General features: G+C 42.8%; 3 protein-coding genes and 1 non-coding gene across 5 annotated transcripts in view; 2 read left to right on the forward strand and 2 right to left on the reverse strand.

Moving 5' to 3' along the window:
* Positions 1-22267: 22267 nt before the first annotated feature.
* LOC125549583 (GDSL esterase/lipase At5g45910-like) lies at positions 22268-24190 on the reverse strand. Its single transcript, XM_048712957.1, has 4 exons — positions 23868-24190; positions 23567-23782; positions 22970-23398; positions 22268-22764 (listed from the first exon to the last, which is right to left on the reverse strand). Exons 1-4 carry the CDS (start codon positions 24109-24111, stop codon positions 22526-22528), a joined length of 1128 nt encoding a protein of 375 aa, XP_048568914.1. The 5' UTR covers positions 24112-24190; the 3' UTR covers positions 22268-22525.
* A 16445-nt stretch (positions 24191-40635) lies between these two features.
* Positions 40636-40708, forward strand: TRNAK-CUU. Its single transcript has one exon. It is a non-coding gene; the product is annotated as a tRNA-Lys (tRNA).
* Positions 40709-65323: 24615 nt separating this feature from the next.
* LOC125546404 lies at positions 65324-66541 on the forward strand. Its single transcript, XM_048710663.1, has 2 exons — positions 65324-65824; positions 65990-66541. Exons 1-2 carry the CDS (start codon positions 65687-65689, stop codon positions 66530-66532), a joined length of 681 nt encoding a protein of 226 aa, XP_048566620.1. The 5' UTR covers positions 65324-65686; the 3' UTR covers positions 66533-66541.
* A 291-nt stretch (positions 66542-66832) lies between these two features.
* The window catches only part of LOC125546403 (vacuolar fusion protein MON1 homolog), a 5616-nt gene continuing 359 nt past the window's right edge, over positions 66833-72089 (reverse strand). The window contains exons 1-15 of one of the 2 annotated variants that reach the window (XM_048710661.1): positions 71961-72089; positions 71588-71667; positions 71407-71478; positions 71270-71309; positions 71012-71113; positions 70769-70890; positions 70543-70675; positions 69389-69480; positions 69232-69313; positions 68966-69030; positions 68558-68845; positions 68388-68479; positions 67216-67280; positions 67024-67115; positions 66833-66928 (exon numbers count right to left, since the gene is read on the reverse strand). The exon at positions 71961-72089 is cut by the window's right edge and continues 359 nt beyond it. In XM_048710661.1, coding sequence (XP_048566618.1) covers positions 66898-66928; positions 67024-67115; positions 67216-67280; positions 68388-68479; positions 68558-68845; positions 68966-69030; positions 69232-69313; positions 69389-69480; positions 70543-70675; positions 70769-70890; positions 71012-71113; positions 71270-71309; positions 71407-71478; positions 71588-71667; positions 71961-72089 — 1485 coding nt within the window. In that variant the 3' untranslated portion in view covers positions 66833-66897. Of the gene's footprint in view, positions 67116-67215; positions 67281-68387; positions 68480-68557; positions 68846-68965; positions 69031-69231; positions 69314-69388; positions 69481-70542; positions 70676-70768; positions 70891-71011; positions 71114-71269; positions 71310-71406; positions 71479-71587; positions 71668-71960 lie in introns of both variants that reach the window. The other variant, XM_048710662.1, reaches the window with a different exon arrangement.

A 72089-nucleotide genomic window follows, 5' to 3' on the forward strand; every position in this document is an offset into this window, starting at 1 on the left:
TAGTTTCTTATATTTTTAGTTATAAAATTTAGAATTTGCATATATGAAATCATCACAATCCATCATTTAAAAAATGTTACTTTACTTTTGCGGCATATAGTATTTTGTTGTCGACGATGCCCGGCCCGCATCCTCGCCGTCGACACGTCCGCGACGACGTCCTGCTTCAGAGGACCCATGTCCGGGACTGGGTTCCGCCGGGCTGGCACTGGGAGGTGCTACCTTCAGGGGCGCGACGCTTGGTGAGGAACCCGGCCCCGGGTCCCGTCGTCGACCCTCATCTCCTTTGGTGGCATTCACGTGGGCCACTTTCGGTGCGGAGGGAGCCGGCCCCGCCGGAGGTGGTACGTCGCCGTGTTAGGGAGGAGGACGAGCACGTCCATCGCTACATGGCTGCTATGGACGTCAGGTTCTCCAATACCTGGCAGGTTCTTTGGGGAGATCACCCGAGCTATGATCCAGTGATGGTTCCTTCTCTTTGGGTGTCCACCGCCCGCACCTCAGGAACCGCGAGTGGCCTAGATTACTCTGTACTATTCGATCTTTATTAGCTTGCTAGCTAGCTAGCTAGTGATGTATTCAATATTATATCTATTATTCGAGATGATGTATTCAAGATTATATCTATTATTCGAGACGATGTATTCGAGATTATATCTATTATTCGAGATTATACTAAACTGTTTTATATTTCTTTTGGCATAGTTAAATAAAAGCTATGGCGGACAATACCGACAGAGATAGAGAACAGACCATGCTCGATATCATACACGGGCCAGATGATGATCAGAATGAAGAAGATTTTGACGGCTCCGAATTTCTAAACAACACCGGAGAGGGTGATATGATATTCGATCGCGACGACCGAGAAGATGAAGTCATGAACTACGACGAAGAACATGTTGATCCTGAAACAACAAACACCGGCGAGGTATATATATTTATATAAGCAGGAATCTGGTGATCATCGCATGTTTTAAATGAGTTGAAGATATATTAACGAATCGATCTTTCTTCTTTCAGCCATCCGGATCGAGCAAAAGGACGAAACGAGGCCCGAACAAAAAGTTGAAGGAGGGCATAAAGTACAATATCGAGGCAATCAGACCTAATGGCGAACCATTAGCGCCTAAGAAGATTGCAGACAAGTTCGTTCGTCAGTGCGGAGTTATTGTGAAGGACCAACTCCCGATCTCCCTTCAAGAATGGAGAAAGCCAGCAAATCCACGTCCAGATGTTACTTTTGTCGACGAGAAGCAAAAAAATCTGCTTTGGGATACTCTCATGGAACATTTCACCTTACCAGATAATTTCACAGAAGCAGACATGCGGAAAGTCAAGGACGCTGCTTTTAGGAAGATGGCGGTTGCATTCAAGAACCACAAGAGAATGATGTGGGAGAAGTACGTCAAGGGAGGAAGGAAGACTCCAGTATTCGAGGGGATACTAGAGAATCAAAGTTCTCATTGGGACGATTTCGTGAAATTCAAGGATTCAGAATTAGCTAAGGAACGGTCGAGAATAAACAAGGCCAATGCCGAAAAAAAGGATAAGTTCCATAAGCTGGGGCCAGGTGGCTACGCGGTGGCAATGCCTAAGTGGGATAAGTCTGAGAAAGAGATGGAGGATGCAGGTGTCACTCCGGTTAGTAAGAGCTGGCCCCCCAGGTGTAGGACTTGGTTCTATGCGCATGGGGGGGAGTTGGACCCGAAGACAGGCAATGTTTCGACGAAGGCATGTCTGAACGGAGCCGACGATGCGCTACTTGTTGCAATAGAAGAGGCTCGATCGGGGGTGTTCCAGCCCAACAGAGAGAACGACGAGCTTACGCGTGCCCTGGGAAATCCTGAACACCCGGGAAGAACACGAGGCAAGGGCGCTATTCCGTGGTATGAGGGGTTTTCGGACTGGAACGCCGACTACAGAACCCGTGCGAGAAAGAAGATTGCGGAGGAGAAGAAGAGGAAGATGGGGGAGGAGCAAAGGAAGCTCGACTATGAACGCCTTCAAGGCCTAGAAGCAAGTCAAGCGGAATTGGCAGCTAAATTCCAGCGGCAGCAGGAGCAGATCGACTCACTTAGCCAGCAAAGGGGGTCTCAGCAGCTGCAGCAGCTAGCGGATGATCCAGCATTGGATACCACCGCCCCATCCATGCCGAGAAGCAGCGTGGGTTCCGCCCCGGGCGACGCAGTAGTGCTAGATAGATACCCCGTGGATGACATCACGGAGAACACTAACTGTGAGCTACACTTCAAAATGAAGAACATATCCATGAAGGTGGCGGACGCCATTGCTTTTTCAAATTCCCCCGAGGCAACCTTCCATTGCAACCCGATTCCAGCGGGCTATGCTCGTGTCTTGGTTGATGAGGTGGTGGACCAATATTCGGGGCTAGAGCTTGACATTCCCGGAGGTGATGAGGAGCACACACTCGGAGATGCCAAACATCGTATCATCCTATGGAGAAAGGATTGCATCATTTTTCGAAGTCCACCGACACCGCGTCACCCGACTCCTCGTCGAAGTCCGCCACCGAGTCAGCAGACTCCCGCTCCTCCAAGTCCACCAGCGCGTGAGGCCACTCCTCCTCCTCCAAGTCCGACAAAGTGTCAAGCCACTCCTCCTCCAAGTCCGGCACAGCTTCAGGCCACTCCTCCTTGTCCAACTCAGCCCCGTCAACTGTCTCCGCCGCCTCAGCAATCGCAGAAGAGACACCCCGCAGCTATGGTGCGTAGCGGTACCAGTCGAGGTCATAGTACAGGAAGTACAGGCGGAGGCAAGCGATATAAATATGGTCCAAACCTCACTACTCCTCTTCCTGTGAGGGCTTACGACAGGACCGAGGAGCAAACCAATGCCATAGTGCGGGCAGAAGTCGACGCCCATTTTGGACCGAAACCGCCACCGCCGCCAAGGGAGAAAGTGCATGTGGAAGTAGTTGACCACTTCATTCGTATGGCTCAACCACCAGCTCCTAAGCCTGTTGACACAGACTATGAGCGCCACATCAGGAAGTTACATCAACAACGTCTACAGAAGGAGGCGAGCTCGAGCTCGAGCAAACAACAAGCAGCTGTCGAAAAATGCGGGAAAACCGTTGCCCAGCTGGGAGAACAGGCGGCGCAATCGACCCCCCCGCCCCGCTTGTTGTGCCGACAACACGTGACAGTACGCGCGCCCAATATTATTGTGGCCAAACAGTTTACGTTCCCGAGGTGGGCGATGTGGTAATAACCTAGGGGCATATAATGCAGGCTGAAGAACTCAAGATCACTGTTGGACAACTCCTCGAGATCGAGGACATGCCTGTGATTACAGAGGAGGAAATAAAACGGAAATATGTCCGGGGCCAACCTTTGGTCAAGCCAGAAGATGTCAAGAAGCTCCCAACGAGAATGTATGAATTGCATCAATGGTACATGGACATTGCCAAGAGATCCGATCGAGAGTCCCTCATGGTGTATGTCAAGAAGGATCATTACTACCATGAGAAAGCTTTGGCCATTGAGTATTCTGAACTGTTTCAGTTATACAATCAAGACGCACTCGACAAATCTATCGTCAGTTGCTATTGTCTGTAAGTGATCTCTTTCTGTAATTAATTTAAGTCTCAAGCTAGTTGTAGTGATCCTTTTGATCAATCATTACCTGTAATTATCCTCACTATATTCTTTTCTGTGGTATTATGCAGGATGAAGATGTATGAAATGAGAAAAGGTGGACGCTATGGCATTGGGTTCATTGACCCAAACACCGTTAATCAATACACATGGAAAATGAGCAAGTATTATGAAAAGCACATAGAGGACAGCATGCTAGAGTTCTTGAAGGGCCTCAAATACAATGAAGATATACTACTTCCTTACAACTTCGAGTGAGTCACACTTTCTTGTACTACAAATTCTCTGTTTTTGCCTACTAGCTAGCTACATGTTTTTGCTTACATAGGCCCGCTTAATTAAGACATGCAAACGTGTGTGCATGCAGATTTCACTGGATCTTGTGTATCATTAAAGTTGACGCCGGAACAGTTGAAATACTGGACTCGCTACTCAAAGCAAATAGTGACTACAACATCTTGTATGGGATAGTCAACAGGTAATTTCAATCATTATTAACTATATATCTCGGCCTATTTAGTTCTTCATTTCATGATATGAACTATTTAATAACCCCTTTATTCATTTTCTTTGTCGGTGGGCAGGGCTTGGGCAAGGTTCATCAGCGTCACGGAAGGCGAATGGAAACCACAGCTGAAATGGTTTCGATCCAAGGTAAGTAATTAAGTAGTACTAGCTAGCTAGCTAGCTGCCATCTCTTTAATTATCATGCTTGATTAATTATTATCTAATCAAATTAAATTCCATTCTCGTAATAAAGGCCCTGAAGCAGGCGCAGGGGACTAATCTGTGTGCATACTGCGTTTGCGAGAACATTCGCATGATGGCGTCCGAAAGGAGCAGATCTCAAAGACAGGAATGGGTACGCTTGTCAAAACACTATTCACAATTTTTACACCATTATCGATATCTAGTCACACAACTAATACACATGCATATTGATCTCCTTCTTAACAGTTCAAAGAGGTGCGGGACAAGCTCCTAGAAACGGAGCGCGTAGAAGCACTTCAAGAGGAAATAGCGGGATTTTTGCTCGACCAGGTCATAAATCCGAAGGGAGAATACTATTACCCACTACCGCCCCCATCGAACATGTCATGAACCACTTCCAATTGTCATCGTGCTCCGAAGGCACCAATTAGGCTAATGCCACTGGCTCCGAAGGCAACATGCATATGTAGGAGAAATTGTATAGAGCTATACATGTGTGTATGTGTAAATTAATATGGTGGTTTGTGAGACATTGATGATATATATATATGATTGGTTCTACTAGAAATTCTATTTATATATATATATGCATAACGTGTACAATGTGTAGTACCGTAAAATACCAGCAAACGAAAAAGAATTAAAATGGAAAACACAAAATTAAATGAAAAAGAATTCATAAAACCAAAAATCCCCCAAACATTTTAGTACCGGTTGGTGTTACCAACCGGTACTAAAGGGCTCCCGGCCCCCGGAGCTGGCTCGTGCCACGTGGTTGCCCTTTAGCACCGGTTCGTGCTAAACCGGTACTAAAGGGGGGGCTTTAGTGCCGAAATGTTAGTGCCGGTTCCGAAACCGGCACTAAAGGGCCTTACGAACCGGTGCTAAAGACACCACGTGATGATCGGGTGTGATAGGCTCTACGTTCAAATACAACGGGTGCAAAACAGTTGCACACGCAGAATACTCAGGTTATACTTGACGAGCCAAGCATATACAGATATGGCCTCGGAACATGGAGACCGAAAGGTCGAGCGTGAATCATATAGTAGATATGATCAACATAGTGATGTTCACCAATGAAACTACTCCATCTCACGTGATGATCGGACATGGTTTAGTTGATTTGGATCACGTAATCACTTAGAGGATTAGAGGGATGTCTATCTAAGTGGGAGTTCTTTAAGTAAATTAATTGAACTTAAATTTATCATGAACTTAGTACCTGATAGTATCTTGCTTGTTTATGTTGTTTGTAGATAGATGGCTCGTGCTGTTGTTCCGTTGAATTTTAATGCGTTCCTTGAGAAAGCAAAGTTGAAAGATGATGGTAGCAATTACACGGACTGGGTCCGTAACTTGAGGATTATCCTCATTGCTGCACAGAAGAATTACGTCCTGGAAGCACCGCTGGGTGCCAGGCCTGCTGCTGGAGCAACCGGATGTTATGAACGTCTGGCAGAGCAAAGCTGATGACTACTCAATAGTTCAGTGTGCCATGCTTTACGGCTTAGAATCGGGACTTCAACGACGTTTTGAACGTCATGGAGCATATGAGATGTTCCAGGAGTTGAAGTTAATATTTCAAGCAAATGCCCGGATTGAGAGATATGAAGTCTCCAATAAGTTCTATAGCTGCAAGATGGAGGAGAACAGTTCTGTCAGTGAGCATATACTCAAAATGTCTGGGTATAATAATCACTTGATTCAATTGGGAGTTAATCTTCCAGATGATTGCGTCACTGACAGAATTCTCCAATCACTGCCACCAAGCTACAAGAGCTTCGTGATGAACTATAATATGCAAGGGATGAATAAGACTATTCCCGAGCTTTTCGCAATCCTGAAAGCTGCGGAGGTAGAAATCAAGAAGGAGCATCAAGTGTTGATGGTCAACAAGACCACTAGTTTCAAGAAAAATGGCAAAGGGAAGAAGAAGCGGAACTTCAAAAAGAACAGCAAGCAAGTTGCTACTCAAGAGAAGAAACCCAAACTTGGACCTAAGCCTGAAACTGAGTGCTTCTACTGCAAGCAGACTGGTCACTGGAAGCGGAACTGCCCCAAGTATTTTGGCGGATAAGAAGGATGGCAAGGTGAACAAAGGTATATGTGATATACATGTTATTGATGTGTACCTTACTAATGCTCGCAGTAGCACCTGGGTATTTGATACTGGTTCTGTTGCTAATATTTGCAACTCGAAACAGGGACTACGGATTAAGCGAAGATTGGCTAAGGACGAGGTGACGATGCGCGTGGGAAACGGTTCCAAAGTCGATGTGATCGCAGTCGGCACGCTACCTCTACATCTACCTTCGGGATTAATATTAGACCTAAATAATTGTTATTTGGTGCCAGCGTTAAGCATGAACATTATATCTGGATCTTGTTTGATGCGAGACGGTTATTCATTTAAAAGAGAATAATGGTTGTTCTATTTATATGAGTAATATCTTTTATGGTCATGCACCCTTAAAGAGTGGTCTATTTTTATTGAATCTCGATAGTAGTAACACACATATTCATAATGTTGAAGCCAAAAGATGCAGAGTTGATAATGATAGTGCAACTTATTTGTGGCACTGCCGTTTAGGTCATATCGGTGTAAAGCGCATGAAGAAACTCCATACTGATGGACTTTTGGAACCACTTGATTATGAATCACTTGGTACTTGCGAACCGTGCCTCATGGGCAAGATGACTAAAACACCGTTCTCCGGTACTATGGAGAGAGCAACAGATTTGTTGGAAATCATACATACAGATGTATGTGGTCCGATGAATATTGAGGCTCGTGGCGGATATCGTTATTTTCTCACCTTCACAGATGACTTAAGCAGATATGGGTATATCTACTTAATGAAACATAAGTCTGAAACATTTGAAAAGTTCAAAGAATTTCAGAGTGAAGTTGAAAATCATCGTAACAAGAAAATAAAGTTTCTACGATCTGATCGTGGAGAGAATATTTGAGTTACGAGTTTTGGTGTACATTTGAAACAATGTCGGAATGGTTTCGCAACTCACGCCACCCGGAACACCACAGCGTAATGGTGTGTCCGAACGTCGTAATCGTACTTTACTAGATATGGTGCGATCTATGATGTCTCTTACTGATTTTACCGCTATCGTTTTGGGGATTATGCTTTAGACGGCCGCATTCACGTTAAATAGGGCACCATCAAAATCCTGTGAGACGAACGCCTTATGAACTGTGGTTTGGCAAGAAACCAAAGTTGTCGTTTCTGAAAGTTTGGGGCTGCGATGCTTATGTGAAAAGGCTTCAACCTGATAAGCTCGAACCCAAATCGGAGAAATGTGTCTTCATAGGATATCCAAAGGAGACTATTGGATACACCTTCTATCACAGATCCGAAGGCAAGACTTTTGTTGCTAAGTTCGGAAACTTTCTAGAGAAGGAGTTTCTCTCGAAAGAAGTGAGTGGGAGGAAAGTAGAACTTGACGAGGTAACTGTACCTGCTCCCTTATTGGAAAGTAGTGCATCACAGAAAACTGTTTCTGTGACACCTACACCAGTTAGTGAGGAAGCTAATGATGATGATCATGAAACTTCAGAACAAGATACTACTGAACCTCGTAGATCAACCAGAGTAAGATCCGCGCCAGAGTGGTACGGTAATCCTGTTCTGGAAGTCATGCTACTAGATCATGATGAACCTACGAACTATGAAGAAGCGATGGTGAGCCCAGATTCCGCAAAATGGCTTGAAGCCATGAAATCTGAGATGGGATCCATGTATGAGAACAAAGTATGGACTTTGGTTGACTTGCCCAATGATCGGCAAGCAATTGAGAATAAATGGATCTTCAAGAAGAAGACTGACGCTGACGGTAATATTACTGTCTACAAAGCTCGACTTGTCGCAAAAGGTTTTCGGCAAGTTCAAGGATTGACTACGATGAGACCTTCTCACCCGTAGCGATGCTTAAGTCTGTCCGAATCATGTTAGCAATTGCCGCATTTTATGATTATGAAATTTGGCAGATGGATGTCAAAACTGCATTCCTGAATGGATTTCTGGAAGAAGAGTTGTATATGATGCAACCAGAAGGTTTTGTCGATCCAAAGGGAGCTAACAAAGTGTGCAAGCTCCAGCGATCCATTTATGGACTGGTGCAAGCCTCTCGGAGTTGGAATAAACGCTTTGATAGTGTGATCAAAGCATTTGGTTTTATACAGACTTTTGGAGAAGCCTGTATTTACAAGAAAGTGAGTGGGAGCTCTGTAGCATTTCTGATATTATATGTAGATGACATATTACTAATTGGAAATGATATAGAATTTCTGGATAGCATAAAGGGATACTTGAATAAGAGTTTTTCAATGAAAGACCTCGGTGAAGCTGCTTACATATTAGGCATTAAGATCTATAGAGATAGATCAAGACGCTTAATTGGACTTTCACAAAGCACATACCTTGACAAAGTTTTGAAGAAGTTCAAAATGGATCAAGCAAAGAAAGGGTTCTTGCCTGTGTTACAAGGTGTGAAGTTGAGTAAGACTCAATGCCCGACCACTGCAGAAGATAGAGAGAAAATGAAAGATGTTCCCTATGCTTCAGCCATAGGCTCTATCATGTATGCAATGCTGTGTACCATACCAGACCTGATGTGTGCCTTGCTATAAGTCTAGCAGGGAGGTACCAAAGTAATCCAGGAGTGGATCACTGGACAGCGGTCAAGAACATCCTGAAATACCTGAAAAGGACTAAGGATATGTTTCTCATATATGGAGGTGACAAAGAGCTCATCGTAAAAGGTTACGTTGATGCAAGCTTTGACACTGATCCGGACGATTCTAAATCGCAAACCGGATACGTGTTTACATTAAACGATGGAGCTGTCAGTTGGTGCAGTTCTAAACAAAGCGTTGTAGCGGGATCTACATGTGAAGCGGAGTACATAGCTGCTTCGGAAGCAGCAAATGAAGGAGTCTGGACGAAGGAGTTCATATCCGATCTAGGTGTCATACCTAGTGCATCGGGTCCAATGAAAATCTTTTGTGACAATATTGGTGCAATTGCCTTGGCAAAGGAATCCAGATTTCACAAGAGAACCAAGCACATCAAGAGACGCTTCAATTCCACCCAGGATCTAGTCCAGGTGGGAGACATAGAGATTTGCAAGATACATACGGATCTGAATGTTGCAGACCCATTGACTAAGCCTCTTCCATGAGCAAAACACGATCAGCACCAAGGCTCCATGGGTGTTAGAATCATTACTGTGTAATCTAGATTATTGACTCTAGTGCAAGTGGGAGACTGAAGGAAATATGCCCTAGAGGCAATAATAAAGTTATTATTTATTTCCTTATATCATGATAAATGTTTATTATTCATGCTAGAATTGTATTAACCGAAAACATAATACATGTGTGAATACATAGACAAACAAAGTGTCACTAGTATGCCTCTACTTGACTAGCTCGTTAATCAAAGATGGTTATGTTTCCTAACCATGAACAAAGAGTTGTTATTTGATTAACGGGATCACATCATTAAGTGAATGATCTGATTGACATGACCCATTCCATTAGCTTAGCACCCGATCGTTTAGTATGTTGCTATTGCTTTCTTCATGACTTATACATGTTCCTATGACTATGAGATTATGCAACTCCCGTTTACCAGAGGAACACTTTGTGTGCTACCAAACGTCACAACGTAACTGGGTGATTATAAAGGAGCTCTACATGTGTCTCCAAAGGTATATGTTGGGTTGGCGTATTTCGAGATTAGGATTTGTCACTTCGATTGTCGGAGAGGTATCTCTGGGCCCTCTTGGTAATGCACATCACTTAAGCCTTGCAAGCATTGCAACTAATGATTTAGTTGCGGGATGATGTATTACAGAACGAGTAAAGAGACTTGCCGGTAACGAGATTGAACTAGGTATTGGATACCGACGATCGAATCTCGGACAAGTAACATACCGATGACAAAGGGAACAACGTATGTTGTTATGCGGTCTGACCGATAAAGATCTTCGTAGAATATGTAGGAGCCAATATGGGCATCCAGGTCCCGCTATTGGTTATTGACCGGAGACATGTCTCGGTCATGTCTACATTGTTCTCGAACCCGTAGGGTCCGCACGCTTAAGGTTATGATGACAGTTATATTATGAGTTTATGCATTTTGATGTACCGAAGGTTGTTCGGAGTCCCGGATGTGATCACGGACATGACGAGGAGTCTCGAAATGGTCGAGACGTAAAGATTGATATATTGGAAGCCTATGTTTGGATATCGGAAGTGTTCCGGGTGAAATCGGGATTTTACCGGAGTACCGGGAAGGTTACCGGAACCCCCCGGGAGCTAAATGGGCCATGATGGGCCTTAGTGGAAAAGAGAAGAGGCAGCCCTACATGGGCTATGCGCCTCCCCCTTCCCCTAGTCCTATTAGGACTAGGAGAGGTGGCCGGCCCCTCTCTCTCTTTTCCCCCTCCGCGAATCCTATTCCAACTAGGATTGGGGGGGGGGATCCTACTCCCAGAGGGAGTAGGACTCTCCTGGCGCGCCACACCTTGACCGGCCAGCCTCCCCCCTCTAGTCCTTTATATACTGAGGCAGAGGCACCCTAGAACACACAAGTTGATCCACGTGATCTATTCCTTAGCCGTGTGCGGTGCCCCCAGCCACCATATTCCTCGATAATACTGTAGCGGAGTTTAGGCAAAGCCCTGCTGCTGTAGTGCATCAAGATCGTCACCACGCCATCGTGCTGACGGAACTCTCCCCCGACACTTTGCTGGATCGGAGTCCGGGGATCGTCATCGAGCTGAACGTGTGCTCGAACTCGGAGGTGCCGTAGTTTCGGTGCTTGATCGATCGGATCGGGAAGACGTACGACTACTTCCTCTACGTTGCGTCAACGCTTCCGCAGTCGGTCTGCGTGGGTACGTAGACAACACTCTCCCGTCTCGTTGCTACGCATCACATGATCTTGCGTGAGCGTAGGAATTTTTTTTGAAATTACTACGAAACCCAACAGTGCTGTGATTGCTGCTCTACTCCCCGAAAGGATTAATGCCATCTGCGCTTAAAGCAAACCATACGTTCCTTGGGTCCTTTTCAAACTCATCTCAGTACTTTCTCTCGATTTTTCTCCACTGCGACCCGTCAGCGGGTGCTCTCAACTTCCCGTCTTTCTTACGGTCCTCACTGTGCCATCGCATCAACTTGGCATGCTCTTCGTTTCTGAACAGACGTTTCAACCGTGGTATTATAGGAGCATACCACATCACCTTCGCAGGAACCCTCTTCCTGGGGGGCTCACCGTCAACATCACCAGGGTCATCTCGTCTGATCTTATACCGCAATGCACCACATACCGGACATGCGTTCAGATCCTTGTATGCACCGCGGTAGAGGATGCAGTCATTAGGGCATGCATGTATCTTCTCCACCTCCAATCATAGAGGGCATACAACCTTCTTTGCTGCGTATGTACTGTCGGGCAATTCGTTATCCTTTGGAAGCTTCTTTTTCAATATTTTCATTAGCTTCTCAAATCCTTTGTCAGCCACAGCATTCTCAGCCTTCCACTGCAGCAATTCCAGTACGATACCGAGCTTTGTGTTGCCATCTTCGCAATTGGGGTACAACCCTTTTTTGTGATCCTCTAACATGCGATCGAACTTCAGCTTCTCCTTTTGACTTTTGCATTGCGTCCTTGCATCGACAATGACCCGGTGGAGATCATCATCATCGGGCACATCGTCTGGTTCCTCTTGATCTTCAGCAGCTTCACCCGTTGCAGCATCATTGGGCACATCGTCTGGTTCCTCTTGATCTTCACCAGCTCCCCCCATTGCAGCATCACCGTATTCAGGGGGCACATAGTTGTCATCGTACTCTTCTTCTTCACCGTCTTCCATCATAACCCCTATTTCTCCGTGCCTCGTCCAAACATTATAGTGTGGCATGAAACCCTTGTAAAGCAGGTGGGAGTGAAGGATTTTCCGGTTAGAGTAAGACCTCGTATTCCCACATTCAGTGCATGGACAACACACAAAACCATTCTGCTTGTTTGCCTCAGCCGCATCGAGAAACTCATGCACGCCCTTAATGTACTCGGAGGTGTGTCTGTCACCGTACATCCATTGCCGGTTCATCTGCGTGCATTATATATAATTAAGTGTCCAAATTAATAGAAGTTCATCATCACATTAAAACCAAAGTACATACATAGTTCTCATCTAACAACATATAGCTCTCCAGAGCATCTAATTAATTAAATCATACATTGAAACTATGTAAAACATTTCAATGCGAAAACAAATGCGATCATAATCGCAACCAAGGTAACAATTGATCCAACGGCATAATGATGCCAAGCCTCGGTATGAATGGCATATTTTCTAATCTTTCTAATCTTCAAGCGCATTGCATCCATCTTGATCTTGTGATCATCGACGACATCCGCAACATGCAACTCTAATATCATCTTCTCCTCCTCAATTTTTTTTATTTTTTACTTCAACAAATTGTTTTCTTCTTCAACTAAATTTAACCTCTCGACAATAGGGTTGGTTGGAATTTCCGATTCACATACATCCTACATAAATAAAATCTATGTCACGTTGGTCGGCATAATTTTCATAAACAATAAATGAACCAATAGTTATAAAGATAATATATATACCACATCCAAATCATAGACAGGACGAGGGCCGACGGGGGCGGATACCAAAATCATCGCACTATATAAGATGCAATAATAAAAGTAAGAAAATAATACAAGTATGTATGTAAACATACAAGTAAGAATATTTTTTCCTTTCAGAAAGAAGATAAGAACAAGAGGCTCACCACGGTGGTGCCGGCGATGAGCTCGGCGCGGGTGATCGACGGCGGTGAAGACGGGGACGGGGCGTGACGGACCGCTAAACCTAGACAAATATTGAGGAAAATGGAGTTTGGAGATCGAGCTTGGAGAGGAGAAAGCTTAAGTAGTGTGGCTCGGACATTTCATCGAACACCTTGTGTGCATAGAAGGTGAGTAGAGCACCACCAAGCCCTCTCCCCCTCGGCCAGAAAAAAACAGAGCAGTGTGCTCTGCTCTTATGCGAGGGGTATATATAGGCACCTCATTGGTCCCGGTTGGTGGCTTGAACCGGGACCAAAGGAGGGAGCCTTTGGTCCTGGTTCAAGCCACCAATCGGGACCAATGGTGGTGGGCCAGGAGCGAGGCCCATTGGTCCCGGTTCATCCCACCAACCGGGACCAAAAGATCCAGACGAACCGGGACCAATGGCCCACGTGGCCCGGCTGGCCCCCTGGGCTCACGAACCGGGTCCAATGCCCCCATTAGTCCCGGTTCTGGACGGGCTGACCCGGCCTGGACCTTTGCCCCCTTTTCTACTAGTGATAGCACCTACCACTGAATAAGGTTATTTCGCCTCGGTGTAGCCACAAATCAGTATCATCCTCTCTCTTTTTTTCGAGTTGTAACATCCTCCTTTTTGTTAGTTACACACACAGTTGCTTTGCATGGTTCGAAAAAAAAATGTGTGTTTAAGACCTTGTGCTGCTCTGCCTGGTTTGAGCTTTCTTTTTGTTATATTTTTTGCACTTCGGTTTGAGCTTTATTAATTTGAAGTCCGGTGCAAGTTAGGTCTTTGTTCTAAAAAAATAAATAAGAGTACTCACCATCTAAAATATGGTTTTTTCTCTCCCAAAAGATGAAAATTGAATTTGGTTCGGCATGAAAAATGGAACCTGTGTCTCTCTTTCTCTTCTGTTTCATTTATTTTTATTTTTTGGGAACTGATCGAATCAATATTTTTTTCTGAGAAATGATCGAATCAATATCTTGTATTCAGGTTGATGTTCTAGGCTTGCCCACTTTCAGACTCCGAGTAGAAAAGAGCGGCCACTTGCATGCCCACTTACGTAGGGAAAAAAGCCCACTTGATCCAGCTCTGTTAATTTGTTCGTTTTATGGGCTGGGCCGATCCACTTCCTTTGTTGGAAACTCAGCCCACGATCCATGACTCAACATACTCCCTCACCACGTTTTTTTAGAAGCTTTATTTTTATAGGAAAATATCTAAGTATTGGTTAACTTTACTAGATTAGCCCACTTCATGTGCTTAGGGAAAAGTAACCTCCTTAATTCCGGTGCGCCTATGTCCCCCCTTATAGCGAGATGTAAGGTAGCATGAACGCGATGCCAGATGAGCCGGCCTAGGTGTGCTGGAGGCCACATGCAACAAGCAATATCCTGGTTTTTCTGGGTTTTTTTTTACTTTTTTGTTTTCATTTTTTCTATTTTTTACTTTTGTTACACTTTCAAATATTCTGAATATATGTTGGTAGTTATCACCACTTGAGTTTTGTATGTTGTATGTAGTATCTATCAAATCGGAGACTATGTATGCGTAGTATGTAGTATATAAGAATGTTTAAGTAGTATATATACTACTTTCTATCTAGTATGCATCATATTTTGAGTATGCTCTTTTTTACATACAAATATATACATATTTCATAAATATAATAAAAACCATGTGCCAACTTGTAATTTTTTCATGTAACTAACTTTGGAACCATTTGAAAAATGTGAAATGTGCAAAGAAAAAAATGCTTCTCATGTATATGAACAAAGGTATATAAAAAATATACAATGTCTATGAAAAAAGTTGACCATGTATTTATAAAATATTAATCAAGCATTTCACAATATTGATCAAGAATTTGAAAAATGTTAAATGTGTATATAAAAATATCATTTATACCGAAAGTGTACACAAAAAAGATATAATGTCTATGAAAAACATTGCCCATACAATTATAAAATGTTTATCAAACATTTAAAAAATGTTTATCAAATATTTGCAAAAAATGCGAAATATGTATAAAAATACAATGTGTATATAAAAAAAGTTGACCATGTCTTTTAATAATGTTAATGATGTATATAAAAAATTTCCATGTTGTATACAAAATAATGTACTATATGTGTGGAAAAAGTAGACATATAAAAAATATAAGTTTTTAAAAATGCTAATCATATATTTGGAAAATGGTAAACATGAAAATTAAATGTTACTGATGTATATATAAAATCTAAAAGTTTATGAAAATCTAGACATCAAATATAAGTGATGAAACTGATAATCGTGTATTTGGAAAATGTTAAACATGTATAAAAACAAGTTGCTGATGTATACCAAAAATGTACAAATGTGTATGAAAAAATAAGACATCAAAATCATATGATTGAAAAAAATATTAATCATGTATTTTTAAAATATTCGTGCAGTTGAAAGAAATTATATTACCATAGAAAAAAAGTGTTCAATGTGTAGTTGAAAGAATGTTGACCATGTATTCAAATAAGTGTTTATAACATTTTTTTAACAAAAAAATGTGCATCATTTAGTTGAGAAATGTACAATGCGTATCAAAAAATGTTTCATGTGTACAATAAAAATCTAAACTCCGCATCGCAAATAACTAGACATGTGTTTAAGAAAACCAAAAAAAAAATGAAAACTGGTAAAGAAAATTAGGAAAAAAACCTATCAAAACCAAAGTGTGACGAAGAAAGAAGCAGAACCAGGGAAGAAACAAAAGAAAACCAAAGAAAAACCCGTAGAACATATCCAACTGAAATCAGTAGCAGACATGGGGAGGTGGGAGTGATCTTTGGAAGGAGTACTTCTCGATTAATGATTTCGGAAGTATTGGCATTTGCATAGAGCAGACGGCCATCGATGCCCCACCATCCATGACACCGAGTTTTTAGGCGTTTAACCCAGCGCGCAAATGGAGCCACGACAAACGGCACAAACCTATTCGCAAATGCAGCAAAGAATGATACTGAAGTGATGATGGAGGTGGCAGAGAGCCGATGGGAGACCAGATGGTGCACTTGAGCAAAGGTGCTGGCGAAAAGGAGGTGCCAAATTTGTAAGGTGATGAGGTGAATGACTGTTTCCCCGATGACACAGATGGCGAAGAAGAGGGGGATCAGCGGGCTCGTGAGCTTCCCTAGCAAGCCGGCCATGACCTCCCACACGGATAGCGTTAGGTCTTTGTGCTCGCACACCTGAAATTTTCGAAAGGGATGAGCTCATTAGCATCGGCTAGAAAAGGATTAGTCACGCTGACTGCAGCAACGAAGCGCAACCATTGCAGCAACAAGATGGCACGAAATGGTTCCCTCATAGAAGGGGAAATTTCTAGGTAGATCCGTGGCGGTAACATCACATGGAATCCAGATCCGATTGAAATCAGTAGCAGACGAGATGGATCTAAGTGGAACATGGCCTGAGGTTCTTCGTCAACGACACCTTAACTTTGTTAGTTAGAAGAACCACAACACTACGGCAACGCGACTATTGTTGGTCATATATCTAAGCTGTTTTCAGGGGAAATATGCAAATAACATTTTGGCTAAGAAAAAAATGCAACTTACACTTTTTCAATAAATTGGAGTTGCATTTTGCACTAAAGCACAATTAACATATATGATTAACAAAACAATGACACTACATCCATCGTTGTTGGTCATATAAATACATCACGAATAAAAAATGTTAGCATCATTTTTGCGTACATATAATCCAGCCAAATCCTACCTATGCGACGCGAGGATGTTCAAGTTGAAGGTCAGCAATCTGTGCCAGAAGCACCAGCGAGCGGTGCTGGCGTACACCGAATGGTGCCCCTGCCCGGACCACATGACCACATGCCATGCCACTGTTGCCGTCTACGACGTTGAGAAGAGGGACATGGGGATGGGAGATGTAGGCAGCCAGGTGAGCGAGACGCCGCCCCAGCTGTTGGTAGGGCCATGCATGATAGAGCAGGCATCCCGACCAATGGAAGCCCGCCACATGGAGGAACCATTGGCGGAGGACCGTGGTGCTACGCCACCCAGTCATGTCGTCATGGCTGCTTCCGGTTCTGCGGTCTCCACCTTTTACCGTCGTTATTTACACATTTTGATAAAAAATATGAATGCATTTTGCACATTTTAAGAAAAATAATTCATTTATTTAAAATAGTGTTACATACAAATTTTTATAATTGTATGGTAATAAAAAATATGCAATTTCCTAAAAATATATGAATATTTTTTGAATACATGATAGCTATTTTTAAAATATATGATGAACATTTTATAAGTACACTCAAAACTATTTTAATACATAATGCATATTTTCCGGAAACTATGAATTTTTTCAAATATGATAAACATCTTTAAGAAAACATGATAGCCATTTTTAATACATGACTAACATCTATACAAAACACAGTAAACATTTTAAATACATGTGAACTTTTTTAGTACATGATATACATATTTTCATGCGGGGTGAACACTTTTTAAATATATGATAATATTATTTAGTATATAATGAAATTTTTAATACATGATAAAAAAATAGTACAAGAAGAAAAAATAATAAATATTTGAGAATCATTTTTATTATATCATAAATATTTGTTAATACCTGGTGAATATAGTTTCCACATAAATGTATCTTCAATAAGGGCCAATATTTTTAAAATAAATAATTATTTAGTACTACATGATACACTTCGTTTAGTACAATGCTGAACATTTTTTAAGTACACAGCAGACATTTTTCCAATACACGATGAACAATTCTAATCACATAATGTATATTTGTAATATGCCTAACTATTTTCTTACAATATAAATTATTATGTAAAACATGGCAATAAAAATAAGACATGATGAACAATGTTTAAGTATATCATAAACATATTTCATATGTCATAAACAATTCTTAATCACGAAAAACATTATTTTTAAACATGTGATTGAAAAAGAAACCGGAAGAAAAGACAAAAACATCAAAGATAAAAAAAAGGAGAAAAGAGAAATATAATAAAAATAAACAAAAAGAAGATGAACAATAGCAAGAAAAATGAAAAATGAAATAGAAGCGTTAAAAGGAATGAACAAGCAAAACCAGTGATTGAAAGTACAACAGAGAACAAGACGGATGAAAACAAACTCCAGAAGTAATCCGCATAAAAAACATGTGGAAACACGCTTCCTGAAGAAACAGGGTACGACCCGCTAGAAAGCCAAAGTAACCAAAGAACCCAATATTAAAAATATCACTGGTTTCGGGGTAGATATCATGTGCTTCCAGAAATCAGGCGATCCCTAACTTTAAAAAATACATTTAAATATTTCAAAAATTACATAAAAGTGAGTATTCACAGATGTGTCTACAATTTGTCAAAACTTAAAATCAAATTGAAAATACACACAGTGTAGCAAAAAAGAAAAATCTGAATTGCAAATAGTGTCTTTTTTTTGTCTTTTTATACTATTCATGCCGAATTTATCTTATTTTTTCTCTATGTATATTTTGATTGGTGGGGCGATTCATCCTCAGCGGGCTCCCCCTAGAAGCCTAAATGTGTCACAAACTTCACTATACTAGCGCAATTATGCTCACGGAAACTAACTGCCTTATGCAGTGGAATCCTATTTGCCTTTAACGTGCCAAAGCTAATTAATACAAGGTCCAACTACTATTTGGCGCAAAGAAAACAACTACTATTTGGCGCACACCCCTGCCCTTTGTGCGTTTTGAATGGCCCAGCCCACCATCTCAAGCATGAACAGGAAGCTCTCGATTTTGGGAAGCTTCCCAAGCCGGTTTCGGGAAACTTCTAATTGTTTATTTATTTATTTTTGGTGACGGCTTATATTCATTTTTTCCCTTTCCTATCTTTCTTTTTTTAAATGCGTACACTTTTTTTTTCAAATTTGTGAACTTCTTTTCATGATCTTTTTCTCAATTTTGCGAAATTTTGATTTTTTTGTGAACGTTTTTTCTTAAATTCGTGGACTATTTTCCCTCAAGTAAGTGAATATTTTCGAACTCGCAAACATCTTTTTCAAATTTGTGTTTTTTCCTTAGAATCCTGAATTGTTTTTCAAATCCATCAAATACACTAACTTTTTTCAAATTCGTGAATTTTTTCAATTTTTTTTTATTTTTTTTCTCAAAATCATGATTTTCCCTTCATATTTGTGACTTTTTGTCTTATGTGTGAACTTTTGTAAAATGTATAATGCGCCAATTAGTAGCTCTAGGCACCAGGCGCCCAGTACCACCCTCACTAGATCCTAAGTGGGAATGCCGGCCCATGTTAGCGCTCCTGCATCGGTTATGAAAACCTTCTAGAGGTTCCCTCTGTTTTCTTGAGTATCTTTTCTCTCGTTTTTGTTTTCAACCTTTTTTTTCTTCAGTTTTGCTGGTTTTCTACCTTTCTATATTTCTATTTCATTTTCAGAAAATTTTGAATATTATATAAAAATTCTTGAGACTAAATTCAAAATAATTTTCCAAAATTTGTGAACTTTTAAAAAAGTTGGAAACTTTTAAAAAAATTATAAATATTTTGAAATCCTCGACCATTTTTAAATTCATGAATGCTTTTTAGATCCGTGAACATTTTTTAAATATGTGAACTTTGTTTGAGTTGACCATTTTGTTCAGACTTACGAAAACCAGTTTGCTATCAATTTGGTTTTTTTTACACCAAAAGAGCAGCAACAGAACCGATATACTCTTTTTTTAAGGAAGCAAACCATCCTGCCCTGTGCATTCCTTGCATCGCGAGGCGAGTATGCACACCGGCCCACTACATGCCGTGTGCGAGCGCATGCGTGCTAAAAAATAGGCGCTGAATTGCCTAAAATAAAAGGATGTGTCTAGGACATATCTAGATGTGCTTTAGTTATTGCACATCTAAATGAGTGAATCAAGCATAAAGCTAAAAGGAAAAAAAGAAAAAGAAAATATTCACACGGATCTTAACGTAAAATGAATGACATAGGATTTAGATGTGCAATACTTATGGCACATCTAAATGTGTTTTAACAAAACTAAAAATAAAACAGGTGTTGAACGCGCCGACGAGGAGGTCCTCTTTACCAGCATAAATATCGGCTATAAGCTGCGTGCATGAGCCTCCACACCATTTGTAGCCTTTGATTCTGTTTTCTTTTCTAATTATACAGGAACCAATTACTGGGAAAACTGAAAATACTAGGTGGTCATACTCGAGATTTTTTGGAAAACTCTACATTGATAGAAGATTTCTTTTGGAGCTGTGTCGCCAAAACAAACGAGGGAATCGAATTTACAATAGGTTGCTTTTCTTTTTGTGAGAAATTTTCAATAGGTGACTTGATTCTTGAAAAAAATTGAATTGCTCCCTGTTTTCTTTGTAATTGGGTGTTTCTTAACTGACTTTTGCCTTATCCGATTGGACTCTCCTCCAATGCACCTTTGTTTTTCGGATTTTTTCTGAAGCAACCTTTCAGTCTAGCTTTAATACATGCGCCTGCCGATAGAATGTTGGCTAGTTTTTCAGACAAGAGCAACATCTGAAAACAGGTTTTCACCCCACTTTATATAAGAATAGGTACAAAATAAGACATGGTTTTCGCCCTAGTGAGGGTGATAATCCAAAGATTAATAAGTGCATGATTACAATGACTCTTAACCTTGTGGTCGTGGGTTCAAGCCTCACTGTGGGCGCCAACTGTCGTGGATTTGTCATGGCAGATGTCCTAGTATGATGACTTAGTCGTGAGGCCAACGCATCTATGTGGTAACTTGAGAGGGGTTGAGTGGGACGAGAGATGCGAAGTTTTTTACCCAGGTTCGGTCCCTCACGGTGGAGGTAAAAGCCTACATCCTGCTTCATTGGTATTGATCATGATGCTCACTACACCACAACACTTAATTAGAGGCAGTTAACTGTCGGGATAAACAATGGAATAAACGCAAACTATCTGCCGAGAATGTCGGTACTGCCGGCAGAAGTACTTGAGGGTAGAAAAACTGCCGGCACAAGTGTAGGAACGAGGACACACAGACTACCGAAAACGATTTCCGTTTGTAAGGACACCGTCTCTGCCGGTACAACTAAACTATGGCCCACTATATGCCGGAGTGTCTATAGGGCACGAGATTGAAATTGGCCCAGGTGCGCGCGTACCGCGCGAGAGGCCCGCGAAAAGTTTGCACCAAATAGCCGCCAACCCAAATAGATCTTCCTCTTTCTCTCAAAAAATAGATCTTTCCCAAATCGAACCCTTATCCACACTGCCCTCTCCCACGCCGCCGCCGCCGGCCCCGTCCACCTTCGATCTCCTCTGCCGACCTATGCGACCCCCATCGGTGTCGATGGCGCCTGGTGCGTCGAGGTCGACGTCGCCTCCTTCCATAGTCGTGCGAGGTTGAATCCCCGGCTCCCTCCCTTAGGCACCACCGATGGTATGTCAAGGTCGATGTCGCCCCCCTCTCCCGCACCAGACCCCGCGGAGAAGTCCGATTACAAGGGTGCTCTTTGGCTACCTCTTTCTCGAGAGCTATTGACTTGTCTATCTCAACTTGTGAAACTTGTCCCTCTTGGGATGCCCTGCTCCTCCTTATATAAGTTGAAGAGACGGGTTACATGACTAGTTCTAGTAGGATTATGATTACTCTATTGCAAGTGGAGTCCTAGTCTTGCTTCCTTTGTAAGGGCATATTCCTTTTGTCTTCCTTCTCAAGCCGGCCCACCATAATATGAGTCGGCCTTCCATGAACCGCCATCTGGGCCACTGGGTCTTGTTGCTCCTCTGACCCGCCTGCCGGGTCACCAATGTTTCGCCAACTCTGGGCGGGTTACTAGTGAGTCGCCGGGTCAGGGCGAGTCATGAGTGAGTCGCTAAGTCTGGCCGGGTTACACCGCGGGATATATCTCCGACAGTGGAAAATCCCCAAACAAGCAAGCCACAAGAAAAGGAAAATAGACAGCCGGGGGTAAAATCTGTCCCAAAGCTGACAGTAAGGGGAAAAAAGGGATTTACTCGTTTCTTAGATGTTCATGTTAGTGTAACAAGAATGCTTGACAATTTGCATGCAAAATGGTATAGTATTGCCTCGTACGTGAAAAAAATAACAAAATTAAATGTGCCATTTGAAGGTAACACTTCGTGTTCACCTTGTCTTTTCTGCAAAGGTTAAATTGCTAAAGCTTTCCACCTAAAAAAGTTACAAGTAGAATTTAATGTGACCATAAACTCATCTCTTTTTTTTTGGACTTTTTTGACATTCGAAAAAAAAATCACGCGCGGGAGTATGTGCTCCTCGGAGCCAAATTGGATTTTCCGTTAATAGACCATATCGTCGCGGACGACACTCGCGAGGGGTGGGTGCGCGTAGGGGCCCTTGAGCCAGGTGTTGGCGATGAAGCGGTAGGGCGCCTCGGTGAGGTGGATGCCGTCCCAGCTGACGTGTGCGTCTGGGTCGTCGCACACCGTGGCGCCAGGCAGCCCGCACGACGAGCTCATGTTGTAGTTGTATGGGCCACCGCCGCCGCAGCACGCCCTCAGGGCTCCCCTCTTGTATCCTGCAGTTGCAGTTGGCCACAAATCTTGTTATTACATTGCACATTATTATCTTGGACAAATAAATACTCTGTCCTTAAAGTTGTATTCTTTCTCGTTGTAACAGAGGAGAGCAGAACAGAACACACACACACTAGTAGGAAAGGAAAGAAGTAGGAATCAAATAAGGAACAAGACATAGGGGGTATGGTTTGGAGTGGGACTGACCGTATAGATGAGGTGTGCGTGCGAACTGGATGTAGGGGGTGTAGTAGTCGGCGTAGATGATGCGGGAATCCGGGCGGCGGCGCTGGAGCTGGTCGAGGGCGATGCGGAGCACGGCGTTGTGGTAGAGGGCGACGCCGTTGAACTTCTTGAGGCAGCCGGTGCGGGGGTCATAGTCGCTACGGTCCTCGGACGGGTACATGGTGAGCGTGATGGGGATGCACCCGGCGGGGAGGTTGCCCGGCACAAGCACATGCCGCGCGCCCTCGTCGAGCAGAGCCTCGATGCCGCCGATGATGGACTCCACCACCTTGGGCACCATCTGGGTCTTCACCTTGTCCAGGCTCCACTCCGCCTTCCATGCGAAACTGTAGTCGTTGCCGCCCAACTCGCCGAACACGAAAAGCGCTTTCCCGAAAAATTCCTTGCACTCTGCATTTCGTTCGTTTTTTAAAATTTAAAAGAGAAAGAGAAATCAACAAGAAAACTCAGAACCGACTTGATCTCCATTTTAAGTTAATAATATTTACCTTTTCCTCACGAAAAAAATAATTAAATTTACCTTTTATCGTAAAAAGAAATCTCATAATAAATGATTACCTTGAGGGGATAAGCAGACGGTCTCCTTAACCTCCTGGAACCACTCGAGCTGGCAGTTCATGGAAGTGTTGAAGGGCGGGATGCTCCACACGTTGTTGTCCCTGAAGTACTTGAGGTCCAGCGCGGTGGCGCCCATCACCGCAAAGTTGGCGCCCTGGCTGAAGTTGGTGCCCTTGTTCGCCGACGGCGGCAGCAGCGGCACTCCCAACGCCTCGGCTACAAAGATCAATCAACATCCATTTCGATTCAGAAGGGAATTCACTGACGTGTACATGTTCCATCGAGACGACAGAGCACGTACCCAGGAAGTCGATGACGAGACGGCCGTTGGAGCAGCGGGCGTAGGGCGGCGGGAACTTGGGCATGTTGGGCAGCTTGCCGGAGTTGATGATGACGAAGTTGCCCGTGTCGGAGAAGGAGTCGCCGAAGCTGAATATGGCGTTGTAGTACTGCGGCAACGGAGCCGCCTCCGCCGCCATCCAACCGGCGGCCAGGCACAAGAGGACGCACCAGCACCACGATGGCAACCCCCTCATCCCCTCCATGGTCACCGCCAAGCCAAAGTTGGCCCCTCACCGAACAAGTGTGCGGAAGAAAGAGAAGAGAGGACAGCTACAAGAAAAGGAGTGCTTAGGGGGTTGTTATATCGGGGCCGCCATGGACTTTCGTGAGGATCCCCACATGGTTCCGAGCCGCGCAGTTTTCCATTGACAATCGCTCCCGCGTTACGTGGTGCATTAATTACCACGCTCCCTGCCGACCGTGATCTGGATGCGCTTAGCGCTTAATTAACCAGGGTTCCTCGCTGATTCCATGAAAGAAAAAACAACATCATCGCTGACACTTCTTGCTTCTGGGGAAGTATACTCTACGATGCACCTTCATGTACAACTCAATGATGAAGAAAAAAGAAAAGGAGGATTCATCTGAGCAGGCTCCGGGGGTTAGAGTCAAAGGGAAGAAGGGATCATACGTAGTGATACGGCAGGGCACGTTGTAGAGAGAGGGGCAGCACTAACACTCCCAGCATGGGCGCTAGGAAATTAATCATTGAAGGTTATCTCCCCCATCCTTATCTACGACGACATGGCCAGCCACCACGACGTATCTCCCCCCATCACTTTTTGAACGATAACAGGAGAGCTGTTATATTCATTGTAAAGAAAAACATGGTACAAGGACCCACACTGCTCAGTTTATTGAAGAAAGACCAGGCGAAAACCTGAATAATTAAGTCTAAAGCACCACAACACATACGAAACGCCCGCGAGGCCGACAACACACAACACACACGGCCAGGCTCTCGAGCGTCGCTTTCGCCACTACCAAAGTGTACACTGCGCCGTCGCATCAATCCGATCCACCACAAGCATATTGGTCAACCTCATCGTCACTGGAGAGGGACGATATGTCTGAAAGGAGGACGATGACTAACATGGCTCGTCCGATGCTCCTCACATGTGGGGAGTGCTCCTGCTGCCGCCGGTCGGCCAACGGCTAGTCCACAAACGCACCACCGCAGGCTCCATGTCCATACACCACCACCGGCTGCTGATCAAGCCATAACATAACAATCGAGTCATATTGCTTCTTCCATTGACGCTTACCTACCTGTACAAGGAAAGGTGTATGTCCTGGTAGTAGTTTTTAGCTGGAAGACATGAGCACCTTTATTTAGCACTTTCTACCGGTGGTAGAGATTGTAAAAAAGCTACACTTGATGAACTGGAAAGGTGGCGATTCATGATCTCATCAAAGTCTGGACCCTTCCTCTTGTCGTGCCACTGGCGTTTCTTCTGGTCCTGAACGCGCTTGCGCTGGCCTCCGAACTTCGCGTTAACACCGTCACCTGTTTTTTCTCAGAATCAAAATTGACTTGCACATTTTTTAGGTAAGTCAATCGTTTCTCATAATCAAAACCAACCTGCATCAATTTGGGAAAGTTAAGTTTTTAGAGGAGCATTCGGCCCTTTGGAACCACAAACAAAAAACACATCAAATACTTGTGCTTGGTCTGAAACATAATACAAACTGACCCGGTATCAGGCAAGACACAAGACAAAACTGAATATAAATGAGCAAAAATAAAAATAAAGAAAAAAACGAAGTATTCTAATCTAAGAAATAATGAATTTAGAATTTCAGCTAGTCCGTTTTTCTTTGACAAGAGGATGCACCTATGTACTAGCCGGCGGTGATCAACCTGAGAGGTGCATGCTTCGGACATACGCCCTTCTCACCTCACAGCATAAGCCAGCTAGCTATAGTATTATATTGTGTTGAGCAGATCCCGAAAACTACACACAAATGTTGGAGTTCATGGATATATCTTATGTGTGTAAGTTTCGATCGATCGATCTAATGGCACTTACTTACGGTATGAGGTCTGTGTATATATATGAAGTCAGAGTTTAATTAATCTTCATGTGGGGATGCTAATAGAAGGGATGGGCAGGCCTATAATATGTGTTATTTTCTATATGAACAAGATAAAGTAAAAACTAAAACAAAATAAAACATAATGAAGTTTCTAGGCAAAAATAAATTACTGGCAATAGTATTACCCTTTAAGAAAAAAAATGAAACAATAATGCAGACTTGGCACAAAATTTACAAAGAAACTACGGCTTTTCATAATATGCAAGAACAACCATACGATGGTGAATATTTACAAAAAGTGTCTTTCTTAAGAAGGAATGAATTAGTTGCATTGGTATTTTGCCCTTAAAGAAGGAAGAAAATGAGATAGAAACTAAAAAATTAAAAAAATAAGGAAAAATGATTAATGACATTGGTATTACCCTTCAAGAATAAACAAACTGAAAAATATAATAAAAATGTAAAGTTTGCACACAATTTACACAAAAATTCTCCTTTTCTCCTATATGTAAGAACAAGCATATAATAGTAAAATTTCCGCAAAAAAAGATTTATAAAATGAAATAAATTAGTGGCCTATAATAGTGAAACTCCGCCTATGTTGTCTCAACATAGCCGGTCCCAAGCCCGGGTAAAGGAGGAGGGCTGTGCTAGGCTTGGCGAGCCAACGTAAAAACTCAGCCACTTGTATGGAGATGAAACCCAAAAGATTTTCGTTGGGGCGTAACCCTCTCAGCGACGCGCCACATCGGAACCCGGGTGTGGTGGAAAATGGGCAAGGGCCAGGCCGTCACCTCCTAGGTGGCGTGCCATATCTTGATCCGGATACGGTGGCAAGTGAGCGAGGATTTGGTCATCGCATCCTTAGTGGCGCGCTACATCGGCGAGTGCGAAGGTTAAGGAAGCTAGCCAAGCCTAGGAGGATTCGCTTAGGTAGCTGTAACGTAATGTCTCTGACAGGGAAGCTTCGGGAGCTAGTTGATGCAGCGGTGAGGAGAGGTGTTGATATCCTCTGCGTCCAAGAAACCAAATGGAGAGGGCAGAAGGCGAAGGATGTGGAGGATACCGGTTCAAGCTGTGGTACACGGGGACGGTTGCAAACAGAAATGGCGTAGGCATCTTGATCAACAAGAGCCTTAAGTATGGAGTGGTAGACGTCAAGAGACATGGGGACTGGATTATCCTGGTCAAGCTGGTAGTTGAGGACTTGGTTCTCAATGTTATCAGCGCGTATGCCCCGCAAGTAGGCCACAATGAGAACACCAAGAGGGAGTTTTGGGAAGGCCTGGAAGACATGGTTAGGAGTGTATGGATTGGTGAGAAGCTCTTCATAGGAGGAGACCTCAATGGCCATGTGGGTACATCTAACACAGGTTTTGAAGAGGCGCATGGGGGCTTTGGTTCTGGCATCAGGAATCACGAAGGAGAAGAAGTCTTAAGCTTTGCTCTAGCCCGCAGCATGATTGTAGCTAACACGCTCTTTAGAAAGAGAGAATCACATATGGTGACTTTTAGTAGTGGCCAACACTCTAGCCAGATTGATTTCATCCTCTTGAGAAGCGAAGATAGGCGTGCGTGCCTAGACTGTAAGGTGATACCTGGAGAGAGTGTTGTACCCCAGCATAAGCTGGTGATTGCTGACTTCCGCTTTCGGATTCGTGTCCAGCGGGATAAGCGCGGCAAAGTCGCTAGAACGAAGTGCTGGAAGCTCAAGGGGGAGGTAGCTCAGGCGTTCAAGGAGAGGATCATTAAGGAGGGCCCTTGGGAGGATGGAGGGCATGCGGACAATGTGTGGATGAAGATGGCGACTTGCATTCGTAAGGTGGCCTCAGAGGAGTTTGGAGTGTCCAGGGGAAGGAGAAGCGGTGATAAGGATACCTGGTGGTGGAATAATGATGTCCAGAAGGCGATTAAAGAGAAGAAAGATTGCTTCAGACGCCTATACCTGGATAGAAGTGTAGACAATATAGAGAAGTACAAGATGGCGAAGAAGGCCGCAAAGCGAGTTGTTGGTGGAGCAAAGGGTCGGGCATATGATGACCTCTATCAACGGTAAGGCACGAAGGAAGGCGAAAGGGACATCTATAAGATGGCCAAGTTCCGAGAGAGGAAAACAAGGGATATTGACCAAGTCAAATGCATCAAGGATGGAGCAGGCCAACTCTTGGTGAAGGATGAGGAGATTAAGCACAGATGGCAGGAGTACTTCGACAAGTTGTTCAATGGGAAGAATGAGAGTTCTACCATTGAACTGGACGACTCCTTTGATGAGACCAGCATGCGTTTTGTGTGGTGAATTCAGGAGTCTGAGGTCAAGGAAGCTATAAAAAGGATGAAAGGAGGTAAGGCGATGGGCCCTGATTGTATCCCCATTGAGGTGTGGAAAGGTCTCGCGGACATAGTGATAGTATGGCTAACCAAGCTTTTCAACCTCATTTTTCGGGCAATCAAGATGCTAAAAGAATGGAGATGGAGTATATTAGTACCAATCTTCAAGAACAAGGGGTGTTCAGAGTTGTACTAATTACCGTGGATTTAAGCTGATGAGCCATACAATGAAGCTATGGGAGAGAGAGTCATTGAGCATCGCTTAAGAAGAATGACAAGCGTGACCAAAAATCAATTTGGTTTCATGCCTGGGAGGTCGACCATGGAAGCCATTTTCTTGGTACGACAACTTATGGAGAGATACAGGGAGCAAAAGAAGGACTTGCATATGGTGTTCATTGACTTGGAGAAGGCCTATGATAAGATACCGCAGAATGTCTTGTGGTGGGTCTTGGAGAAACACAAAGTCCTAGCAAAGTACATTACCCTCATCAAGGACATGTATGATAATATTGTGACAAGTGTTCGAACAAGTGATGTCGACACTGATGACTTCCCGATTAAGATAGGACTGCATCAGGGGTCAGCTTTGAGCCCTTATCTTTTGCATTGGTGATGGATGAGGTCACAAGGGATATACAAGGAGATATCCCATGATGTATGCTCTTTGCGGATGATGTGGTGTTAGTTGATGATAGTCGGACGGGGGTAAACAGGAAGTTACAGTTATGGAGACAAACCTTGGAATCGAAAGGGTTTAGGCTTAGTAGAACTAAAACCGAGTACATGATGTGCGGTTTCAGTACTACTAGGTGTGATGAGGAGGAGGTTAGCCTTGATGGCCAGGTGGTACCCTAGAAGGACACCTTTCGGTATTTGGGGTCAATGGTGCAGGAGGATGGGGGTATTGATGAAGATGTGAACCATCGAATCACATCCGGATGGATGTAGTGGCGCCAAGCTTCTGGCATTCTCTGTGACAAGAGAGTGTCACAAAAGCTAAAAGGAAAGTTCTACAGGACGGCGGTTCGACCCGCAATGTTGTATGGCGCTGAGTGTTGGCCGACTAAAATGCGACATGTTCAACAGTTAGGTGTGGCGGAGATGCGTATGTTGAGATGGATGTGTGGCCACTCGAGGAAGGATCGAGTCTGAAATGATGATATACGAGATAGAGTTGGGGTAGTACCAATTGAATAGAAGCTTGTCCAACATCGTCTGAGATGGTTTGGGCATATTCAGCGCAAGCCTCCAGAAGCTTCATTGCATAGCGAACGGCTAAAGCGTGCAGAGAATGTTAAGAGAGAGCGGGGTAGACCGAATTTGATATGGGAGGAGTCCGTTAAGAGAGACCTCAAGGATTGGAGTATCACCAAAGAGTTAGCTATGGACAGGGGTGCGTGGAAGCTTGCTATCTATGTGCCAGAGCCATGAGTTGGTTGCGAGATGTTATGGGTTTCACCTCTAGCCCACCCCAACTTGTTTGGGACTAAAAGCTTTGTTGTTGTTGTTGTTGTTGTTGTTGTTGTTGTTGTTTAAAGAAGAAAGAAAATGAAAAAAACTAAATAATAATAATGATGTTTTCTAATGAAGAATTAATTAGTGACATTGACGTTGCCCATTAGGAAAAGGAAAATGAAAACAAAATAATGAAAAAATTGCACATAATTTACATAGAAATTGTGTTTTTGTTATAATATGCAAATATAGCCCTATAAGAGTGGAATTTCAGAAATAAGGTTCACTAAAAAGAAATAATTTGTGACATCGGTGTTACACCTAAAGAAGGAAAAAATGAAATAAAAGCTAAAAAATCAAAATAATTAAGTTTTCTATGAAAGAATGAATTAGTGGCATTGGCGTTACTTTTTATGAAGAAAGAACTGAAAATAAAAAACCTTCAAAAATACTTGCACGCAACTTTGCAGTGAATTTTTTTTAATATGCAAAGAATAAGCATATAATTGTGTAATTTTCACACACTTGTACTTGAGTGTATACATTTCCACTAATCTAATATGCCCAAAATGCCCATGTATAATGAAGAAAACCGACTAAAAAGAAAAAGAAAAAGAAAAAGTGCATAAAAACAGGCAACATGTGATGGACTTCAGACGATAGAAAAATAGACTTACCCTAAATTGCGACAACTAAAAATTCAGCCCAATATAAAATAAATGGATTTACCCCAAACAGATGCAAGTCAAAAATCAGTCTAAGAAACCATGAAACAAAAATAAAGGGCCTGCTACGCGTCGGCTGATGGATCTTTTAAAAAGATCCGCCGCCTCGCGAGCCGTTCAATTCTCCTCTCTAATTTCCTACAACGATGCTCTATGTTGCAAGATCTAGTCTTCTCTGATTTCTTGCAACAAGACCTTTGTTGCGAAACCTCATCCTCTACAATTTTCTGCAACAAGGCCCATGTTGCAAAACCGCTTGTTCTTTAATTTTCTACAACAAGACTCTTACAAAAATTACAACAACATCTCTCGACGCGTCTAATTTTTTACAACATCTTTCACGCGTCTAATTTTCTGCAACAAGATCCTTGTTGCAAAAATTGCAATAACATCTTAAGTTGCGTCTAATTTTTTGCTACAAGACCCTTGTTGCATAAATTACAATAGGATCTCCTGTCGCGTCTAATTTTCTACAACATGACCTTTGTTGCAAAAATTGCAAGAAATTTGTTGTCGCATCTGAGCTCGAGTAGGCGAGAGCCATCGACGCCGCCGCTCCTCCAGGACGGCGGCGAAACTGAACGATGAGCGAAGGCACATGCGGCTCCAGCCGTAAGAACTGCTACAGGGCGGCACTGATGATGTTCGGGGATGGCTCGTTGACGCAGATCCACGCCCCCAAGTTGGGAGTTTGTGGGCGTCACTACCGCTCGCAGCAGCCATGCTCAGCTTGCATCAGCGCGGCCTGCTAGCCTTGCACGATGAAGGAGGGGAAAAAGCCATGGTGCTAAGGGCGGACCTCGCAGCAACCCGAGGTTGCGATGCAGCGACGAGCTCCGCCTAGAGCACTACCAGCAGACTCGCCAAGTTCACTTGTCGGGCGGCGCCATGAGCAGCTCGATGGCGGCCAAGGGCACAGGTGAGGTGAAAAGGAGAGGGGAATGGTCTGGGGTGGAGATTTGTCTAGTAACACTGTGGTTGAGATTAGATAAGAGCAAGGTGCCCAGGGGCACCACGTCACGTGGAACAAGCGAAGCGGCGGATGGGAGCTAAGAAAATCGGTTAGTGGATCTGAATCATTTCTCCAGAAAAAAACATGAATCTTGACAAAACAATCAATAGTTAGAAAATCGACTTATAAATTTAAAAAACAGGCAGCTTACATATTGATTCAGCGAGATGTGCACCCCTTTGGCAGCGCGCTAGCGCAATTAGCGAAGACTTTCCTATACAAGTAGTACATCGTGAGATATCCTACTACATGGATGTTGTGTGTAATGACAGATTAGTTATATGCCACTCTGATAGACTGCGTAAGTTGAGATTCTAGCTTGATCGTACATGTTTTTTATTCGGTGATACACGTGCAGGCCATGTATACGCGTGCAGAACATAGAAGGGCATCCAAAGACTTCACGACAGGCAATTAATGCATAGCTTTTATATTTGCAAGGTTACACACCCAGACCCTAATCTTTCCGTGATATTTTTCATGAGGATGGTACGTATGCCCATCCCAACTTTTTTAGTTTGCAGGTAATTGTTTTTAGGGAATTTTTTTTCATGTAGTATGTAGATAAGGTCAAACATAGGCCGCAGCTGCTCTGCAGTGGAATGAGGGTAGTCATGAAATGGGAAATGCACAAATTCAACAAACAATTTTTTTTCCGGCTATAGATCGATTGATCTAGTTACTGCTTTCAGAAAGCATCTATCCAAACTGAACTGCATGATGATGTGTGCAAAGGGAATAGAATTAAGATAACCCCGCAAAAAATAAAAGGATAGAAATAAGATACTGCCTTTGTTCCATAATGTAGTGCTATAGATTTTTTAAATCAAACTTTGCAAACTTTGACCAATTTTATAGAGAAAACTATTTATATCTATAATACCAAATATGTAAAATATGAAATTAATTCTTATAATGAATCTAATGATACATGCTTGGCATTCTAGATGTAATTTGTTTTTTGCACAATGGTGAAAGTTTGTGTGGTTTGAATTGTTGTATGCACTACATTATGAAACGGAATAAGCATCGTAAATGCAAGTGGCAGAAGGACTTATCCGGTCAAGAAGAAAGTTAGTTGAGAGGGACATAAAGTCTATGAACCATTAGCAACAACTTCCTTGAGAGGGCCTGCTTCAGTAGCGGACCGACATCACTGCACGACGGCTACTCACAGCGGCGGAGCCAGCGTATACGTATTGGGTTCAACTGAACCCAATGGATGTTGGCTCGTACGTTTTTTTTTTTGAGACAAATGTTGGCTCGTACGTGGTATATATACATGTTTGACTGATGTGGACCCAATAAAATAATCGGGCTGACCCCAACACACCTCACGTACGTGAAAGGAAAGGGCCCAAAAGCAAAAGCCCACATAATCCTTTTACCAGAACCATGAGTGCGTCAGTCACGTAATCCTTTTTACGAGAAAAGCGCACGTGGCACGTTCGTCTAATCGTTTCTCTAATTCCCATCTCGCATGTTCGTGTCGCTCGACACCTCTGCCGCCGCCGCACGCCCGCGGCAAGTAGACGGCCGCAGATCGACATCCAATACTGAAACCCAAGATTTGAGGTAATTAGATTATATAGCCGCATCTCCTCTCCTTTTTTATATGTTTTATCTACCCTAAAACACCGTACGTCCATACGCAGTGACTGTTTTACCCTAGTTTTTTTATTCGTTTTTCTTCATGAACTTTGATTGATCTAGGCTATGGAGCGGTATTTTTTGAAGAAAACTCGGTCACCAGATCGAGATGATGATACAGGCACATCAAGGTCACCCACTAGATGTAGGCTAAGTGCATCAAATTTCACTGCAGCTAGTCTCCCGAAGCCTACTATTCATACAGAAATTAATTTAGATGAGTTGCCTTATGATCCGGCTGATCGAAAAAGAATTTCAGAGTACACAAGAAATCCAAAAAAGCAAGATGAGATTAGGCGCAGATATTTAACGAGAGGACCTTACAGGCCACCATCTAATTTTGATTACCCGCAGAGGGAGATTGGTGATACTCAACGGAGATTTAATCCAGATTGGTTTGATGATTATGATCGTTGGCTTGAGTATAGTGACAAAGTGCACAGGGCCTTTTGTTTGTGTTGCTACCTTTCCAGAGATTACAATGAGGGACAAGCTGGAAGTGATGCATTTGCAATTAATGGCTGGAACGGTTGGAACAAGAAAAGCAGACTAGATACTCATGAGGGTAAGGGTAATGTTAATAGCTTTCATAATGTAGCAGTAAAAAGATGTGATGCTTTGATGAATCAAGATCAGTCAATTCATGTTGCTTTTGATAAGCAAATTGATCTTACAAAAAAGAAAAATCGAATCCGGCTTGATGCTTCCATTGATTCAGTGAGATACTTGTTGCATCAAGGCTTAGCTTTCCGAGGCCATGATGAATCAGAGGAGTCAAAAAATAAGGGAAATTTCCGAGAGTTGGTACATACTTTGGCAAACCAGAATGAAGCTATACGGAAGGTAGTTCTTGAGAATGCTCCAAAAACTGTAAGTGGGTATGTGGAGATATTCAAAAGGAAATTGCAAATTATTTTGCAAAGGTAACATCAAATTTAATTGCCTCTATTTATGTTTTCTTGCAAATAACAAGTGTTCTCTAATAAGTTAATTATCTTTTGTGCAGATAACTTTAAATTCTATTATTGAAGATATTGGAGGTGATGTATTTAGTTTGTTGATTGATGAAGCTGCTGATGTGTCTGACAAAGAGCAAATGGCAGTTGTTTTGAGATATCTTAGCAAGCATGGATTTATCATTGAACGGTTAGTTGGAATCGAACATGTGAAGGAAACATCAGCAACTTGTCTCAAGGCTACTCTTCAAAAATTATTCACCGAGATTGGACTAAGCATAAAGCAGGTTAGAGGCCAATGCTATGATGGGGCTAGTAATATGCGTGGTGAGTTTAATGGCTTGAAAGCAAAGATTATGCAAGAGAATAAGTCAGCGTATTATGTGCATTGTTTTGCTCACCAGCTCCAGTTGGTTATTGTGGCAGTATCAAAGAAGCATGACGATATTGCAGATTTTTTTTACATGATCTCAGTTTTATTCAATGTGGTTGGAGCTTCTTGCAAAAGAAAGGATATGATTAGAGAGAAACATCGAGAGGAGGTAATAAAAGCCATAGGTAGTGGGCAGATTAGCACTGGCACAGGGCTAAATCAAGAACAAACTCTTCAAAGAGCCGGGGACACACGTTGGGGCTCACATTACAGGACTCTTTCAGTTATGTCTGTTCTGAAATATGTTGAGAAAGAAGGCAAAAGTGATAAGAAATGCCAGGCACGTGGTCTTGTAGCATATTTTGAGACCTTTGATTTTGTTTTTTATTTGCACATGATGTTGCATATATTGGGAAATGCAAATACTTTGTCACAGTCTTTACAAAGGAAGGATCAAGACATCCTGAATGCCATCTCATGTGTGAAGTCAACAAGGAATGAGCTGCAAGAACTAAGGGATAATGGATGGGACTCACTTCTTGAGAAGGTACATTCATTCTGTGAAGAGCATCACATTGAGAACATAAACATGCAGGAGCAATATGTTAATCGGCACAAACCACGGCATAAAACCAATAAGACAAACCTTCAACATTACCAAATTGAGTGTCTTAATTCTGTCATTGATTGGCAGCTTCAAGAGTTTGATGACCGCTTCAATGAGGTAAATTCTGCATTGCTTGGACACATGGCTTCTTTTAACCCAAAGGACTCCTTTGCTGCTTTTAACTTGGATAGCTTAGTGAAGCTAGCTGAGTTTTATCCAGATGACTTTGATTCAAGAAAACTAGATGATCTTGGTCCTGAACTTCGCACTTACATTGACAATGTGCGAGCAGATGAAAGGTTCGCCAATTTGGACGGAATCGCTGATCTTGCTAAACTAATGGTGGAAACAAATAAGCATATTACGTTTCCTTTGGTTTACCATCTTTTAAAGCTAGTACTGATATTGCCAGTTGCCACCGCATCAGTGGAGAGATGCTTTTCAGCTATGAATGTTGTAAAAAAAGTTACGCTACAAAATGGGTGATCAATTCATGAGTGATTGTCTAATCTGCTATGTGGAGAAAGATATTTTTTCTACCATTACCAATGATGCAGTGTTTAATATTTTTAAGGCAGTGAAAAATCGAAAGGGGACACTCTAAAATGTGAGTCCCTTTACAATATTATTTCTCTTGTTAGTACTTATTCTGAACTTGTCAAACTAACTTGTCGTTTTTTCAGTGTTCAAGGAAGATGAGAAGCTACACGTGGAGCTACAAAGTTATCTGATACTACTATATTTATAATATGTAAACAAATGATTTTATAATTTTATTGAAACGGGTATGTCTTGCACTCTTCAGTTTTTAATGCAACACAATGTGTGATATATAATACTATATCTCTATTCATTATGTTGTTTTTGGGTGCTATAATTTTGTTGTAAGATACTTTAAAATTATACTTTACACTTCACATACTAGTAGTAAGTTCTCACAACCAGTCATGGAGTGAACCCAATGGTCAAATTTTCTGGCTCCGCCCCTGGCTACTCAGATCAGCGACCGCACATAAGTGACTCACAAAAAGGTGGCCAGGCATTCGAATTTTATCCAACTAGTGTTTTTTTGTGGTTTCTTAAAAACACAGGAAAACTTTTTGTCGAGGGTGTCGTGCGACATATGCCAACGGATGACTTATCATGGAGGGGGCTAATAATACGTCGCCGGTGCCAGGAAACGGGATAAGGTGCAAACATGCCCGCCGGCGAATCTTACCCAGATTTGGGGCTCTGCTAGGAGATAACACCCCTACTCCTGCTCTGCAGGATCTCCGCATGATCACTCAAGCAACAATGGTGGCTACAAGCTTGCTCCTTGAGTTGTTTCTCTAGAGGGGGAAGAAGAGCAAGGCTAGCCCTAGCTTACTTCCTCTATATGCGTGTGTGGGTGTGTCAAGGTCCCAGTGAGGTTGAACCCTTTGCATGGGTGCCCTGAGGGGTTTATATAGGCCTACCCCCAAGGATACAATGGTAATCCGACCGGGTGTAGGATCCTGCTGTTAGTGTATGTAGATGCCAGCTTCTTCGCCGACCGCTGGGGCCCGCCGCCTAGTGGGTCCCGCCAGCTGCCTCGTACTTAGCCGACAGGCCGCGCCCGCCGCTCGCGGGTCTCGCCAGCTGCTCATTACTGTGGCAATGCTGCTGATGATGTGTGCTTTGTCGGGGGAGCGTGACTACAGTACTCGCCGCCTAGCGGGCGCTCACTGTAGCCACTCCCCGTCTCTTCGGATCAATGGTGCACGAACTCTGAGGGAAGGGGGAAGGCCGCTACTGGGAGTCGGCCTCCCATCTGCCGGTTGGCGGATCCCGCCGCCTTCTGGCTTCTCACTGACAGGTAGGGCCCGCCGCCTAGGGCCGTGCCGACGGCTCGTAGGGAGCATGGCCTTCTCTGCCATGGGTGATGTCATGGGCTGCGTGACAACAGTGTTGCGCCGGGCGAGGGATGTCCGCCCAGTACGCCGCACTGTAGCCACGCTAGGCCCTGGATTCGGGGATGACAGGCGTCGATGTAGCCACGCCCTGTCTCGTCGTCATAATGTGGTGCAAACTTTGAGGGCGATTGGGGCCGCCTGCTAGGAGCCGACCTCTTTGGAGGTCGCTTGCCAAGAGCCGGCCCACTTCGGGGCCGTCTTCTGGGCCTTGCCGTCTTCAGGCAGCCGGCCGCTTGGACCAGCTGGCCGCAAAGAGGGCGGTGCTTTGGTCTTTGATTCTTGAGGGGCACAGCCGGCCCCGATGTCTTGAAATGCCATGGGAGGCTGATGAGGCTACCCGTGGTCATTTACTCCGACACTTTTTCCTCAAAGATTGTTTTATTTTAAAGTGAACATTTTCAGAAACTACTAAAAGAATTGTGATAGATAAATTAGATGTGATTTTTTAAATTAAAAAATTAGAGAAGTTTCCAAAATAATAAAAGAGTGAAAATATGTTAAAATCCAAACATATTGTTGAATGTTTTGAACATTTTCTAAAATATGCTATCATTTTCAAGTTTTGCACATTTTCTAAAACATTGAATTTCTTTAAAATTATTTGTTTTCGTAAAATGCAAACACTTCTCCAAAATTTTGATTTTCTTCTATCATGAATTTTTCTAAAAGTTTAATAATTTTGGAAAGAAACTTATAAAAGAAAAGTAAAATATTAAAAAGAAAATAACTAGGTACACTAGGAAGAAGAAAAAACCAAGAGGGTCCCCAAACCGGACCTTGTACAACGTGTGCGTGCTCGCTAAATGTGCCGGCCCATAAAGGAACCACTACATGAGTATGTTGCGCGCATGTCCAACAAATACATGCACATAGAGTCCAATATGGATATCGGAACATGACCTGCCCGACTCCTGCACATGTCGTAAGCGAGGCCCAATTTACTATAGCTATGTTTTTACATTATCCGTCTCCGATAGTGTCGTGCTAAAAAAACTCATTTCACACAAATGTGTCACAGACAAAGAGGGTACGTGTCACACATAGGATATCTCAAAAAGAAAAAGGAAAAAAGCTAGCTAGGGGCCATTGTACTACTCTATATACCATGCATCTCGTGTAGATCTTTGTGACTGACGGGGAGTGGACATTTACAACAATCAGCCGCCAAGAGAGTGGTTGATGCCAGCGAGCGTCAGGGGGTTTCTGTTGGTCGTCAGTTGGCAATGGGAAGCCCGAGATCAGGCGAGGCCAGGCGGTCAATGGAGACAATTATAGATGAGTATATGACAATCGGGTAACTACTTTACCATGGATGGTGATGCATGCCAACGGTCTGTTGTGTACATGAGTAAGCCGTCAGCACCATAAATAAAGCATATCCTACTCCACATACATGAATGAGCTAACAAAACCAACATAAGCTCACAACAATTCTTGAGCCGAGGCATAATAACGACCTATTAACCCGTGTTGGTATTACTTTAAAGAAATAATTTTAAAAATGAACAAAGACACTTCTAATAAATAATGAATTGGTGGAATTGATATTACCCTTAAATAAAAGTAAATTGAAAAACTAAAAAGTCAAAATAATGAAGTTTTCTAAGAAAACATGAATTAGCTGTATTGGTACTACCCTTTAAGAAGAAAGAAAATAAAAAACAAATAAGGACAAATTTACACTCAATTTAAACGGACGTTATGCTTTTTTATAATATGCAAGTATTAGCATATAATAAATGAAAATTTCGCAAATAAACGTTTCTTAAGAAAGAATGAATTACTGTCTTTGTTATTATCTCTAAAGAAGAAAGAAAATATAATATTTTTTCTAAAATTTAAAACAAATTTTTCTAAGAAATATGAACTAGTGGTCTTGCTATTATCCTTAAGGGAGAAGGAGAATGAAATAAAAACTAAAAACAAAGTTTTCTAAGGAATAATGAATTGGTGGCATTGGTATTACCCTTTAAGAAGAAATGGAAAAGAAAATCTAAACAAACAATGGCATAATTTTGCACACGATTTACATCAAATTGGTTTTTATTATAATATGCATGAACAAACATATAATAATGTAATTTTCACAAAAAGGAAGTTACCTAAGAAGGAGTGAATTGATGGCATTGGTATTATACCATTACGGAAAAATGAAATAAAAACTAAAATAAAATCAGTTTTTCTAAGAATGAATGAATATATGGCTTACCCTTTAAGAAGAATGAAAGCGAAAAAACTAAAATATAATAATAATAATAATAATAATAGTAATAATAATAGTAATAGTAATAATAATAATAACTTCTAAGAAAGGTTGAATTACTGGCTTTCTATTCCCTTTTAGCAGAAAGCAAAGAAATAATGAAACAAATTGACACACAATTTATACAAAAATTGTGTTCTTTATAATATGCAAGAAGAAGCATATAATAGTGGAATTTTCACACAAAAACAAAGTTCCCTAAGAAGGAAAGAATTAGTGGCATCGGTATCGCCATTAGAGAAGAACTAAAATGACATCAAAACTAAAATATCATCAAAATGATTAAGTTTTTCTGAGAAAGAATGAATTAGTGGCTCTGATATGACCCTTTAAGAAGAAAGAACATGAGATAAAGACAAAAAATCATAATAATTAATTTTTCTAAGAGAAAAAAATATTAGTGGCTTTGGTATTGCCATTTTAGAAGAAAGGAATTAAAGAATTATGAAACAAATATTGAAAAAACTTTCACATAATTTATGTAGAATGTTTTTATGATATACAAAAATAAGCATATAATAGTGGGGTTTTCACACAAAATGGAGGTTTCTTGAGAACGAATGAATTAGTGGCATTGGGTTTATTCCTTTAAAGAAAAAACAAGAAATAAAATAATCTAAATCAAAATCAAAATAATGAAGTTTTCCTAAGAAAGAATGAATTGATGGATTTGGTATTACTCTCTAGTTAGAAAGAAAATGAAATGGAAAGTAAAATAAATAAAAATAATAAGGTTTTTTTTAAGGAAGAATGGATTAGTGGCATTGGTTCCCTTTAAAAAAGAAAACAAAAGATATTCTAGAACAAACAATGATAAAAATTGCACACAACATACACGCTTTTTCAAATATGCAATAATAAGCATAAATAATGGGCATGATGTTTCTGCTCGGGAGATCATATGCTCCCCCATGAAAAATTAGAAAAATAGTAAAAAAAAAGTTAAATAAATCTGATTTTTTTAAGAACAAACATTGATGAATACTCAACATGTCTGCAAAATTTCATGAAGAAACAACAATCAAAATGCATTGGTGAAAAAACAAAATTGATGATAACCAGCTACTAGAATATGTGATATTCTGATCATCACTTGTAAAATGCAATGCTTGAGGTTTTGGATGTTGGGGATAACCAGCTGTGGGCCAAGATGTCTCTGTGTTAAATGTGTTCCTAAAATAGATTTCATTGTCCCACATTTGCCAATAGTGATGGAGCCAAGGGGCATAACTTTTCTTTCTTTCAATAGTGACAGAGCTCTGTCTCATAGTACATATGTCAATTGGCCGAGTCTGACCATCTTCTGAAGATGACATCATGGCTTTCATTTCATGGAAGCACTATGCTGATCGATAAAAAGCTTTGGAAAAAAATTGTTCAACAAGCCCGTCTAGCTCAGTTGGTAGAGCGCAAGGCTCTTAACCTTGTGGTCGTGGGTTCGAGCCCCACGGTGGGCGCTTAATGTAATTAGTTGCTTTTTGTTCTGCCTGCTATAATAAACTATGTACTGTTTTTGCCTAACAAAATGCCCTTTTCTGATACTTACTATGTGCTGTTTTTTTCCGGGTGGATACTTACTATGTGCTGACAAACTGCATTTTCATGTGTGCTGAATTGTTGACTACATGTATAACAATGCAAAAGAAAAGGAAGATCAATTTCCATTTCTCGAAATTCAGAAGGGAAAGAGAGGATCATATAAGTACAACAAAATACTACATTACACGAACTATATACTCTAATAATAACATCCTCCCTCCAGCTTAAAAAATGTTCTTAATTATATTATGAGACGGAGGGCATACTTGCTTACATCCTCTGTTATGTACAAAGGGTTGCTGTCAAAGATCTACGGTTGAATCTTACTGATCTAAGCCTACATTTTATGTATGGCAACAGGCACAACAGGGGGTATGGTACTGGTGTTGGTGTCGGTCACCACACCATCTGAAGCGAAAACACCTGCAAACCTCAGTAGTGGTTGTTGCATCTGGACCTGGGTGCTGCTGCTGGGGTATTCTTCTTCTTCTGCTTCTTCTTCGTCGTCGTTTTCTTCGCCGTGGCTTTGGTGGCGACACACCATGGCTGTGGTGCACGATGCCCTCGGCCGTCGGCGTCGGCGGTCCCGACCTCCGTCACGTCCGGCTTACCGCAACAAGACTCCTGCTATACACCTTGCGGTGTTTTCCGTTCTTGTTTTGTCTTCAAGTAACCTTTTTCAGTCAGTCTACATTGTTCCAGTTCGTGGGTAGTACGTGTATATAGTGTACGTACGTTGATAATTCCGTTTTGGTTGACGACGTGACGGACGGCCGGACCAGCGCGAAGCGCGTCCACACCGCCCATGCGGCCGCGCGGTAGCACGTACGCGAAGTTTCAACATGCAATCCACAATTTCGTACGTGCGCTCTGCGCGGACAGAATTCTGGCTAGCAAAGCAAGTTTGCTTCATGCACGACCCAGTGTGTATGTACTATGTACCGTGGGGCCGGCAAGCCGCGCGGCGATACCTACGTCGAGGTGTACGTGGTCGGGCCCAACTGCACGTATGCATGCGTGCCACACGGTCCAAGGACAAAAAAGTACGTACGTACGTACGTACTGTATACGTGGCACGTCGTTTGCACGTACGCACGCATGCATGCGCGGCAGTCAACCCTGACTTCGGAACAACCATGCATGCATGCGACATGTGGGCCCGGTATAACGCATCCGGGTCGCACCACAACCACCCGACCTGACCGGCGTGCACCCGTGCATGCATATACTCCTTCCGTTTTTTAAGTTTGCATATAAGATTTGATCAAAGTTAAATTTTATAAAGTTTGACCAACTTTATAGCAAAAATACCAACATCTACCATACTAGAGCTATATGGTAATTTCATGATGCATCTAACAATATAGGTTTCATATTGTGAATTTTGATATATTTTTCTATAAACTTAGTCAAATTTAACAAAGTTTGACTTGGACCAAATCTTATATGTAGACTAAAAAGAAACGGAGGGAGTACCACGTACTCCCTCCGTTCCTAAATGTAAATCTTTCAAGAGATTCCGATATGAACTACATACAGAACAAATGAGTGAATCTACTCTAAACTATGTCTATATGCATCCGTATGTAGTCTATATTAAAATCTTTAAAAAGACTTATATTTGAAAACAAAGGGAGTACACGCGAACAAAAACATGCATGCATCCATCATACACGCTATATTTTGTTATAGAGGGAGAATAAAAATCACATCAGCGTGTCCAAACCATGGAATGAACACTACCGCGGTCGGTACGAACCGCCGATGTCGTCTGTACCTGCATGTTTTACTCTGCAAAGCCGCAAATATTCAACCGTATTAAACATATACACACCAGGCCCTCGCAAAAAAAAAGTAAGTAGCCAGGCCAGGACGTAGCTACTGGTGTTGCGTGCATGCTGTCACCACCACAGCCTTACGGAACCTATACATGACTCTAGGTATGTGGACTCACTTATGCAGACATACTCATCAATAAGATCACGGGATATGCAAGCATCCGAATAGCAATAGCGGCAGTGCATTTCTGATAACAGAAGAAACCAACCTTTCCCAGGGCATCCTCCTTGCATATGAAATACTTATCGTACGCTATACCCTCTCCCGGATACGACTGAACACATGTCTAGCCATCCGGAAGCGGCGCCAGAATAGGTTGTGTCTGAAGAGTGGGTCAGCAGACTGGAAGTGGTCCTGCAAGAGTAGGCAATGGTCACTCTCTCTGTTGCGATTCAAAGCCGGAGTATGACCCAGGATCGAGCCCCTAAACATCACCCGCTGCCTACTAAGGCCTCCTTTGGTTTGTAGGATTTTTGTAGGAATTCTATAGGATAGAATTTGCAAAGGAAAATTTCCTTTGAAGCCATTTGGTTTGTAGGAATGGATTCTTATTTCTATATAAGATAGGAATCAATCCTTCACGTTTTGAAGGGAAAAAAACATTAGCCTAGACTCAATGAAAAAAATCTTATCCTATGCATCAAATGACATCTCTTTCTCTATAGGAATTGACATGCATGTTCATATGATTTTCCTATTCCTATAAGATTCCTATTCTATGAACCAAAGAAGGCCTAATATGGTCATGGATGACCAAAGTAGCAATCACAATTTCCTCATCGTCGGACAAGGATCATCCAAATCGCAAACGAAGTTGTTGAAAAGTACTCATAGCCACTATCCATTTGTACCTTGTGGGAGAAACATGAAACACCTTGCGGGCATGAAGGAAGAAGCCGGTAGGGTGAAGAACCCCGCATCTCTTCTTAACCAGGCAGCAGGCATGTCGACATGGAGGCGAGCGAGGTAGCCGAGCTTGGAGCGGTGTTGGCAGCGGCGGAGGAGAGAGGGCGGTGTGGACATAGGGGTGCTACAACGGCAGCAAATACAGTCCACCAATGCCGGTAAGAACGGTCGTCGGGTGTGGCGTGCTGCTGGGGAGGTACGTGGGTTCAGGCCATGGCCTAGGGGTGTGTTGGTTGTCGACGGGAGAGAAGGGAAAATGGACAATGTGCCACGGACTCGCAGGCCAGGGGAGTACCAGCCAGCATTCTCTCCGCGTATTATATGCTGATGAAACTTTGCGTGCTACAGACAAGCCGCGCGGCTGTACGTACGTCGATGTTTACGTGGTCGGGCCCAACTGCACGTACGCGTGCGACACGGTCCAAGGAGAGAGTATGTACGTACTATTACGTGTCACGTCGTTTGCACGTACGCATGCATGCGGGACAGTCAACACTTGGAGCACCGACGTAACGCATCCGGGTAGCACCGCAACCACCGGACCTGCCGGGGGCAGCAGCGTGCATTCTTCCACACGAACGAACAAATATATGCATGCACCATATTGCTGTTTGGACCTCTGGTCACATAGATTTTTTTTCTTTTTTTAAACACAATACAGACGCAAGTGATCATACACTCATCTCTATGAGTCAGGTTTTTTTTTTTGAAAAAAAGTTCGACCTTTATTCATTAGAAATAATCATTACATCATTTATGAGGATTGGTACAATTGCATTATGTGGTTCCTCGAACCAATCAGAAATGAAGGAAAATCTAGCTAACTTGGCAAGTTCATGAGCAACTTTATTTGCTTCTCTATTACAATGCTCGAATCTAGAAATAGGAAAATCGCAAGCTAAGTGAAAACAGTCATCAAAAATTGCAGCTGCTGCCCCCGACTATCGTCCTCCTTCGTTCATGGTCTCGATAACCTCCATATTGTCCGAGTTAATAATTATGCGATTACAACCCGTCCTTTGCGCAAGCGATAGACCAAATTTTAACGCCAAAGCTTCAGCCATCAACACATCTGCACACCAATCAATCTTACCATTTCCCCCACCGATGAACCTACCTTTGTCATCTCTTACGACCGCCCCGATCGTACCCCTGAGAAGGTCGTGGTCAAAAGAAGCATCAACGTTAAGTTTAACAAATCCCGTCGGGGGGCTAGACCATCCTCCTCTTTTCATGGAAGCCTTCGGCGAGGAGGCATTAACAAAATTGGCAGTTAGAGCGCGTATCCCCATGGATATCTGTTGTGCATTCTGAGTAGTCTCATTGTGTACAAATTTGCGCCTTTCCCACTGTTGGGTTTCGTAGTAATTTCAAAAAAATTCCTACACACACGCAAGATCATGTGATGCATAGCAACGAGATGGGAGAGTGTTGTCTACGTACCCACGCAGACCGACTGCGGAAGCGTTGACGCAACGTAGAGGAAGTAGTCGTGCGTCTTCACGATCCAACCGATCAAGCACCGAAACTACGGCACCTCCGAGTTCGAGCACACGTTCAGCTCGATGACGATCCCCGGACTCCGATCCAGCAAAGTGTCGGGGAAGAGTTCCGTCAGCACGACGGCGTGGTGACGATCTTGATGCACTACAGCAGCAGGGCTTCGCATAAACTCCGCTACAGTATTATCGAGGAATATGGTGGCTGGGGGCACCACACACGGCTAAGGAATAGATCACGTGGATCAACTTGTGTGTTTCTGGGGTGCCTCTGCCTCAGTATATAAAGGAGCCAAGGTGGAGGGGGGCGCCGGCCAGGAGGAGGGTGCAGGAGGAGTCCTACTCCTTCCGGGAGTAGGACTCCCCCCCCCCCCCCAATCCTATTTGGACTAGGATTCCCCGAGGGGGAAAGAGGGAGAGGGGGGCCGGCCACCTCTCCTAGTCCTAATAGGACTAGGGGAGGGGGGAGGCACGCAGCCACCTTGGGCTGCCCCTTTCTCCTTTCCACTAAAGCCCATAAAGGCCCATATGGCTCCCGGGGGGTTCCGGTAACCTCCCGGTACTCCGGTAAAATCCCGATTTCACCCGGAACACTTCCGATGTCCAAATATAGGCTTCCAATATATCAATCTTTATGTCTCGACCATTTCGAGACTCCTCGTCATGTCCGTGATCTCATCCGGGACTCCGAAAAACCTTCGGTACATCAAAATGCATAAACTCATAATATAACTGTCATCGTAACCTTAAGCGTGCGGACCCTACGGGTTCGAGAACAATGTAGACATGACCGAGATATGTCTCCGGTCAATAACCAATAGCGGGACCTGGATGCCCATATTGGCTCCTACATACTCTACGAAGATCTTTATCGGTCAGACCACATAACAACATACGTTGTTCCCTTTGTCATCGGTATGTTACTTGCCCGAGATTCGATCGTCGGTATCCAATACCTAGTTCAATCTCGTTACCGGCAAGTCTCTTTACTCGTTCTGTAATACATCATCCCGCAACTAACTCATTAGTTGCAATGCTTGCAAGGCTTATGTGATGTGCATTACCGAGAGGGCCCAAAGATACCTCTCCAACAATCGGAGTGACAAATCCTAGTCTCAAAATACGCCAACCCAACATCTACCTTTGGAGACACCTGTAATGCTCCTTTATAATCACCCAGTTACGTTGTGACGTTTGGTAGCACCCAAAGTGTTCCTCCGGCAAACGGGAGTTGCATAATCTCATAGTCATAGGAACATGTATAAGTCATGAAGAAAGCAATAGCAACATACTAAACGATCGGGTGCTAAGCTAATGGAATGGGTCATGTCAATCAGATCATTCAACTAATGATGTGATCCCGTTAATCAAATAACAACTTCCTTTGTCTACGGTTAGGAAACATAACCATCTTTGATTAACGAGCTAGTCAAGTAGAGGCATACTAGTGACACTCTGTTTGTCTATGTATTCACACATGTATTATGTTTCCGGTTAATACAATTCTAGCATGAATAATAAACATTTATCATGAAATAAGGAAATAAATAATAACTTTATTATTGCCTCTAGGGCATATTTCCTTCAGTCTCCCACTTGCACTAGACTCAATAATCTAGATCACATCACTATGTGATTCATATCGCCATGTGACCAACACCCAAAGGGTTTACTAGATTCGGTAATCTAGTTCACATCGCTATGCGATTAACACCCAAAGAGTACTAAGGTGTGATCATGTTTTGCTTGTGAGAGAATCTTAGTCAACGGTCTTTCACATTCAGATTCGTTATGTATTTTGCATTTTTCTATGTCTACAATGCTCTGCACGGAGCTACTCTAGCTAATTGCTCCCACTTTCAATATGTATCTAGATCGAGACTTAGAGTCATCCAGATCAGTGTCAAAACTTGCATCGACGTAACCCTTTACGGCGAACCTTTTTGTCACGTCCATAATCGAGAAACATATCCTTATTTCACTAAGGATAATTCTGACCGCTGCCCAGTGATCTACTCCTAGATCACTATTGTACTCCCTTGCCAAATCAGTGCAGGGTACACAATAGATCTGGTATACAGCATGACATACTTTATAGAACCTATGGCCAAGGCATAGGGAATGACTTTCATTCTCTTTCTATCTTCTGCCGTGGTCGGGCTTTGAGTCTTACTCAACTTCACACCTTGTAATACAAGCAAGAACTCTTTCTTTGACTGCTCCATTTTGAACTACTTCAAAATCTTGTCGAGGTATGTACTCATTGAAAAAACTTATCAAGCGTCTTGATCTATCTCTATAGATCTTGAAGCTCAATATGTAAGCAGCTTCACCGAAGTCTTTCTTTGAAAAACTCCTTTCAAACACTCCTTTATGCTTTACAGAATAATTCTACATTATTTCCGATCAACAATATGTCATTCACATATACTTATCAGAAATGCTGTAGTGCTCCCACTCACTTTCTTGTAAATACAGGCTTCACCGCAAGTCTGTATAAAACTATATGCTTTGATCAACTCATCAAAGCGTATATTCCAACTCTGATATGCCTGCACCAGTCCATAGATGAATTGCTGGAGCTTGCACATTTTGTTAGCATCTTTCGGATTGACAAAATCTTCTGGTTGCATCATATACAACTCTTTTTTAATAAATCCATTAAGGAATGCAGTTTTGTTTATCCTTTTGCCAGATTTCATAAAATGCGGCAATTACTAACATGATTCGGACAGACTCAAGCATAGATACGAGTGAGAAGCTCTCATCGTAATCAACACCTTGAACTTGTCGAAAAAACCTTTTGCGACAATTCTAGCTTTGTAGATAGTAACACTACTATCAGCGTCTGTCTTCCTCTTAAAGATCCATTTATTCTCAATTGCTTGCCGATCATCAGGCAAGTCAACCAAAGTCCAAACTTTGTTCTCATACATGGATCATATCTCAGACTTCATGGCCTCAAACCATTTCGCGGAATTTGGGCTCATCATCGCTTCCTCATAGTTCGTAGGTTCGTCATAGTCAAGTAACATGACCTCCAGAACAGGATTACCGTACCACTCTGGTGCGGATCTCACTCTGGTTTACCTACGAGATTCGGTAGTAACTTGATCTGAAGTTACATGATCATCATCATTAGCTTCCTCACTAAATTGGTGTAGTAGTCACAAGAACAGAATTTCTGTGATGAACTACTTTCCAATAAGGGAGAAGGTACAATTACCTTATCAAGTTTTCTACTTTCCTCCCACTCACTTCTTTCGAGAGAAACTCCTTCTCTAGAAAGTTTCCGAATTTAGCAACAAAAAGTCTTGCCTTCGGATCTATGATAGAAGGTGTATCCAATAGTTTCCTTTGGATATCCTATGAAGACACATTTCTCCGATTTGGGTTTGAGCTTATCAGGTTGAAACTTTTTCACATAAGCATCACAACCCCAAACTTTAAGAAACGACAACTTTGGTTTCTTGCCAAACCACAGTTCATAAGGCGTCGTCTCAACGGATTTTGATGGTGCCCTATTTAACGTGAATGCAGCTGTCTCTAATGCATAACCCCAAAACGATAGTGGTAGATCGGTAAGATACATCATAGATTGCACTATATCCAATAAAGTACGGTTATGACGTTCGGACACACCATTACATTGTGCTGTTCCAGGTGGCATGAGTAGTGAAACTATTTCATATTGTTTTTAACTGAAGGCCAAACTCGTAACTCAAATACTCTTCTCTACGATCAGATCGTAGAAACTTTATTTTCTTGTTACGATGATTTTTCACTTCACTATGAAATTCTTTGAACTTTTCAAATGTTTCAGACTTATGTTTCATCAAGTAGATATACTCATATCTGCTCAAATCATCTGTGAAGATCAGAAAATAATGATACTTGTCGCGAGCCTCAATATTCATCGGACCACATACATCAGTATGTATGATTTCCAACAAATCTATTGCTCGCTCCATTGTTCCGAAGAACAGAGTCTTAGTCATCTTGCCCATGAGGCATGGTTCGCAAGCATCAACTGATTCATAATCAAGTGATTCCAAAAGCCCATCAGCATGGAGTTTCTTCATGCGCTTTACACCAATATGACCTAAACAGCAGTGCCACAAATAAGTTGCACTATCATTATTAACTTTGCATCTTTTGGTTTCAATATTATGATTATGTGTATCACTACGATCGAGATCCAACGAACTATTTTCATTGGGTGTGTAACCATATAAGGTTTTATTCATATAAACAGAACAACAATTTATTCTCTTACTTAAATGAATAACCGTATTACAATAAACATGATCAAATCATATTCATGCTCAACGCAAACACTAAATAACACTTATTTAGGTTCAACACTAATCTCGAAATTATAGGGAGTGTGCGATGATGATCATATCAATCTTGGAACCACTTCCAACACACATCGTCACTTCACCCTTAACTAGTCTCTGTTTATTCTGCAACTCCCGTTTCGAGTTACTAATCTTAGCAACTGAACTAGTATCAAATACTGAGGGTTTGCTATAAACACTAGTAAAGTACACACCAATAACATGTATATCAAATATACTTATGTTCATTTTGCCATCCTTCTTATCCGCCAATTACTTGGGGTAGTTCCGCTTCCAGTGACCAGTCTCTTTGCAGTAGAAGCACTTAGTCTCAGGCTTAGGACCAGACTTGGGCTTCTTCACTTGAGCAGCAACTTGCTTGCTGTTCTTCTTGAAGTTCCCCTTCTTCCCTCTGCCCTTTTCTTGAAACTAGTGGTCTTGTTAACCATCAACACTTGATGTTTTTCTTGATTTCTACCTTCGTTGATTTCAGCATCACGAAGAGCTTGGGAGTTGTTTCCGTTATCCCTTGCATATTATAGTTCATCATGAAGTTCTACTAACTTGGTGATGGTGACTAGAGAATTCTGTCAATCACTATCTTATCTGGAAGATTAACTCCCACTTGATTCAAGCGATTGTAGTACTCAGACAATCTGGGCACATGCTCACTAGTTGAGCGATTCTCCTCCATCTTTTAGCTATAGAACTTGTTAGAGACTTCATATCTCTCAACTCAGGTATTTGCTTGAAATATTAACTTCAACTCCTGGAACATCTCATATGGTCCATGACGTTCAAACCGTCTTTGAAGTCCCGATTCTAAGCCGTTAAGCATGGCGCACTAAACTATCAAGTAGTCATCATATTGAGCTAGGCAAACGTTCATAACGTCTGCATCTGCTCCTGCAATAGGTCTGTCACCTAGCGGTGCATCAAGGACATAATTCTTCTGTGCAGCAATGAGGATAAACCTCAGATCACGGATCCAATCCGCATCATTGCTACTAACATCTTCCAACACAATTTTCTCTAGGAACATATCAAAATAAACATATGAAAGCAACAACGCGAGCTATTGATCTACAACATAGATATGCTAATACTACCAGGACTAAGTTCATGATAAATTAAAGTTCAATTAATCATATTACTTAAGAACTCCCACTTAGATAGACATCCCTCTAATCCTCTAGGTGATTACGTGATCCAAATCAACTAAACCATAACCGATCACACGTGAGATGGAGTAGTTTTCAATGGTGAACATCGTTATGTTGATCATATCTACTATATGATTCACGCTCGACCTTTCGGTCTCCGTGTTCCGAGGCCATATCTGTATATGCTTGGCTCGTCAAGTATAACCTGAGTATTCCGCGTGTGCAACTGTTTTGCACCCGTTGTATTTGAATGTAGAACCTATCACACCCGATCATCACGTGGTGTCTCAGCACGAAGAACTTTCGCAACGGTGCATACTCAGGGAGAACACTTCTTGATAATTTAGTGAGAGATCATCTTATAATGCTACCGTCAATCAAAGCAAGATAAGATGCATAAAAGGATAAACATCACATGCAATCAATATAAGTGATATGATATGGCCATCATCATCTTGTGCTTGTGATCTCCATCTCCGAAGCACCGTCGTGATCATCATCGTCACCGGCGTGACACCTTGATCTCCATCGTAGCATCGTTGTCATCTCGCCAAGCTTATGCTTCTACGACTATCACTACCGCTTAGTAATAAAGTAAAACATTACATCGCGATTGCATTGCATACAATAAAGCGACAACCATATGGCTCCTGCCAGTTGCCGATAACTCGGTTACAAAACATGATCATCTCATACAATAAAATTCAGCATCATGCCTTGACCATATCACATCACAACATGCCCTGCAAAAACAAGTTAGACGTCCTCTACTTTGTTGTTGCAAGTTTTACGTGGATGCTACGGGCTTCAGCAAGAACCAATCTCACCTACGCATCAAAACCACAACGATAGTTTGTCAAATAGACTCCGTTTTAACCTTCGCAAGGACCGGGCGTAGCCATACTCGGTTCAACTAAAGTTGGAGAGACAGTCGCCCGCAAGCCACCTATGTGCAAAGCACGTCGGGGAAACCGGTCTCGTGTAAGCGTACGCGTAATGTTGGTCCGGGTCGTCTCGTCCAACAATGCCGTCGAACCAAAGTATAACATGCTGGTAGGCAGTATGACTTATATCGCCCACAACTCACTTGTGTTCTACTCGTGCATATAACATCAACATAAATAACCTAGGCTCGGATGCCACTGTTGGGTTTCGTAGTAATTTCAAAAAAATTCCTACGCACACGCAAGATCATGTGATGCATAGCAACGAGATGGCAGAGTGTTGTCTACGTACCCACGCAGACCGACTGCGGAAGCGTTGACGCAACGTAGAGGAAGTAGTCGTGCGTCTTCACGATCCAACCGATCAAGCACCGAAACTACGGCACCTCCGAGTTTGAGCACACGTTCAGCTCGATGACGATCCCCGGACTCCGATCCAGCAAAGTGTCGGGGAAGAGTTCCGTCAGCACGACGGCGTGGTGACGATCTTGATGCACTACAGCAGCAGGGCTTCGCATAAACTCCGCTACAGTATTATCGAGGAATATGGTGGCTGGGGGCACCGCACACGGCTAAGGAATAGATCACGTGGATCAACTTGTGTGTTTCTGGGGTGCCTCTGCCTCAGTATATAAAGGAGCCAAGGGGGAGGGGGGCGCCGGCCAGGGAGGAGGGTGCAGGAGGAGTCCTACTCCTTCCGGGAGTAGGACTCCCCCCCCCCCAATCCTATTTGGACTAGGATTCCCCGAGGGGGAAAGAGGGAGAGGGGGGCCGGCCACCTCTCCTAGTCCTAATAGGACTAGGGGAGGGGGGAGGCACGCAGCCACCTTGGGCTGCCCCTTTCTCCTTTCCACTAAAGCCCATAAAGGCCCATATGGCTCCCGGGGGGTTCCGGTAACCTCCCGGTACTCCGGTAAAATCCCGATTTCACCCGGAACACTTCCGATGTCCAAATATAGGCTTCCAATATATCAATCTTTATGTCTCGACCATTTCGAGACTCCTCGTCATGTCCGTGATCATCCGGGACTCCGAACAACCTTCGGTACATCAAAATGCATAAACTCATAATATAACTGTCATCGTAACCTTAAGCGTGCGGACCCTACGGGTTCGAGAACAATGTAGACATGACCGAGACATGTCTCCGGTCAATAACCAATAGCGGGACCTGGATGCCCATATTGGCTCCTACATATTCTACGAAGATCTTTATCGGTCAGACCGCATAACAACATACGTTGTTCCCTTTGTCATCGGTATGTTACTTGCCCGAGATTCGATCGTCGGTATCCAATACCTAGTTCAATCTCGTTACCGGCAAGTCTCTTTACTCGTTCTGTAATACATCATCCGCAACTAACTCATTAGTTGCAATGCTTGCAAGGCTTATGTGATGTGCATTACCGAGAGGGCCCAGAGATACCTCTCCGACAATCGGAGTGACAAATCCTAATCTCGAAATACGCCAACCCAACATCTACCTTTGGAGACACCTGTAATGCTCCTTTATAATCACCCAGTTACGTTGTGACGTTTGGTAGCACCCAAAGTGTTCCTCCGGCAAACGGGAGTTGCATAATCTCATAGTCATAGGAACATGGTATAAGTCATGAAGAAAGCAATAGCAACATACTAAACGATCGGGTGCTAAGCTAATGGAATGGGTCATGTCAATCAGATCATTCAACTAATGATGTGATCCCGTTAATCAAATAACAACTTCCTTTGTCTATGGTTAGGAAACATAACCATCTTTGATTAACGAGCTAGTCAAGTAGAGGCATACTAGTGACACTCTGTTTGTCTATGTATTCACACATGTATTATGTTTCCGGTTAATACAATTCTAGCATGAATAATAAACACTTATCATGAAATAAGGAAATAAATAATAACTTTATTATTGCCTCTAGGGCATATTTCCTTCACCCACCACAAGTACCAGGTTGATATGGCAATCATGTCACGCACATTACGAATGCCCATAATACATAGATCCTGATCTGGTAATGAAAGTAAATATTTCAAGATTGCCTCACCCGCATACATCCCTAGTCTTCTCCAGACTTCTTTTGCTCTGTCATATAGAAATAATAGATGTTTTGTGTCTTCTGACCCAGATGAGCAGGCAAGACACTTAGGCCAGACTTTCACATATCTATTAGCTAAGTTAACACGACACGGAAGAGTGCCATGAAGTGTACGCCAAATAAATATTTTAACCTTTGCTGGACAAGCAAGTTTCCAAATCCTCGCCCAAATAGGATTGACCGTGGTACGTCCCATCCCATTGGTATGTCGTAACTTGTTCCCATATTGGTGGTCCCATTCCACAAAATAAGCAGACCGAACCGAAAAAATCCCATTTTTTGTGAAATTCCAAGCTACGAAATCTGGCATATCATGTTGCGCTATCGGGATTGCAAGCACTCGCTGAACATCAATAGGCCATAGAGTCTGTCTAAGAAGATCTTCATCCCAGCTATTTGTTGGAAATATGCCCTAGAGGCAATAATAAAATGGTTATTATTATATTTCTTTGTTCATGATAATTGTCTATTGTTCATGCTATAATTGTGTTATCCGGAAATCATAATACATGTGTGAATACATAGACCACAACACGTCCCTAGTGAGCCTCTAGTTGACTAGCTCATTTATCAAAAGATAGTGATGGTTTTCTGACTATGGACATTGGATGTCATTGATAACGGGATCACATCATTAGGAGAATGATGTGATGGACAAGACCCAATCCTAAGCATAGCTCAAAGATCGTGTAGTTCGTTTGTTGTAGCTTTTCTGAATGTCAAGTATCATTTCCTTAGACCATGAGATTGTGCAACTCCCGGATACCGTAGGAGTACCTTGGGCGTGCCAAACGTCACAACGTAACTGGGTGACTATAAAGGTACACTACAGGTATCTCCGAAAGTGTCTGTTGGGTTGGCACGAATCGAGACTGGGATTTGTCACTCCGTATGACGGAGAGGTATCTCTGGGCCCACTCGGTAATGCATCATCATAATGAGCTCAATGTGACCAAGTAGTTGATCACGGGATCATGCATTACGGCACGAGTAAAGTGACTTGCCGGTAATGAGATTGAACGAGGTATTGGGATACCGACGATTGAGTCTCGGGCAAGTAACGTACCGATTGACAAAGGGAATTGTATACGGATTGATTGAATCCCCGACATCGTGGTTCATCCGATGAGATCATCGTGGAGCATGTGGGAGCCAGCATGGGTATCCAGATCCCGCTGTTGGTTATTGACCGGAGAGGCGTCTTGGTCATGTCTGCATGTCTCCCGAACCCGTAGGGTCTACACACTTAAGGTTCGGTGACGCTAGGGTTGTAGAGATATTAGTATGCAGTAACCCGAAAGTTGTTCGGAGTCCCGGATGAGATCTCGGACGTCACGAGGAGTTCCGGAATGGTCCGGAGGTAAAGATTTATATATAGGAAGTCTAGTTTCGGCCATCGGGAAGGTTTCGGGGGTCGCCGGTATTGTACCGGGACCACCGGAAGGGTCTCGGGGGTCCACCGGGTGGGGCCACCTATCCCGGAGGGCCCCATGGGCTGAATTGGGAGGGGAACCAGCCCCTAGTGGGCTGGTGTGCCCCCCCCCCCTTGGGCCTCCCCTGCGCCTAGGGTTGGGAAACCCTAGGGGTGGGGGCGCCCCCCACTTGGCTTGGGGGGAAGCCACCCCTTGGCCACCGCCCCCTTGGAGATCCATCTCCCTAGGGCCGCCCCCCCCCCCAAGGCCCCTATATAAAGAGGAGGGAGGGAGGGCAGCCGCACCTTTGCTCTTGGCGCCTCCCTCTCCCTCCATAACACCTCTCCTCCCCGCTTGCGCTTGGCGAAACCCTACCGGGATCCTGCTGCATCCAACACCACGCCGTCGTGCTGCTGGATCTTCATCAACCTCTCTTTCCCCCTTGCTGGATCAAGTTGGAGGAGACGTCTTCCCAATTGTACGTGTGTTGAACGCGGAGGTGCCGTCCGTTCGGCACTTGGTCATCGGTGATTTAGATAACGTCGAGTACGACTCCATCAACCCCGTTCTCTTGAACGCTTCCGCGCGCGATCTACAAGGGTATGTAGATGCACTCCTCTCTCCCTCGTTGCTAGATGACTCCATAGATTGATCTTGGTGATGCGTAGAAAATTTTAAAATTCTGCTACGTTCCCTAACACTATTTAGGATTGGATCAATCAAATCTTCTACCTTCCATAACAATTGGCCTCCCTTAGGGGTAACAATTTTATGGTTTGCACAATTCGAAATCCACGCGTCCTCTCAAATGTCAATATTCTGCCCATTTCCCACTCGCCAAATATGACCGCGCTTCAGGGAGCTCACACCCGCCATAATACTTTGCCAGGTGAAGGAAGAACCCTTCTTCAGGTCAGTGTTCAACAAGTCACCATCAGGATAGTATTTGACTCTCAAAATAGTAGCACATAGAGAGTCCGGATTCTCGATAAGACGCCAAGCCTGTTTAGCAAGCATAGCCAAATTGAAACAATGGATATCCCGAAAACCAATTCCCCCTTGGTTCTTGGGTACACACATTTTCCACCAAGCCATCCAATGCATCCTCCTTTGGTTGTCCTCATCTCCCCACCAGAAATGCGCCATCGCGTCAATAATTCCTTTGCAATTTTTTTTGGAATTTTAAAGACCGACATTGCATAGGTGGGAATAGCTTGAACAACCGCTTTAAGTAAGATCTCCTTTCCTCCAGCTGACATAAGTTTTTCCTTCCAACCACTAATTCTCTGAACAATACGATCGATTAAGTATTGAAAACAATCGGTTTTATCTAAACCCACATTGGCCGGCAGTCCTAAATATTTGTCATTCAAGGCCTCAGTCATTATATTGAGAATTGTACACATTTGTTCTCTAGTGTCCACTCCTGTATTAGGACTAAAAAAGATGCTGGATTTCTCGACACTGACCATCTGCCCTGAAGCTGCGCAATACGAATCTAGAACTGATTTTAAAGTTTCCTCACTTTGCAAATTTGCTTTCATAAGGATTAAAGAGTCATCAGCAAAAAGAAGGTTCGTGATAGATGGGGCATCTCTGCAAACCTTTACTCCTGAAATATTCCCATTTTCTTCCGCATGTGTTAGTAAAGCTGTGAGACCCTCCGTGCATAACAGGAACAGGTAAGGAGACAGCGGGTCTCCTTGCCTTAGACCCCTAGTAGGTTTAAAACTTTCACTTTCCTCCGCATTAAACCGAATACGATACTCAACAGTAGAGACACACTCCATAATAAAATTTACCCACACCTCACGAAATCCAAGTTTGAGCATAATCTCCTTGAGAAAAGGCCATTCAACCCGGTGATAAGCTTTATGCATATCTATGAGTCAGTTGAATTATTATAGTCAAATTTTAATCTAAAGATGTATGATTGAAAGTTACATAGGGGTCCATGTCGCCGAGTTCGCCTAGGGCCTCCCAAAGCACACGGACAGCCTGTTCTCCATGGTAAACTTACTGAGACTGTTTATTGCCGTCGCCCCGTCTCACGGCTGTCTCCTTGCGCATGGTTCACCCGCTTTGCTGGCTTCGCTGCCTCCAGGGTTTGTCGCGTCCAAATGCAATAACTCACATTGTATCTACAAATCCACAAGCCACACCGTCTATCTTCTTGTTTATGTAGACCATATTATTCTCACGGCTTCTTCCCCATCTTTTCTGAACTATCGTTATCTCTCTTCTAGGTCAGGAATTTTCTATGACCGACCTCGGCGCTCTTTCTCACTTCCTAGGCATTGCCGTCATTCGTTCTTCCCCCGACCTTCATCTATCTCAGCGGCAATATGCCTTGGATATTATCGAGCGGTGCAGTATGTCTGACTGCGTTCGCATGCCCATTGACTCCCCTGCTAAACTCTCCAACTGAGACGGCGATTTGATAGATAACCATACAATTTCACTACAGCACGTCCGCTGTTCGAAGGCGTTCTGAAATGCCACTAAGGCGTTGTTTGGATAGAAGATATATATAGAATCCGTACTCTATAAACCAGGAAAACGGTTCAACCGAACAAAACCTCGTTTGGCTACTATAACAAATCCATGTTTATAGGAAACTTGGAACTGTACAACCCAAGATTTCGGGCTTATAGAAAAACGAGCTTATAGGCATTTTTCCACAAACGCGGTTGCTATATGCGTGATCGCAACAACTTTTTCCCGCCCGCTCGCTTCTCAACAACTTTTCTGGCGCCAGTTCTGCGTTTTGCTGCTCGCCCTCGCGCCTTTTTCATTGCTTATATACAGGCCCCATCGCTAATAAAACTGGTTGGCCGTCAATTCCATTCACATGCGCTGGCTGGGAGACGCTAGCGCTGGTTCTCAGCGGCTTCTTCATCAGGCGGTTCTCATCATCTTCCCATCTTCAATCAAGTTGCACGACCCTGGTAAGATCAATCATCCTGTCAATATAAGTTGTAGTCGATGTACATATTTCATGATATTGTCCATTGATCAATCATCCAGATCAACAAATTAGTCCATATAAGTTGTAGATGTACAAATTTCATGGTATTGTTCATCGATCAATCATCTTGATCAACAAATTGGTCCATATGAGTTGTAGATGTACAGAGTTCATGGTAATGTTCATCGATCAATCATCCTGATCAACAAATTCGTACGTATAAGTTGTAGATCTACAAATTCATGGTATTGTTCATCGATTCATTTTTTGGTAATGAAGCTCATTTTGCAGAAAGAAAAAAACTCTGGTAATCTGAGATAGCCAATTCGTAGATGAAACTAGAACCACCAACTTGGCAATTTGTCCCCTCCTCTCTCTAATTGGAAACACACCTCTGTTTGATTATAAAAGAAACCCACTACACTAGTTACTTGCTGCTGTACATGGAAACCAGGTAAACGCCAGATATGAAAAAAGAGTAAATGGCACGCTAACTCTAATTATATATTTATATGGTATCAATAGGCAGTAGGCCAATCTGAACTGTGCGATATAAGTATGTATGTTTGTGCTGTAGTCTAAATTGTATACACATGTATCGTAGTCTAGTATGTAGGCCAATCGTGTACTCCTGGATATAAGGGGCCCTCAAATTTAAATTCAACATGCACATGCAGCTTTACCTCTATAAACACAAATGGTAAGCCAACAGTAGATCACTGAAATACAAGCCATCAGTTCCTTTGTCGACCTGCATTGTGAAAAGAACATAGGAATACACGTAGAAATCAAACAATTAGTAGTAAGTGTTGTCATAGGTAAAACATTAAAGATTAGCTCAGTCCTAGACCCCCATTTGTCTACTGCAATCAGAAGAATACACGGCAAGAGATCACATGAATGCAGTTGAAATATTATTATCATGTTCATTTCTTCCACTTAACAGTGTTCTTCTCAACCAAATAACTCACTTTGCAATATGGCTTGTTGTAAGTACAACTTTAAATTGGAGGTTTTGAAATGTCAAGAGAAATTAAGTTTGTCAATCACATACTCATTTAAATTTTTTGTTTTCTTGTAGATAAATATGGATGATCAGAAGGACCAAAAAATAGGAAAGAAAACCCAGATAAAAAGAGGCATGTATGGAAATCTTCGGAGGACAAAATACTTCTCACTATAATGAAAGATCAAACTTTACACGGAGGGAAAGAAGGAACAGGTTACACAAAGAAAGCATGGCGTGATATCTTAAAACAATTCAATGATTCAAGAGTAGACAAACTTGAATTACAACAATTGAAAAATCGCCATAAGTACTATAGGAGTTGCTATGCTGCCATGGATAGACTTCTTAAACTGACTGGATTTGGTTGGGACGACGATGAACAAAATGATAAAAGCTTCAGAAGAAACTTGGGAGGAACTAATTGAGTTAAGTTTGTGCGAGTAGGATTCATATAAAATTGGTATATTATATTTATTAATAAAAAAATTAACAACTTGCAGAAGGATAAGTCACTCCAAGAATATCGAGAAAAGGTGTGGCCTAGTTGGGAAGATCTTCAACAAATATGTGCTAGTTCAACGGCATCTGGAGTTGGTGCTGTATCTAGCAAAGGGAAAGATGGTTCATGCACAACTAAATCATCTCAAATTGATCTCAATAAGGATGTTGAAGTACATGAAATCGAGTCTGATGAAAACAATGGCTCCCCTGGTGTGTTCACTAAGAAGTCGACAGCCATTGAGCCAGAAAAAAGGAAATTCCCTGGAAGTGGATCAAAAGAAACTACAAGAGGAAAAAAAACGTACAGCTGATGATGCCATAATAGCAATTGATCATCTTGCAGATGCATCACTCAGCATTGCTGAAGCAAAGAAAAAAATAGCAGAACAAAATGACACTTACTCGGTTAAATCATGCATGTCAGTACTAAATAGTATGGGTAGCCTCGATGCCAGCACAAAACTGAAAGCAGTAAAAGCATTTACAGATGGTGACAAACGCACCATTTTCATTGAGATGGATGAAGAAACTCGAAAGCTTTGGATTCTTGATCCTTAGTTATTTTGTAATACACCATTATTTGATTTCAGTAATTGTCGTTTTATGTATTTAGAGAACAATTTCCATTGCTTTTTCTGTCAGTTTGTGTTGCAACAATCAACTGTACTTTCAGTTTGAGAAAGTTCATTTCCAACTATTTTATATATCTTATAAAATATTATTCTGAGATGATACGATCAATAGTGTACACTGTGCAGGGAACCATGAACAGTTTGTATGTGCCAGATGATGAATTTTCTGATTCCGAGCAAGTTCTTATTAATAACATTTCTGCAGTGTTCGTGTTTCGTGATGTGTTGTTCACAAGGTTATTCAAAACACCTCGTAACACCTCCATATTAATTGGTGCCCAGAAAACAAAAGAGTTGCTAGAGGGACATCCAGTTAGATTTTACAAACAAATTCGTCTTGAGAAGCACATATTCTACTTGCTGCGAGATGCTTTGTGTGAGAGAGGTTTACTGAAGGATACAAAGCGAATGACAATGGACGAACAACTACTCATGTTTCTACATACCATTGGTCACAATGTTAGGAACCGTGTCATCCAAGATAGATATCAGCATTCTGGTGAACCAATCAGCCGACACTTCAACATTGTTTTAGATGCCATAAATGGGTTGCGTGATGTTTGCATAACAGATCCAAGGAATGAAATCCCAGCGAAAATATTGGGTGATGCAAGGTTCTACCCATATTTGAAGGTATTTTCCTATTGCAAACACATGTTACTTTTAATGATTAAATACTATGTCATGGAAACTTAAACTTCATTGTTTGACTAACAAAAATCCCAACAAAACTGCCTAGGAGCAATTGATGGGACACACATTGAGGCAAAAATCAGGCTAGATAAGCAAACTCCTTATAGAAATAGGCATGGTTACCCCTCTCAAAAGGTAATGGCACCAGTGTCATTTGACATGACATTCTCATATGTCGCTGCTGGATGGGAAGGTTCTGCGTCAGATCAAGCAGTTCTAAGATGGGCTGTTACTAGTGGGGGTTTTGTTGTTCCTGAAGGTAAAAGTTCAAATATATGAACTATATATTGATTAATCTTATTACATAAAGATTTTGACCGTGCTATCAAACCTTACGTGCAGGTAAATTTTATCTTGTTGATTCTGGATATGCAAATACTCCAAAATTTATTGCCCCGTACCGTGGAGATCGTTATCATATTGCTTCTTTTCGTGGAAGTAATAGACGATATACTAGTGAGAAAGATATGTTCAATCATCTGCACACACAACTACGAAATGTTGTTGAGCGAACTTTTGGTGTTCTAAAAGCTCGCTTTCCAATTTTAAGTAGGAAAGGAGGAATTCCTTATCCATATAAAACACAAGTCAAAATTGTTATGGCTTGTTGTATTATCCACAACTTCATCCGGAAGGTTAATCATCATGATGAGTTGTTCGAGCTTTATGAGCATGGGGAAGCACAACAACATGTTGACCATGGTGATCAGCAAGTTAGAGGGCAAGCAAGAGAAGATGAACGAGCTGCTGGTGAGAGAGTTCGTGCAGGCATTGCTCGACAGTTGTGGAGTAATCATCAACAGCGTTCCGCTCAACAACCAGAAGATGATTGAGCATTACAATATTATTTTTTAAATTTTATTTATAGATTCATTACAATAATAATTGTTACAATTTTTCATCAATTTATAGGTTCCAAAACTTCCCGTTCTGTATTATAAGATGATAGTAATGCTAAATTATTTTATGTACAACTATGTGCAATAAATTTGTCATTCGATAAGAAAAATGGCTCCCAGCTCAAATAATTCGACCTTGAAATGCAAACAAAGAAGAAATGTTTACCTGCTCCGCCGAATCATAGTCCTCACGCTTGACCTCCAGCCCCGACATGGCCGCTATCAGGGTGGGCGGCGTCCAGCACTCTTTTGAGATCTGAACTTCCATGTACGGACGCTGCTGGACGGCCAGCATCAAGGGGCGGCGTACATCTGGGATGAGCTCGAGAAGAACCTCTCCCCGAGCAAAGCCTGTGCAGGGCCGATGAGGGAGGTCGCCCAGGGGCGGCGGACCTACGGGATGAGCTCGAGGAGCAGATCTCGCCGAGCAAAGCCTGTACCGGGACGACCAGAGTCGGCCTAGGCGACCAGGGAAAGCCTCCGCGCGCGGAGTCGTCGAGGCCGTCCCGACGGGAGGAGGGCGCCGGTGTCTGGCGGTGAGGACGAACGACGGAAGAGGAATCACAGGCTGGAGCGGCTGGAGTCAAAGCTTTTGGGAAGTCGTCATCAATGGCCAAAATTGGGGAAAGTAAGAGAGAGAAGGCAAGTGGAGGAGAAGTGAATCGGTATCCTCCTACCCAAATAAGGAAATGTACAAGCCAGTTTTATCCTTTCCAAACCCAAACGTGTTTCTGTATAAATTAGTTATCCAAAAATTCATTAGCAAAACCGATTTTGCTAAAACGCCTTCGTATATCTTTTGTGGCGTTTCTCCATAGGTCTGGCGTTCTGCGGCATTTTGAAAGCGCCTCCAAAGCTCCGGCGCTTTGCGGGCGTTTCCGGTAAACGCTGCGTAAAGTCCCCACTTGAAAAAAAGAGCTAGCTAGCTCTCGTATGCTATGGTATTCTCTGGCCACTATAGATCCGTCGGGCCCAAGGCCCATCATCATCAATCATCAATCAATCACAAACAGCACAGTTCATCAACTCCACAAACAAATTTGTCTCAAAAAAAAAATCAACTCCACAAACTGTTACCGCTTAGGAATTTTTATAACAAAATATGCGGCTCCTCTTTTAAACCAGTCAAAGTTTACCTCGGTAGTCGATCGGTATGGGACTACATAAATGGCTACTCGAACTAGGAGTGACTCGCGTAATTAAAAACAAAAAACGAGCAGCATGACTCGAACTAGGGACGTCGGGTTTACCTGAAGACGACTTTGCCAACAAGCAATACCATCGGTTCCCACTTACTCCCTCCATTCCGAATTACTTGTCTTAGATTTGTCTAGATACGGAGGTATCTAATACTAAAATGAGTCTAGATACATCCGTATCTAGACAAATTCAAGACAAGTAATTCGGAACGGAGGTATCTAGCACTAAAATGAGTCTAGATACATCCGTATCTAGACAAATCCAAGACAAGTAATTTGGAACGAAGGTATCTAGCACTAAAATGAGTTTAGATACATCCGTATCTAGACAAATCCAAGACAAGTAATTCGGAACGGAGGAAGTAGTTGTCAAGGAAGTTTATTTGCCCACCCCACCCCCCCCCCCCCCCCCCCGCGCAAAAAAAAGGAAGTTTATTTGTATAGTGTACGTGTCCATCTGGCCGCCCGAGTGGAAGGCCTCACAGGCCATATTTGTTACAACAGGGGGTTAACTAAAAATACCTTGTAGAAAGGGAGGTAATCTAAGGCACTTTTTTATTGCCTTGTAGAAAGTGCCTCTGTTTCTCTACCGTACGTGTTGTACTGTTTGTTGTAGTATAACCAATACCTTGCTCATGCACGCTCCGCGTTCCTCTCACCTTCCACAGTGTGGATCTTGTCAAACTCATCCTTAGCTACCTTAAGGGCACTGTGGATCTTGGGCTACACATTTACCCATCCTCACCTTCCACACTCCTAGCGTATTCTGATGCCCCGACACTGGACGTTCTACCACCGGTTTTTGTGTTTTTCTAGGGGACATTTGATACTATCTTAGTTGTCAGTTGTTGCAGGAGCTTCATCAGCCCGTCGTCGGTTTGTCGCAGGGTCTCTGCTGTTTACATAACAGTCAATCCGGTGCAACATCGGCAGACGAGACATATTGAGACTGGCATTCACTTCTTCGAGCTTGACAAAGCCTCTTTGGGAGAAGTTGGTGTGCTGCACCGTCTGTTCGTGCGTACCTATACACAACTTGCGGCGTCTCCGTTCTTGTTTTGTACTGTATTCGCGTAACTTTTTGATCAGTTCGTGCGTACTGCATTGGGTAGTTTTGTGTCGGTTGACGGCGTGACGGACGGCCGGCAAGCCGCGCGGCAGCACGCAAAGTTTGCTCCAGGGCACGACCCACGTCCGGTGTGTATGTAGCGCGGCGGTACGTCGGTACGTACGTGGTCGGGCCTAACGCACGTACGCGTGCGGGACGGTCAAAGGAGAGAGTACGTGGTTTGCACGTACGCACAGGACGCATGCATGCGGGACAGTCAACCCTGACTTTGGAGCAATTCGCCGCCGGGCGCGTGCGTTGCGGGGATTTGACAGTGACAGGTGGGCCCGACGTAACGCATCCGGGTCGCACCGCAACCACCCTGACCTGTGCATTCCTTTTTTCTGAGAAAATCAATGCATGCATATGCCACGTACACACGAACAAAACACATGCATGCATCAGTACACGCTACATTTCGTTAGAGGGAGAACAAAAATCACATCAACCGTAGTAAAACAGCCATGCGTATTCAGTGGAAGGGAGGAGACATTTCCGTCGACGACGAGGCGCCTACGGTGACTTCGTAAATCTCAAGATGATATGTCAGCTCAGTCTTTCGGAGGTGCTCGTAGGGATAGGGTGTACGTGTGTGCGTTCATAAGGGTGAGTATATGCGCGTGTATATGCTCGCTTGTGTCTGTACTGATGTTAAAAAAAACTTTGACAAAAGTAATTAGCTAGGCCCTGGCAAAAAAAAGGCAATTAGCCAGGGCAGGAAGTAGCTACTGCTGCTGCGTGCATGCTGTCACCACATAGCACGTACTACTTGGTCTAATTTTTTTTTAAACACAGCCAGAATGGTGTATACTCATCCCTATGAATGCATACACACATACCTTGTCTTTATGAGCACCTCTGATGAAAGGCTGAGCTGACAGGTTCTGAGATTGACCAAGTCACCATAGACGCTTCGCCATCGAAAGAAACGCCACTTCCCAGTGAAAGAATAATCAATCACCGGATCCCCGCCTCCTAATTCGGCTGTCCCGCCATCGGATGGAACAGCGGCGGCCGGCATGGTTCCGAGGAGGCACGATGGAAGCATCATTTTTGCTGCATAACGATATTTATTTAACTGCAATGGTGCATTTGAAGCATAATTGCATGGTATCATGCAATGTATGACATTGGCGGTCCAACACTGCAACAATCCTATTATAGTCCAATCGGACTCTTCAGTGGCATTGACGGGAAGGAAGTCTTTTGATGGAAATGGAGGAAATGAAGGGGCCGGACGGGCTGATACCTCGTGGTCGTGGGAGGGCCCAACACGAGGAAAGGAAGGAGACACAAAGGTGAAAAGGGCAAAAGGGAAGACGGAAAGAGTAACGGCGAGGACGGTCCTTTCTTCCTTCCGCCAGCCAACCAGCATCTTCTCATAATCTCATTCCATTTTTACTGTAATGTAATGCAATTTATTTTACTGCTATATCTCGTGTTTCTCGTCTATAGAGGAGATAATAGGAAGGCGTGATGGCACATTCCAAATGTTTCCATTCGGGAATGGAAACACGGCCGCCGTGTATGGAAGGGAGGAAAAACCACATTGACTCGTGGCGCTGGCTGTACACCATCTGTCCTCCCTTCCTATCCATCTCCCTCTACGGCTTCCTTTTTATTATTACTCACCATGCCTTCTTCTTTTGCCACAAGGCAGGCATCCTAATCCCAAAGGAAGGGAGAGATCAATGGCGATGGACCAAGAGCTGCCGCTCGGGCTCGGCGACTTCTCCATCGCCGTGGACGCCTCCTCCCTCGCCTCCCTCTGGCCGCCGACGCCGCTGCTCCCGCCGGATCTCCAATCTACTTCTTACCCAGACCAAGAGGTTCGCCGGCCATCTTAATTCTTCTCTCCGCCTTCTTCTCTAATGGTTGTTGATTGACACTGTAGTGAGATCGTCTGTAGATCTTGAGCAGACGTTGAAGCCCTTTGGTGATCTTCCATTACTGCTCCTTTCGTTTAATCTTTGTCCCCGTGGCATGCCATGCAGATCGTGGAGGAGGTGAGGCGGAGGCTGGCCGCGGCCACGGCGGAGCTGGAGGCGGCCAAGGAGGAGGTGCGCCGCAAGGAGCAGAGCATCGCCGCCCTGGTGGAGCTCGTGCGCCGCACGGCCGAGGAGCGCGACCAGCTCCAGCAGCACCTTGACCAGCTCCGGCAGCACCTGCTGCTGGCCGCGACAACGTCAAGCAGCTGCGACTCAGGCGCCAGCGTCCCAACCTTCTCCCCGCCGGCCGCCTTGCTCGACGCCGTTGACAGGAGCACAGCCATCGCCATAGATATCAGGAGCGCGCCAGTTGCCATCGACGACAACAGGACCGCGGCGGTGCTCGAGCAGCTGGCGGCCAAGAGGCCATTGCCACAAAGGGGGCAGCTGCTGCAGGCGGTAATGGAGGCAGGGCCTCTCCTGGAGAACCTGCTGGTGGCAGGGCCAGTGCCGCAGTGGCGCAACCCGCCACCTGTGCAGCCAATCCCCAGCCCCGTCATATCGGCGCCTTCAGGCTCTCGTGCTCCCATGGGTTGGGGGCCATGGTAGCGGCTCTTCTCATTTTCTACTCGTCGACGATACTTAGGAATTCATGTATTTTCAGACTTATCTCAGGCGGAAATCAAGGTGACAGCTACCATGAAAAGTTTTGTAATCTTTGTAGACTGAACTTTTTCTGAATTGATTGAACATACAGAAGAAAAGAAAAGAAACAGTTTCTTCAAACCCATATACATGATGTAAATCTGGATTCCATGGGGAATTAGGAGGTTACAGGCCGCATAAATGAGAAATGGCACCCGATCCCATCGACGAGATGCAGATGGAAAACCAATTATTGGCTTGAACTTGTCTTGAACAATGATCATCATGAATAAAACAGACCACATTTGTGAATGTTACAGAGACAAACCTCATACATCTCCCCAACAGTGATGGTATTGCCTGTGTCGGTATGATAAGTACATGAATCATGAAATCATTCAACGGAAGAGGCAAAAGAAAAAGTACATGAATTTACATACAAGACAAAATATCACCAGGCAATGGTGCTTTCTCCGTATATGAACACTCTGTCCTCTAAATCCCTGATCCACTGGCATACTCTGTTGCATATCTTGATCGCTTGGGTCTGCAAAATACGTGTGCTCAAAGTAAGATCCAACAGGTTATTACACGGTGATAAATAACGGATTGATAGTATTGCTGAACTGTTTGTGGCAGATGCCAACCTTGTCCGCCAGTGGGCTGAAGGCTGCATACAGCTCAAAATCCTGGGTTATCCAGCTCAACATAACTGCAACGGAAGGGAAATTATGTAACAAAGTAACTGTGGCACACATAGGCAAATAGGAAATAGCATCACACTTGAGCTAGTAAAATTCGAGAAAACCCCTAGGACATCAATGACACAGAACCACGACTGCAGCAAGTAGAGACATATCTGGTGCCCATAACAGCTAGCAGCTCATATCCCTATGGGAGTATGGGTATGTGTCTGTGAGCAGAACGGATGGTACTACTGAATGGTTTTAGGTGTTTGAATTAAGTGTTTCCAATTCAACATAAAATAGAACAGCATACTGCACATGTGCCTGTATTTGTAAACATTCAAAAACTGGTCTTACAGAAAAGATACAAGATATTAATTCCCTGCATACTATATGCCTCATGGTTTCAGAACAGAGCTTCGTTAAATAGCTTTGCTTGCAGAAGTTGAGATCGCACAATCACATCATGTGAATGAGAAAAATGTGCGTCTTAGAATCATGTAGCAACTAGAATAAAAGGTAATAGCTTCATCTCTCTCGAAGGTTGAAGATGTCATCAAATGGCCATAATGTAGTGCATATAAATTTTCTGAAAAGTCAAACTTCACAAAATTTTACCAATTTTATAGAGAAAATTATTTATATCTACAATATCAAATATATACAATATGAAAGCACGTCATGTGATGTATCTAAGAATACGTATTTGGTATTCTAGATGTATATATTTTTCTCTACAAACTTGGTCAAAGTTTATAAAGCTTGACTTTTCGAAAAATCTATACACACTACATTGTGGAACGGAGGGAGTAGTTTCTAGTTCAAATATACCCCCAGACACTAACATATATCAGAGTTATGGACATGAGTGGAGCTTGATCAAATCTGTCTTCATTATTCTGCAAATTCAGTTTATACATCCCTTTGTTTCCAGACAAATGATCCCAATAGCATATGTGGCTAATTGGCTATCAGAGCAGCAAAATACACTGAGAACGATTTGCATATTTCTATAGTTGCTTACCAACACATTATATAACAAGAAGTATAACTCGGGGAATCAACTAACAGAAACAATCCAATCAAAATTCTAAACACAAGGAAGTAAGTTGTGGAGCGCCTGTGTAACTCACCATAATCCTCAGTTCTTCTGAATTGAGTTTTGTGCGGACCAGTTGCTTTATCATGCATGGAAGCATAAACCTTTTGATAAGCCTTGTACAATCTGCACACATCAGATATTCTCTCAAAGACAGTTCACTAATACAGAAGTAAATAATGTACTGTCATCAATATTCAATACCTCTTTTGTTGCTTGGGATTTCTTATGGGCAAGGCAACCTCAGACGATACATACTGGTCAAGGTAGACACTTTTGTATATAAAATGCCAAAGTCCAGCTGGTCCACCAATTGCCTCATCAGAAGACAATGGTTGGGAATTTAGGCCTTGAGAAGACTGTGCAGGAGCTGATGTAGATTGAGAAGTAGGATCAATGGGGACATCTTCAACACGCAGAACATTCTCATGTAAAGACCTTTGGACTTCGAGAAGGACATTTGATTTCAATAGAACATCCTGAATGCGGGCCCTAGACATCGTTGACAAAAGAGTAGTTGTCTCAGTTCCAATACATATTATATTAGGCAGCATTCACTCATTATCTTGTGATACTTTAACTAAGTGTTACACAGTTTAATGTGTACCTCACCTTGAATCTTTCAAATCAAAGAAGGCATCTGATCTCGGAGTAAGAAGAGTCAAGTAAGTATTTTCCTGCCATAGAGAAAAGATTAGTTCATATAATAAAATGACTTTCTCAAACCGAAACTAATAAATAAAATTTAATCAGCAGTGCATATAAACTTCTACAAGTCTGCATCTGTGTCGTAAGACATGCATCATAATTCTCATAATGAGGATATTGCCGGCACACTTAAGTGAACATGCATATTCAGATGCACCTATTTTACTCACATCAAAAAAATGAACATAAGCGTATAGGAAGGCCATAGGATTGTATCTTGGCAAGCATATGGGTGAAAAAGACTCCGAAGTCCTGCGTTAAACAGACAAATCTTGTAAGATGCTTGTAGGTCAAGGTTTTTCATTTCAGATAGTATGTGATGATTACCTAAAAGATTCGGAGGACAATATGAAATTTGCAAGTAGTAATATATCATCAGGATGCAAAGTTGCCTTTTGTGCTCCCACAAGACTAATAACCTGAAAATTAACCAAGATCATAGCTCTCAGAAACATGAACACAGAGGACTAACAAAAATATAAGATTTATGTATCCATCTCCATAGACTTGCAAAGTTGCAATCATAAGTGTAATATTTGGCAATGGCCAAAGTTCTGTTTCTCGTGATGGGATGGCAGACGCAAAATTGGCTAGAACTAGAAGCACATAATAACTAACATTAGCATGAGAGCAATCCATATTGGTATTGGTACCGTTCGTCAAGCTACAGAACACAGAAGTCGTTGAGTCTACTGAAGAGATCGAAAACATCTGATACCAAAGAATAAAAATGGCAATATTTCTACAGAATTCGAAGAAATGTGGCATATCAACTTGGATATGGTGGAAGACATAACTAATTGACTGACGACAAAGTAAGATTTATGATACTGTTGTATGAACCTTTAGAAAGGTCAAGTGGAATCTAAAATGTAAATATAATAAGAAATGTGTTACATTTTAGCACATAAACAGGATTCCAGGACACTTTGATTAAAGAGTCAAATGAACTAAGTAGCACAATGGAAGTTTTGACAGGAAATTGGACAAACCTGAAATTAACAAAAAAATGTAGCTCTCACAGACAAATAGAGGACTAAAGAAAATAAATGATTTGCGTTAAATGTCTCCAAACACTAGCAACCACAAGTGGAATATTTGATATGGATAAAGTTTGGTGCCTTAAATGGTACTGGCACCCTTTGGCAAGCTACAGAGCACAAAAACCCGTAGACTATTCGCGGAAGGCCATTAACTCTAAAAAAAGATTTCTACAGAAGTTCTCAGAAATGTGGAATCCCACTTTGGATATGGACATATGGTAAAAGACGTAACTGACTAACAGACTGACAATAAAGTTTTATACCCATGTTATATGAAGCTCTGGAAAGTGCAAGTGGCACCTAAAGAGTTTTCAGAAGTAACTATAATATGAAAAATGTTACATCTTACAAAATAAGCATGACTTCAGTACAGTAAGATGAAAAATGTCAAATGGGGTTAGTATGAAAATGGAAGTCATGGCAGCAAATTGGACAAACCTTGTGATCACACATCAACAGTGCAAACAGAACTCCCGAATCAGCAATGTCCTGCAAAACTGCGCTAGCAGCCTGTCTTGTTGATTGGGCAAGGGGAAGGCATGTGTATGCATGAAGAAATGTAGCAGGATTCCTGTAGAATGGTTCAATAAGATTTCAACTAAACACTAAAGTCCAAAATGTATTAAGATGGGAATCCATAGAAAGAAAAAGGAAACAAGCTAACCAGCTGAATGCGCGTATAAGACATAGGAAAACCGCATCTGTGCCACCTAGAAGTGGTGCCATGTCAAATTTAGGATTCTTCTCAAAGCACCTATTGACCGACTTTGTCAATATAAGCAACATCTGCAAATTTGTGTTTTCAGACAGAAATCAGCATAAGAATGGAAACGCAAGACTGTATAATAATTACAATAAAAATGCAAGAAATTCAAATGTGTTAAGATGAATGCAACAGTGGAAGCACCTGACCATACATGAGCTCTAGTTGGCCCCTCAATCCTTCAAACGTCTCTTCAGTGCAACTTATACAAACTAAATATATGGGACCTTTGACAAGGAAAACTATCTGAAAGAACAGCGTAAAATCAACTTAGAATACATCAAAGGGATTTCCAGTGAACTGCCCATGTTAGTGGTGTCTGATTGTTCAGGCGCATGATGCATTATCCTGAAGTAAGATTACAAGAACAGAGTAAATTTTGGACATGGAAGGCCATCTGACCTGATGTTTTCCAGCTCTCACAAATTTGATATGATCACCACTGGATAAGAAGAAACAACACCAAGAAAATTCAGTACAGCCACAGGAAAGGGTTAAGGACACTAATCATTGCAATCAGGAAAGGCGGAAAAGCATACCTGTTCTCCACAAAAGAAACAATCGCTTGCAGTGTAGCAGAAAACCCAGCTAACCTGTGCTCATCTCCATACCTAGAAGTTGAACCAGACGAAGGAAATGTGATGTTATGGTTCTACCTGAGAAAGTGCAGCAATTCCTGATAAACTCTATCATGAGTTCCTCTTTCTTAAGTGAATTTACCTAGAGTATATCGGCTTGCCGGAGTTGCTCAGAATGAAGAAATGCTTCTTTCTCTTCCTCCATGAAGCTGAACCATCATCCTGGAACATCATGGATGAAACACATTCAGGCTGAGATCACACAAACACCTACACCTCCAGCAGTAGCAGCTACTGCGGCGCGTGCAAACTTGGCTTGAATGCCACCAAGGTCACCGAAAAGGTAGTAGAAAACGGAAGTTTGGAAATTAGGTACTGCAGGTTTGGTAGTTTTTAGATCCATAAATACATTCACGAGTGAGCATGGATATGTATTGAGGGAAGACTAATCCATGATTAGATGATTGAAGTAGCTCAAGAAACAAGAAGAGGAGAAGGGAGCGAGCCGGGCTGACCTCGTCGGCGTGCTTCTTGCCGCGGGCCCAGTCCTCGGCGCCGGGGGCGAGGGGTGGGGCGGGGTCGGGCTCGGCCTCCTCGATGCCGCCGCCGGCGCCGGCGCTGGAGGCGACGCTGCTGCCCCGCTC

Source organism: Triticum urartu, chromosome 3, assembly GCF_003073215.2.
Source record: "Triticum urartu cultivar G1812 chromosome 3, Tu2.1, whole genome shotgun sequence".
Lineage (NCBI taxonomy): Eukaryota > Viridiplantae > Streptophyta > Magnoliopsida > Poales > Poaceae > Triticum > Triticum urartu.

Coding starts and splice junctions, on each gene's coding strand:
- LOC125549583 (XM_048712957.1), bottom strand. CDS start 24,111: ATGGAGGGGATGAGGGGGTTGCCATCGTGGTGCTGGTGCGTCCTCTTG. Junction 23,783..23,867: donor TCTCGTCATCGACTTCCTGG/GTACGTGCTCTG, acceptor TGATCTTTGTAG/CCGAGGCGTTGGGAGTGCCG. Junction 23,399..23,566: donor CGTCTGCTTATCCCCTCAAG/GTAATCATTTAT, acceptor AACGAAATGCAG/AGTGCAAGGAATTTTTCGGG.
- LOC125546404 (XM_048710663.1), top strand. CDS start 65,687: ATGGCGATGGACCAAGAGCTGCCGCTCGGGCTCGGCGACTTCTCCATC. Junction 65,825..65,989: donor CTTCTTACCCAGACCAAGAG/GTTCGCCGGCCA, acceptor CATGCCATGCAG/ATCGTGGAGGAGGTGAGGCG.